Source organism: Camponotus floridanus, unplaced genomic scaffold (genome assembly GCF_003227725.1).
Source record: "Camponotus floridanus strain SB8 unplaced genomic scaffold, Cflo_v7.5 scaffold32, whole genome shotgun sequence".
NCBI classification, from domain to species: domain Eukaryota; kingdom Metazoa; phylum Arthropoda; class Insecta; order Hymenoptera; family Formicidae; genus Camponotus; species Camponotus floridanus.
The window spans coordinates 1,413,749-1,485,837 of NW_020229459.1; the positions used below are offsets into that span (position 1 = coordinate 1,413,749).

Sequence of the window (72,089 nt, forward strand, 5' to 3'; positions counted from 1 at the left end):
GACTTTTTTATTTGAAAAACCTTGTAGTCCCATTGTGTACTCAGGTATGGCCCACGAACGATATGGCACCGGACGAACGGGCACCGACGTCCATTGTTTCTATTGTTTGTCTACGAGCTGTTTCTGTTCTCTATCTCTTTCTCTTCCTCCCCGTCTTCCCCTCGTCCGCGGCGTCGTTAATTTAAGGCGTGCATTTCCATACGACGAGGATTTTGTGGGCCCACTGGACCCACAGACCGATACCTTCGAAACGTAACTTTCCCTGGTCGACGCGCCGGTGGTCCCGCGGGTTATTGCGCAATGCGTCTTACTTGTTTATGCAGATAGATTTGACTAATCTCCGTCATATGTACGCGTCGTCGTTACGTCGATGCTCATATATAAAGGTTGCAGGAAGAGAGACCTGCTTAAGCGGAATAATTATTAACACCATATGGCCGCGATATGTGCTGTCCGGATGTCGCGTACAGGCTATATTTTAACATTTAAATCAGACGACATTTGCACCGCGCGGTACAAGTCTTAAATCCCCCGCGGAATTAATAACGTAACGGATAAGAGTACGAAAAAACAATATTAAAAAGTTGCTAGGAATTGATAAAATATTTTCTTTAGATTTCTTTTCGAGAATCAAAATCGATCTATTAAAATTGATACGTAATATTAAATATACTGTTTATATTATACATAATATTTTACATATTTATATATGTATAGCTTGTGATATATTGATTTTAAATTTTTAATACATTTATTAGAAAAGAAAGATAAATATTAAAATTAAACTTAAATAATATTTTATACGTATACCTTGTGATATATTCATTTTAAATTTTTTAAATACATTTATTAAAAAAGAAAGGTGAATATTGAAATTAAACTTAAACGAATGAATCTTTGTTTTAGAATGATATCCAGATAAATTAATTTTAAATTAAAATTTATTTAAAGTTAACAATAATATTTCTAATTAATTATATTTAAACAACGTGAAGAGCATAAAATTAATAGTGATACACGTATTGCAATGACGATATATTGATTTTAAATTTTTAATACATTTATTAAGAAATTAGATGAATATTAAAATCAAACTTAAGCAAATAATTCTTTGTTTTCGAATAATATCTGGAAAAAATAACTTTAAATGATATATATGGGATCTTAAATGTACGAAATTGACGCAAGAATAACGTGAAAATAAAAATTATATAACAGTTATATAAAAGTTATTTAACAGTAATATTTCTGATTAATTATATTTAAACAACGTGAAGAGCATAAAATTAATAGTGATACACGTATTGCAATGACGATATATTGATTTTAAATTTTTAATACATTTATTAAGAAATTAGATGAATATTAAAATCAAACTTAAGCAAATAATTCTTTGTTTTCGAATAATATCTGGATAAAATAACTTTAAATGATATATATGGGATCTTAAATGTACGAAATTGACGCAAGAATAACGTGAAAATAAAAATTATATAACAGTTATATAAAAGTTATTTAACAGTAATATTTCTGATTAATTATATTTAAACAACGTGAAGAGCATAAAATTAATAGTAATACACGTATTGCAATGACGATATATTGATTTTAAATTTTTAATACATTTATTAAGAAATTAGATGAATATTAAAATCAAACTTAAGCGAACAAATCTTTGTTTTCGAATAATATCTAGACAAAATAATTTTAAATGGTATGTGTGGAATCTTAAATGTACGAAACTAACGCAAAAATAACATGAAAATAAAAGTTATATAACAGTTATATAAAAGTTATTTAACAGTAATATTTCTGATTAATTATATTTAAACAACGTGAAGAGCATAAAATTAATAGTAATACACGTATTGCAATGATGATATATTGATTTTAAATTTTTAATACATTTATTAAGAAATTAGATGAATATTAAAATCAAACTTAAGCGAACAAATCTTTGTTTTCGAATAATATCTAGACAAAATAATTTTAAATGGTATGTGTGGAATCTTAAATGTACGAAACTAACGCAAAAATAACATGAAAATAAAAGTTATATAACAGTTATATAAAAGTTATTTAACAGTAATATTTCTGATTAATTATATTTAAACAACGTGAAGAGCATAAAATTAATAGTGACATACGTATTGCAATGACGATACTAAAAACAATGTTAAATGTCAAAGTCGAGAGAAATCCGAGGACGATTTTAAAACGATATGTTGACATTTGTACAAAGAGCATATGGCTAAAACACTACGGTGTCACACGATACTGACACGATGTAAATCTAAAACAACGAGTCGCATACACCGATCGCTGTTCCATCATCGTTTGTAAAGCTTTCTAAAAATATAGGTTCCCCGATAAATAGCCGCGATGTGACGTGGAACGATCCGTGGAAAACCGTGTTACGCGTCGGATACAAAAAGTCACGCATCCTATATTATTTATCTCTCATTAGGGCCCTATTCGCAATCGTTTAACGGACTTAACGACAGCTCCCCGCTGCCATGAAAACCGAAATCTAGGGGTAATACTGCCACACGCACGTCTATAATAGCGAGAATTAGCAGAGAGGGGGTCGGATCAGATGTCGAACAATCGACACAATCAGCAACGTCGGTGCTCCTATCCCACCGTAGTAAAGGAAGCCCATCGCGAAAAGTGCGAAAAGCTCAGATTCCCGAACGTTGCTGCAATTATCGCGGCAGGGGACGATGGACTGGCAGACAGGACGAGACATCGGGAGGATACAGGAATATCGTGTTGAAGGGAGATACAACAAAAAGCCATAAAGAGAAGACGAAGGCGGAATGGATATGTGGTATCCTATAGTAAAATGGGGCCAAGGTGTATATGGGGTGAGGATCATAAATTATCGAGATGAACAATAGAAAGAGAAAGAGAGAGAGTGAAAGAGGCATCCCGTTTATATCTGCCTATTGGCGGCGTCCCCTTCCCCCTCCCCCCGTACACGGCACCCCAAATATTTACACTGGCCGGTGGCAAAACTCAAAAGTAATAGATTCGAGATGACTTTTCATTTAACTAAGCACAAAAGCGGTGGACCGTACGCCCCGACAACGCTCGCGCCCACCCGCTGGCTTGTGCGGCCTGCCAGGACAATGTCCTTTCTTCCTCCGTCTCCTCTCTATCCGTCTCTGTCTTTCTTTTACTTTCTCTCTTCTGCCTCCCGCGGGTCCACGTGGGACGATTTCCATGGACCATCCGGCGACGTCGCGAAATATCGCTTTGTGAGCCACCCCGTTTGTCAGCCCGACGGATGATAATTGTTATTGCACGCTAATTTCCAGAATGTCATGAACTTCGAGGGTTGGATCCGCAGGATAGTAGATTTATACGTCCCTCCTACTCTATATCTGCGACATTTTGCCCCCGCGACAAACTGGTACGCTTTTTTGTCGAATTAAACATGGTATTATTGTAAAATTATGGCTTAAGTAGAGCGAACAATGACAGATTTACCGTTAATCGAGATTTAGAATTGCTACAATTTTCGAACATTTAATTCTCGATAAATTCGAAACGGAAAAATAGCCAATCGTCATTAATGAAGAATATCAATCGCGTATGCGTGATCGAAATGATTATAAACATCGAGTTCTTCTTACTTAAGCAACGAAATTGAGGTAATTATTTTAAAATATTACCGGGGTTCTGTTTTACCGATAAAATGTCACATTTCATTTTTGTCCGAAATCATTTTATTAATTGCACAGAATAATAAATGTTCCTCCACGATTAAAGTACATACAGAAACAAAGCATCCTCCTGATTTTATGTTAAAAATTAAGAAAAAATTGAAAAATTACAGTTTTTTATCAGCTTTTGCGGTCAAATCGTAACAATATATGCTTTGTATGTACAAAATAAGATAGGATTTCGGTTTATTTACCGAAATCTTTTTTATTAGGCTTTTAAACTCATTTCTAAAAGTTCATTTATATTCTTTCATACAATCTCTAGCAGGAACCTATCTTATTTTGTGCATACAAACTACAAAACTTTTATATTAAGCAAATATTGTTACGATTTTTCAGTTTCTTTTTTTATTTTTAATATAAAATCAGGATCAATTCCCGTTTTGTTTCTGTATATACTTTAATCGTGGAGAAGCATTTATTATTTTGTGCAACTAATAAAAAGATTTCGAACAAAAATGAAATATAACATTTTATCGGTAAAACAGGAGTCCGGCATCCCCTTAATCGCAATAACTCGAAAAGATTTTCTTTATCTCGTTATATTCGTAAATCCTTTACAATATGAAAAATTGTAGAAAACTCACACGATACTTTTAACATGAGCGAGATCACCTGCCGACTAAAAGCAATGCGTAAAAGCAAACTATTTCACTGCGGTTGTAACAGACGATACAACGAATGAACATCGTTTGGAAATCGGATAAATCTCATATCGTCCCCATCGCAAAAAGCACTGAAGCTTTCAATTTCATCGAAGCGATTTCAAGCTAACGAATAAAAATAGATGGATCGGTGAATTCGTTTCACTTTGATATTTAATCGTAAGAGACTTGTCGACTATATAGATGAATTTTGATAGCATGGCAGGTAGATGATGCACAGGGTGTTTCAAAACAATGTGCGAAATAAACTATTACAGTAAAAAATTATAATGAATAATTATAATAAGAAGTTATAAAAGTTAAATGATAAAAGTATCTGCAATTTTTTTATTTCACATACAATAATTATTTCTGGGGGTTTAATTAATCAATTACAGGCACTTAGATGGAATTTACGACTGATCAATTTAAAATGCTTATGTCTTGAAATATAATGCAATTATGTGGAATAAAAAATTGCAAATATTTTATTATTTAAGTTTTCAAAAGATTGCTTGGTCTTGTATATCAATTATTTCTAGATTATAAAAGAACAGATAATTTAATATTTAATATTCTCTGATTCTCACAATACGCAATAGATGCAGAGTCAATTAACAATAAATTGTTTTGCAAAATACAAAATGTATCCAAATTATATATAAATTATGTATCTAAATTGTATATAAATATATTCGAAAAGTAAATAATATTACAAAAATAATTATTGTGCATATATATTAATTTTTTGGTTATTTTTTAAATGTCTCATTAAAAGGATTACATAACTTTTACAAAACAATGTTTTTTTAACAAATTTACATAAAAAATATTATAAATAAAAATATTATAAAAAAATATTATAAATAAATAACAAATAAATGATAAATAAATAACTTATAATTTTTATACAAATAATGTAACTCTGAATTTTAAAAACACAATATTTTATATTTATATAAAATATTAATATAATAAAGAGATTTATAATTAATAAAAATATTAACTGATAGAAATATTTTATTACATGTACATAAAGTTCGAAATATTTTATAAATGCTTTATATTATGTAACAATTTAAAATGGATTGCGGAGATAAATAAACAATCAAACATCAACTTGACAAGCAAAAATAATTTGTTTATCTCATAATTGTTCCAAGTACATCATCCCCCGGGGTCTTCACTTTTCACTCTCACTTTCTCACTCATTCACTCGCAAAAAGATTGTTTATTATAATCTTATATTATAATCACTCCCGATTAATTATATATGACACGCACAATTATTGTGACTAAATAAAACAAATGCAAAAATTATGATCCGGCATTTAAAAATGCTGAGCCAATCGCAACAAATTGATTATATCTGTTGTTAACATTATGCATGTGTTTCTTTGAATGATTATTTTCTTAATTACTCTCTAAAAGTGAATCAGTATATTACCACTAAAAAACAGTAAATAATCACTTATTACAAGCAGTTATAAGTACAGCATTGTAATCAGTGATAATACACTGATTCACTTTTAAAGAGTACAATCATATTAATTGAAAGTGTCACGAGTTGTTAGAATCGATCCATTTTGTACATTCACAATGTTTGAAAAATTCGAAGAAGAGAGATTGGCTTAATTTTAATATTCTATGACATCATTTTCTTAAATAGAGCAGTGTATTATTTCTAAAAAGTAGGGAATAAGTCACTGATGATCTCAGTATAAACATAGCACTTCAAATTAGTGAAATTCAAGAATTAATTATTAAAGAATTAATTAGTTCAATCAATAATATTTTAAAATGCATCTTATAATCTTAGGAAATAAATTGCAATACTATATTTCGAATAAATATCTGAATTTTTAATCAAGAATCTTGTTTATTATACTACGAAAGAGCAGTGAAGAATGATCAAAAGAGGAGCAGAAAGCTTGCAAAACATCAGATAACAGTAAAACAACCAGAAGAGAGTAATTTATAATTTATTTAGTTCATTATTATTATTTGTAAATTAATTGCTCGTTTGTCTTTGCGAGTATCTTAGCAATTCATTTTAAATTACATAAAATAGTATAAAAAATATTCTACACTTTATTTCAAAGTATTTCTATCAATTAATTAATTTTTTATAAGTATGTGTAAAATATTTAAAACATTGTGTTTATAATATTAGATTATAATTCGATTTTATTATATCATCTTTTATAAAAGTTGAATAGCTAAAAATAATATCTTTTTGTAAATTATAGTAATTTATTTTATTAAATATTAAATCTATTTAAGATAGTTTTATAATATTGCAATAATAGATAGCGTAATAATTTAAACAATTAAAAAATCATTAAATAATAAATTATATTATTTTTTATATAATTTATTAAATAATTTAATATATAACTGTGTTCAAAATTCATAAAAATTATTATACCAAAGAAAGATTTCGATAAATTAGGTAATAAAAATATTTGTGATTTTTTATTTCAAGTAATAATTTTTAAAGTATAAAGATTCAAAGCTGGCTAATCACACATTTTATTTCTAAATAAATATTATGCTTGCAGTTTTCAATCCTTAAATCGTAAAAACTTTTACAAAGAATAAAAATCGCAAATATTTTATATTTGTTTAAATTTTCATAAACTTTCCTGCAATATTTTGTTTCGCAATTTTTTTCGCTTTCTGTATCATGCAAAATTGGTAACAAGGAAGAGTAAATATTAGAGGATTTTCACAAAAATCGTCACTTCTCACTGAAACACATTCCGTGTCATTTATATTAATGTATGCAGAAACGATAAATAATATTACTAAACAGTAAATTAAACAAAATGCATAAAGTCAAAAGGTTAAAATAGTTCAGAAAAATATTTACATTTGACACATTACCGCGTGCGACGCATTTATTACAATAAAGTTGCCGTTTAACACGTCGCATTGAGCGTCTCCTCCAAGCCTTTATAAGTTTCCAAACTTAAATAAACTTGTTTATGTAATATAAATAAACGATAATTTCTCGTTGTCAACTTATCGACGTTGGTGAACATTATCCATTCGCGAGTATCGGATCAAAGAGGATACTTGCTACAAAGGACAATGGATCGTGTACGATCTCTATAGAGTTAGACTCTTCACAAAAGACGCTTTATGAAGCATTCGTACAAAGGGAAATGCTAATTATTAGCGTTCGCTAATTTCCCAAATGTCACGAGCTTTGTTGGAATGTCAAGAGAAGAGAGAAGGCTGCACGCAACATGCAGTTAGATTTATTATATCCACGCAATTAATTACAGTTGAAAAGTAATTATTCTGAATAATCTGTCTTCTCATACATATATATATATATATATATATATATATATATATATATATATATATATATAACTTATTAATAAATTATATCTTCACATCACATGTTTTTTTTCTCTCTCTATTTATCCTTATGTTTTTTCTGAAAATTTAATTTTTTAACTAGAACATGATTTGACTCTACACTGCGTAACTGCTGCTTTAATATTTGCCCTTTCCTTGTAAAATATGAGTAAAAATAAAATAACATTGCAAAATTATTCAATGTAAATTTTAGATGCTTGAAATATTCAAATGGAAAAGTTCCACGAGCTAATGGATTTATGCAGTTAACAGGTTTTATAAAAAATATGAATAATTATGCTGACGGTTCTTAATGAAGTAAACATATATGTATTTTTAACGGAGATAAAAGATATTTTATGTGACGAATTTTTCGTGTGTAATATATATGAATAAAAATCAACGGATAAATAAAACGTAATATTATTTTCAATTATAATGTGAAAACTATGTATTTACCAGTGTAAAGTATTTAATAATATGCACGAAATAGATACGTTATCCGTTACAGATAACGGATAGGATAATAAAATTTACATTTAAATTATACATACACACACACACACGCACGCACGCACGCACGCACGCACACACATATATATATAATTATACGCTTATTTTGATATATGTAAAATGTTTTGTAATATTCTAATAAAAAAATTGCTATACGATTATTTTGATATATATATTATTACCTTAAATTATATAATTTAATAGTTATTGGATATGTTTATATTCAATATAATTACACTTTTATGTTGTCGAAGACATTTCTCTTTTTAATTTGATGTTTTATATAGTTGCAGTTTTTATTAAGTATATTCTAATCGTAATTATTTCCCGTTTTACAGAGAGAATAATTTTAGAATACATAAAATAGCGTTTCTTAAATAAATTCAAGCTCATTTGTTATATATAAAACAACTCCCATTTTATGCTATATAAGTAATACTCAGTAATATTAAAAAATATAATTAATTAATAATGTTAAACATAATTAACATTAAATCTCATTTTGGGATTTGATGTTTTAATTATGTTTAACATTAGCAATTAATTGTACTTTTTAATATTACTGAGAATTACTTATATAGCATATAACTTTTATTTAATTTTCAAAATATACTTATAAATAAATTATTATAATTATTCTCATTATAAAAATTCTCCATTAACAAAGAAATAAATAAAAATAGCATTTATGAATGTTACGCATTAACATTTTTTAAAATAAATTATTAAATATTCTTATAAAAAGAAGTCCATTATGTAGCTTAGATGATTTTATATCGTAAGCTCACGAATAAGTCATATTTCGATGTATATTTTGGATAAACTTATAGAACTGCTTGCGTATCATTTTTTTGGCGAACTATTATTACAAGAAGCGCATTGTAGCACATTAATTAATTAGATTCTCCTCTAGCATTCTTTCCAAATACTCGATTTTCGATTGAATTGCTTTTCTTTAACATCATTCCATCTATCTTTTAAAACGAGTTACAAGTCGGTCGTAAGATAATGCGTGACGTGCGCGAAGCAATTTTATTATTAATATTAAATAAACAAAAGAAAAAGATTTTTTACTGGATTACATTTCACGGAATCATAGAAGACACAAGCGACAGGACTCGTATATTTCTATAATTTTATCATGGTAAGTGTTTGAATTTATTTATCTAAAAAATATATGACAAAAAAAGTGAGAAAAAGAGGGAGAGAGAGAGAGAACTGCGAAATGAAAAGCGAAGAAAGTGAGAAAGAAAAAGAATACGTATTAAAAATGTATATATGTAAATATGTAAATATATATTAAGAACGAAATAGTGGGCGTTAGAAGAGATGTATCACTTCGTTGTATCTTCGTTGAACAAAGGAAAGAAAGAAAAGATAAATTTTATGAAAGAACGAAGGAATTTAAGCAGTATGTTTAGACGATATTTCGAGGAAGGACTCAGTCAAGGATTCCATAAATCTTTGTTCCGCTTTCGCTTTCAAAAACATCGAAGAAATTCGAATTTATTCAAAGTAAATGCATAATATGAATATTATATTTTAATTTTTTTGAATTATATATATATAATATGCATGACAAGAGAAAACAATCAAAAATTTTATTTTATCTTTTTTATTAATACTCTGATATAATTGATATTTATAATTACTTAAAGCCCCTTAAGTAATTATAAATTATAAATATTGTATTGCATTTTTTACGATTTATTTATTAAACCGAAAATTGGAAGAGAAACAAGGATTAAACTGTTTTAGTTATAATCACATTAAAAAATGGTTTTGAATTGGAGAAAACAACATGTGAAGCATTTGTAATTTAGAATAACAAAATTTTATTATATAAATAAGTAAGTAATTTTCATATAAATATAATTATAGATATAAAAAAGCAATTTATTCTTTATAAATCTTCTTTTTAAATAAAAGAATTGAATCAATTTTGCTAAAGATACGTTTAATATTAGTGTTAAAAGAAATCTTTTTTAAACTATTTATTAAATAGATAAATGAGTAAGATTATACTTTTTGTGCAGAAATAAAAATAATGTTAAAAATATACTAACAAAAGAGAATCAATTAGGCTATAGAAATCACATAGAGTTTACTGCGAACAAAAATATCATTAGTTTTGAACATGAATAAGATATAGATAACTAACAAGAATTAATAAAGAATGCATAAAGAAAATAACCGGTTTTTGTTTGCTCTATAGGACAAAGTAAATGGTCAAAAGTTTTCGAGTATTCATAAAAGCAGATATCCAGTAAAAGCGACTGCACACGCTCGAAAGAGAGAGAAAAGAAATAGCAATAAATGCCTTTTTTTCTTTTCTTTTCTATTTGTTTGTCACCTACTTTTGGTTTAGTCACCGGTGCTTCGTTAGAAGAATTCCATAGACATCTAACAAACGTTTAGTTTGTGATTTCACTTGGTGTAGTATACTTCGTACGTTTTTATCTAACGAAATTAGTTACAAAATATCGAGATTTGATAATTAAAACTGCATTTTTTTAGGTTTTTCTAAATTTTTTTTCATAATAATAATGGCTACGATAATGGATTTGCCTACGGAGATAATTTTGAAAATTTTGGGATACAAAAATATAAGTGTTACAGATATAGCAAATTTGAGCTTTACATGCAAGCAGTTCCAATGCATAATAAATGACGAAATTCTCTGGAGAGAAAAATATTTTCAGATGTAAGTTTTATGTTTGTTAATTTTTTGTTATTTTACTTGAATAGTTTCACATAAAAAGAAACCCTGCAAAAATCTGGCTAAAAATCAAATTAAAAATTATATCACACAAAATAAATCGTTTCTTGAATCATTTGAAATGAACTTCTCGTTTTGGAAATTTCAAGATATAAATGTAGTTCAAGAAATTTTAAAATTAATTTCTACTCAATATTTTCAAAAATTTAAGAAAGGTATATTATTTTAAGCATCGATTTTATTGCGTCTCTGATAAAATCACGTAAATGTTAAAAATTTATAGTTAAAAACTATAAGTGATATGAAGTCTGTTTTTGTTTAAAAATTTTCGAAGCGTTTTCGAAAAGCTTTAAAGTTCTATAAAAAGTATAAAATAATTTGTTATACTATCAATAACTATATTTCATGCAAGATATGGGAATAACTGTGAATGGGATGATTTTTCGAGTAAGAATAAATCTAAAATACAGAAATTTTCATGGGATATTTTTATACAAAATTAACATTTGATAATATTTTAGTTGAATGACAAACAGTAACATAAAATATTTCACGTTATCAGTTTTCTGTTAGATAGTGTGCAATGTATACGTTAAATGTATACGAAATATACATATAATAAAATGTAAATACCATGTGTTATCGATAAATCATTCGGTCTGTATGTAAATTTTGTACAAAACTTTGATTTCATAATTGATGATTCTAGACTTTTTGTTTATACCCTTTTATTATATTTAACTCTCTAATAGAAAAATATTAATTATTTATTATTATAAATTTTAGTAGATAATGAATTATATCATAAACACGACAAATAATGTTATTGCTATAATTCGCTTAAAGATTATTCACGCACATTTTCTATATTTATTAATAAGATTAACGTTTTAAATATTTTCTTTAATTTGCTATAAATATATATTGCGGCATTGTACAATTTTTATGATTTTGTGATTTTAAAAAATTAATTAAACTATTTTCTGTTTAAATTTCAGATGGCTTCTGTTTAAATTTCAGATTCTGAAAGAAAAGACGTTGAAATGAGTATAAGGGAGATTTGGAAATGTAGTGATCGTATCGAATTCACATTTGATATTTTGCCTGAACGAATGACATAAAATATTTCATGTCATCAATTTTCATAGATAATTTTATATTATTATAAGTGTTAACAGGTAATACATGAATTACCATAAACATGACAATATGTAGCTTATATCACACAAAATGAATCGTTTCTTGAATCTTATCGTTTAAGCCACGTGGATTACTAATAATCGATGCAAAAAGTTTAAAATACTTGAGCATATACATAGACTATTTTTTGCTGCTATGTGAACGTAGAAGACATACAAGAAATCACAAGAAAGCCGAACCTTATAATACTATAATAATATAAATTAATAATGTTATAATACAATATAATTATTTTGTCACATTGTATTGAATCCGTATAAACCGTTTGCAAATTTTGTTATTATTTAGTATACGCATACATAATGTATAAAATTATATCGAGCTCTTTCGCTTGTTCTGAGTCTCCCCTAAAATTTCCCAAGTCCTCCAGGACAGATTATGACTTCCTGAGAAACGATTACGACTGTAACGTGCTTCATCCGCTTCGGCTTAAAGACACGTTTAAGAGAGAGAAAAAATCGGGATCATGTCCCTCAAAACTGCCGGCGCAGACAGCGGAACAGCTGTCCTTGACATTGAACACACTGCGTTGCGCGCGATGTTTCCGGTCAATAAAAGGAGCGCGGAGGCGCGAAGGCAGCTGTAACTTCTCGAAAAACTCTCGTCGGACTCTTGCGACTCTTATGCCGTCATCAATATTTTTTCGCAGCGGCTGTGAGACATGTATCGCGCAACGACATCTTGACACTTGCCAGCTCGTGATACTTTGTGCCACGATTTATAGAGCGGATCCTTCGACGAAGCGTCGGTGATTTCTAACAGTTTAACCATCGATCCGATACTTATCTTATCCCCTCTACCGAATCGTCGATGAATTGTTAAACATCGCGATGACTTTGGTTTAACAAGAAGTAACATTTAACAAGAATATCACAATTTATATACGGTTTAAACAATCAAAGGAAAAAACCTTGATATTGATAAAAATAAATGATATTGATATTAATAAAATTAAATTATTAATCAAATAAATAATAAATAAAATTATTAATAAAAAATTGGTTAATAATTTTAAAGTAAAATTATTAATAAATTGAGCTTTACAGATATAAATAAATAACAGAAGAATTTTATTTTTCGATTATTAATTATGTGATATTCAATTATATGTGTACATATATATATATATATATATATATATATATATATATATACATATATAAATTTATTGCATTTCAAATTTTGCAATCATATAAGTTAAGTTAGAAAAAAAATATTATCTGGGAAAACAAAGGCTACTTGTATTATATTTTTATAAAATATAAACAAATAAATATTTTAAAAATAATTCAATTAAAAAAATTAATTTCTTTCTTAATAATATATCCGATAAGAAGAGATAAAAAAGTAAATTATATATTATCGTGTGTTTAGATAAATATGTAGAGATTAAGGGATTACATATGTATAAATTATAATAATCGTCAAAAGCAGAAAAAGAGAAAAAAAAAGAAAAAGAGAGAGAATGCAAAAGATCAATATATTTACTTTTTAAAGTAATTGCAAATATATATATATATGTGTGTGTGTGTGTGTGTGTGTGTGTGTGTGTGTGTGTGTTTGCATATATTTAAAATTTGATAATTTAAGATTGTATTCATACTTAAATTTTCATTTATCTCAAATGTAATTTCTTAACAAAATCTCAAATATTTGATCTTTAATGAGATCTTCCTCCCCCCCCTAAAATCATATTTCATGGTAACAATAATATCTTGATATTATCGCAAATTTTATTGCAATAAATTTTACGAATTTAATTTTTAAAATTAATAACCAAAGAAAATCTCGCGTTGAAAAAGTTATTATTTTCCTAGAAATTACATGCAATTAACCGTAATAATCTCACGGAAATCAATGCAACAAAAGCTGCCCTCTCATCGTTTATTCTTGCAACAAAATCATTAATTGCACTAATTGTTAATCGCTATCGAATTACAATTTCAGCCGAATTAATTCAATCGGGCTTTGTATCGGGGGATTATAATTTAATTACGATCGCATGATCGACTTATCGGCCGCTAACCTTACGAGACTCATGAAATAAACCCCAGTCGCGACGACGAAATCGACGATCCGACGTCCCAGAATCGCGTGAGAAAAAGCTCCTTCCTCTCCTCGGACTCGCTTTACGACGCATCCCAGGAAGTTTATCGCTCTATACTTCCGCGGAGAATATCTCCGCGAAGCGTATATCGTGGTTTCTCGATGAGCTCGGATCCCGACTTCCCAAGATGCGGCAGAGAAGAGGTCCTCCGGCGTAAAGATCAAATTCCTGCCGACCAGAGTGTTTGCACAGGACGCCACATCGGGGTCGCTCCTGGTTTAACTAATGACCAGATCGAAAATATTGGCCTCGGCAAATAATACCTCGCCTGTATTGCTACCGGCGAGGAATATTCCCATACAGCACAGAACATTGCAGCAATATTGCAGCAACATTGTAATATTGCTGCGACATTGCAGCAATATTTTAATATTGCTGTAATATTGCTGCAATGTTCTGTGCTGTATGGGTTGCTTGATCCTTGCAGCACAAAATATTGTAGCAATATTATTTATATTATTGTAACATTGCAGCAACATTGCAATATTGCCAAAATATTGCTACAATGTTCTGTGCTGTCTGGGTTGCTTGATCCCATGCAGCACAAAATATTGTAGCAATATTATTTATATTATTGTAACATTGCAGCAACATTGCAATATTGCCAAAATATTGCTGCAATATTGTAACAACATCGCAATATTGCCGGAATGTTGTAACAACATCGCAATATTGCTGCAATGTTGCCACGATATTGCTGCAATGTACTGTATGGGATATTAATTATCGAAACGTAGAACATCGAATAATTTAGACTAACTTTATAAGAATTTTGTGAGTTACTGCTATAATTATTTGCAATCACATTTTCTCTTTATTGCCTCAAGTTTATCTTGAAGCGTGTATTAAAATTTGCCTCTATTAAAATTTGAGAATAAGTCACAGATTTATTATTGGTTTGTAGAACGACGTTAACTTCCTATCACATCGATAAATATAAAGAGATAAAATCTATCAAGTCAATCGCGATAACGTTTTCTCATTCAATTCATTAAAAAAAAGGATGTTTGCAAAAAGTAATTGATTTTCTGCAGCGAGCACTTTATCGGAAAGCTGATCGTGTAATTTTCTCCAACGGAGATGAAAACGAGAAAAGTGGAAAATTTTTCACAGGGGAGATTTTTCCAAAAATTGCATAATCTTTTTTTCGCGCAGAGCTGATGAAATCTCCTTGAACGATTCCTTCGACAAAAAATGACAGGAATATTATTCGGGAATAATTACGACACTGAGTTATAATTTCATCCTAATCGATCCCAAGAATTACGAAAATACGATCCCGCATGTGTCTGATTGAGTCGATGTAATAGACTCGTTACAGAGTGCACGATGCATAACATCCGCGTATAACATGCACGTCGCACGTCATCGTCGGCGGATATTAATGCGATAACTAATAATAACAAGATTCAGTCCCTAGTTAGTTAATTCGCGCATCTCGTACAAGCAGCAATATCCTCATGATCCCACGCGCAAAAGAGGCCTTATCTAGGTCGAGACTTTGATCGTCGCGTTACGCTTTGCAGCGAATCGATAGAGGGACTCGAGATCGGATGATCTCTTTTCGAGAGACGGATCGAGAAATACTCTTTTGCACGTTGTTCCTCTCGACGACTTATCCCCGACGCTCTTTACATCACGAAAATATCTCAAACCGCAACATTGTATTTTTATATAAGAATATTATAATAGACAAACGTTTCGATGATATGTAATCGAGCGGATCAGATGCCAAATAATGCAAGTTCATCCCAATTCGATTTCGAGTTATTAGTAGACAATGCGATCCATCATTAATCAATATAATTCATTGAAATTTATTTTCTTACTCCCGACTGCTGCCAACCTACAAAAAGATTAGCAAAAAGACGAAGAGAGTATCCGTTTCATCGAGCTCGGATTGATTGTAGCAGGTATTCTCGATAACTATAACGTATTTGGATATCAATTTTTTATTAATCAAAGAAGGTTTCAAGCATATAATTATCGTTATTTGTTTTATTAATAAAAAGTGGAAAAATAATATTATTTCGTCTATACGTTCTCTCATTAGCTGAGAGTGAATCTAAAAAGCAAAAGGATTCACCAATAAGATTCGTTCTAAGCAATCGTATAAGGAATTCTAGTAACTTGAAGTTAAGACATCTCGAAGTAGGGAATAATAATTGACATAATCCTATATGTCAAATTATTGTTATTGATGATAATAAATTGTTGTCAGTAATTATTATTAAAACAACGTGATAAGAAACTAGCGAATAAGAGCAAGCATTTTGTGGAGCTGAATGGCTCAGGTTAGGTTAAGAGTAGTCGCCTGGCAAGCGAAAGACTCGATTCTCGATTCAGCGACTTCGCCCCGATATTTTTCTCGTCTACATCTCTTCAAAAGGGTAAAAAGAGTTTATAGAATTCTCAAAAATGAGAATCTATATCTTGGTAAATAATATTTTACGTTTAGAAATTTTCGCGAACAATTAATCTTTAAGAAAAATGTACGCATTAGCATCCGCGGTGGCTCTTATTCGCTAGTTTCTTATCGCGTTGTTTAAATACATATAGAGCCTCATTCCTTCCAATTATTATTAAATTGTGAAGTTATTTATTGTGAAATTATATTTATCAAGAAAAAAAGTTTTATAAAATATGGATATATCTGAAGAAAATGTTCCTAAACAGAGCTTTTCTCTCTTTTTTTTATTATTAATAATTATTATTTTTATTTGCAGCATAGTTATAATAATTAAGGCAATTAGACTTGCATAGTTAAATCATTCTTATATATATTTATAGTAAAAGCCTTCGTTCTTCAAACTTTTGTCTCTTAGCTTGTATCGCTAACTGAGCCACTCAAATCAATTGTTCTAATTCCCAAAATGACTCTCTCATGAGTCACCAACGATTGAATTAATTGAAGCATGCTTGGAGAATAAATTTAATGTGATATGTTTTGTAACGAGCTTGTAATTATTTGTGTTTGATAAATCCTCATTTATTTCCCATACAGCGCAGAACAACAATATTGTGGGAATATTGCAATGTTGTTGTAATGTTGCAACAATATTACGGCAACATTGCAATATTGCCGTAATATTACTGCAATGTTCTGTGCTCTATGGGTTAATATTAATTGTGAATAACTTTATGACTTGACTTGTTACACATCTCCTTTTTTCGAGGAGCGAATAAAACGTCTGTAAGATCGGGCGCAACCTTTGTTGCACCATATCTCCAGCGGTCTGCGGTATCTCGCGTTATCTTCCGTGGGGAAAAAAAATTTGTTAAGTTGCGAGAAAAAATTATGACTCGGCCTGTAACGTGATATCTTTATGACGTTGCCGATGTAACGCGACACGGCGTACTTCGTTAACGAATATCTATAACGCTAAAAATGACACAGAATAGGTCCTTTCTTAGATCGAAAGAGATACTTTCCGCGCCGAGCACGGAAATTGCCCCCGGGAACCCGGAGGCCGGCTTGTGGCACCCCACAGCCGCTCGTTGTGTGTATAACACTTTTGTTAGAGCACTATCTTCCTCTCCATCCCTTTTTCCTCCCTCCCCAAAGTGCCTCGAGCACTGAACGAATCGCTTCTTTCTCGCGATCGAAACGAACGGAGTCGCGGAAGACGCTTTACACCGCTTTACACCGCTTTACACCGCTTTACGTTACACCGCGTGGCCGATACACGAAGAAACGGATAATCCCTTTTGTGCGAGCACGGAGAGAGGAGCTTTCACCTCGAGGCGAGGCAGGTGCTCGTCTCCCGGCGCGTAGCACCTCTTTTCCGCACGACGTGTGCTTCCTCGCCTCGAGATACGAGGGGAAGATGTTCCTCTCCCGCGGTCGGTGACACTGTTGACCCTCCGCCTGGAGCCACACATGGCGCTTCGCACATGGCACTCTTCCTACAAGCTCCCTTATATTCTATATTCGCGTATTTTTGTATACGCCTTGCAGATGAAATTCAGTAACTCGAGGGAAGGAGCTACGAGGACAGATTGTCGGTTGAGTCGCAAGATGCACCTGCATTGAGCATTAGGTGTTGAAATTTTCAACGGACTCGCTAACAAGAGACGGATCTTTTTCTGAAGTACCTGAGGAGATGTCTAGCGATGTAAAAAAAAAATTACTGTCTAATAATATACAACCGAAGTCACAATGAAAAATTACAAAGATGTCGATTATAAAATATCCCATACAGCACAGAATATTGCGGCAATATTGCAATGTTGCTGCAATGTTACAACAATATTAATAATATTGCTGCAATATTCTATACCGTATGAGATAGACGGAGCTATTATGTTTCCATACAGCATAGAAGATTGTTGCTGCATATTACAATGTTGCTGCAATATTGCTGTAATGTTACAATGTTCTGTGCTGTATATTTTATTATTCATATAGCACAGAAGCATCAACGTTGCTGCAATGTTACAACATTGCACATAGCAGTGTAATGTTGCAGAAATATTGCAGAGGCATTATTTTGTAATATTACTTTGGCAATGTTGCAGCAATATTTTAACATAGCGAAAATGTGTAACATGTGTTTCTTCACTTGCCACTATGTGACGACATTAAACTTAACTAACTCGTATTTGAATTTTCATCTAAAGTGGATATAAGGCCTACAAAGGGCTAATGTAGTAATTATATTTCTTGTCTTGTGTCAGTTAAATTTCTGATAAACTTGATTTATTTAATATTCTGAATCCTAATAAGGGATCTAGATTATTAAACAAATAATTTGTTTAATAATCTAAAACAAATTATTTGTTTAATAATCTGAATCCCTTGTTGAGATTCAAAATATTAAACACATTTTTCTTCATTGAGTGGGCAAATGGAAAATAATTCATTTATTGCACGTATTAAAATATTCTGATATCGAGTGTATGTAAAATAATTGTATGTATATTATTGAAATAAATAGTTAATAAGATACATTTGATAAAAAAAACACTAATAGATGTTTTTTTTTCAAAGGCGGTAAATGTTTTTTTCCTATCTTTCTTAAACATTTCTTTATATTTTCAAAGTTTATTTATTAAATTTACGGTCTACATTTGTAGCAAAACGCGTTTTAATATTACAAATTTGTTGCATCGTAACATTACTACAATCTTATATTGTAATATTTCTGAGGGCGGACATTTCAACGTTGCTGCAAGCTTGCAGTAATATTTCGCAACTTCTATGCAATATTACAATGTTTCAATGTTAGATCTATGCAATGTTTTCGCAGAATATTACAGCAATATTATTAATATTGTTGTCACATTGCAATAACATTGCAATATTGTCGCAATATTGCTGCAATTTTCTGTGCTGTATGGGTAACGTCATATTTTCTCATGAAAAGCGAATTCGCATATTCGCATAAATTTCGTCAGAAAGAAAGGCAACGTGTATCGATTATATAACTGCTCTTTTCTCGACTAGTACGTCGTGACGTAAACCGCCATCGCGACAAATTGCGTCGAGAAAGGCTTGCACTCATGAAAACTGACCATAAAAGAGATTGCGGAGAGTGGTGCATGAAAGTGCGACCCTTCTCTCTCCGCCGTAGATATAGTTTAATCAGAAAACTGTCGGGGGACAAGTGTCTACCCTCCATTGCCTAGGATGTAGGGGCATTTAAGTAGATGGAGAGTGTTAGACCCCCTTGTCTATATACTCTCCATTCGTGTGTGCTTTCAGGACCCGCGGGGGACCTCGCGTCGCCGATATATATCCCAATATTCCCCGTAACAATGATGAATCACTGCGGAGCAGTCTCTCTCTTGCGCAAGAAGTTGCACTTCCAATGCAAGGCAAGGTTCTCTCCTTTCTCAGGTTGAGAGACACACACCACTTTAATTCGCGATGTGTCTCTCGCGTCCTCGGTTATGCAAACCTGACGTAAGACGTGCGAGCCACGAGCAAATTTCGGATCGATCCCTTTCGCGTCGCGTAATAACGCGGGGGGCGGGACGGCAGGGGGAGCGAGAAAAAGAAATGGAAGGTGATAGGGAATTTATTTCATCGCGTCGCCAAGCGACATCGAACGAGAAAGAAATGTCCCGTGTGTCGAGCGATTTAAGCGTAACGAATAAAAATCCGATAAAGAGAGAGCGAAGAGAGAGAGAGAGAGAGATCTCTTTCTTTTTACACGTGAAATGTGGGATGGCTTTATTTTTTTATGGTAACAGTTGCGAGGAATATAATGTGCGGAGTAACGTGCGCCCTTCGTGGCCTTATATTTGCGTCCGGTGTAATATTAAAAAGCGCAGAAGCTTGTTTGTGCTAACAAAATAGAGAAGTAAGGTATTTCTTTCTGTTTAAATAAAAACATGCGTTCTCGTTCAATCTTAGCAGAATCAATACAACTCAAATTTATTATCGTCCTTTATTACATTAGCTGATATAATTTTAAGATTGTTATAAAATTATTTAATTATTTAATTACTTTGATTAATTTATCTTAAGACAAGTTCTCGATTTGAGGAAAATATATATTTAATAATTTTATTATTGTAATAAATATTCCTAGAGACCCTCAGAGTCACAAAATAACATCAATAAGGTTGGATCGGCAACGCCATGTTTTTACTAAAATCGAAAATATTTATGGCAGGAAATAAATTTAATTTGAATAGTATTTGAAATAAATAATAAACAAATGACATGAATAAAAAATAAACTTTTATTTTCGTCTTAAATATTATACATTGCCATAATTTTACTATCAAAATGTTTCTTTTTTTCTTTGTGTTTTTTACATGCAATTTTACATCTAAATACAGGGTATTTCTTAAATATTTTCCTTTTGAAGTTGTGGCAATCAGGTATAAAACTGCATTAAAATAAATAAGTATACATTATTTTATTCAAATAACTTAGATAAGATGATTAACGTTAAAAATATAACCTTGCAGAGAAATGAAGTATTAGATGAGTTCCAATTTTTTCGTCTCACATTTGCTGCCCATTTTGCTCTTCGTTCTTTATCGCGTGGAAAAACTTTCATTACATATTCTTTTTCAGTTGAATTATTACAATTTAATGCGGAACAACCAGATATGTTTGTAATTTTAAACTATTTAGTAAACATGACGGCAATCAAAATTGGGGACGTTATTTCGTGACTCTGATTAGAGGGTCTCTAAATATTCCAGCTTAATAATGCCATCTTGAATTCGATCTTGCTTATTTAAAAATAAATGAAATCAAGTGTCAAATTTCTTAGTAATATTGTGTTGATAAGATTATTTCTCAAAAGTTAACATCCTGGCCGATCTATATAACACATATATTAAAAGAAAAAAGCTTTAAACATTGAATATCTAGACAGGATATACGTCATAATGACGAATCAGTTCGGCGCCGAGCTTGGTGTCTGGCTGGTCTTATTAATAAATTCGCTTCCCAAGCGACGCACTATGAATCATTCGATAGGCAACTGGGGAGATTCTATTAGACTGATTGGTTTGCATCTCTCTATGGTTGAATCTATGCCGATATATCTTTGTACCAACCAAGCGCAAAATGCAACTGTCATCTTTGATATATTTGAGCTACTTGAAAAGGGTATACATGAAGAATCTAGATATATTAAGTCATGCTTGTGCGAATTTCACTCGACATTTCTAGAATTATAACGCATAATTTTTTCTTTTTCTAGATTTCTAAATATTATTAAATATTCTTAAAAGTTGATAAGTTTTCGTTTAATCTGTATAAAAATATATTTTTTAAAAATCCAATCAAATTATTCAAAATTTAATAATCTTCTCTGCATAAAAGATATTATAGCATAATTGCAACAAGGATTTGAGTGATTCCGTGAAGGAGAATCCCGTGATGGAAAACAATCGATTAGCTTGCTCTGAATTCGCGGTATTCTCCTCGGGCAACCCGTATCAGCATAATCTGATTCGGTTAAGCACCTTGATAGCAATGACAGAAACGCGCATGCAACATTCTCCGATTGACCTAGTTCGAAAGTCGATCGCATAAATTCAGAAAAGATTTGTCGACGAGACACACCAACGAAAATCACCATAAAGGAGACCTGTAAAGATTAATACGATTTAAATTTAAGAGAAATATATATGAAAAAAAAGATAATTAAAATATATCATATTTATAATTATACGCACGTGGCACGATTAAGTTGCTTAATCAGTTAATCATTCGCATAATAAAGACCACGTTTATTAACTTATATGTAACTTTCTCATCAGTAAATTCATTTTCAACCTATATATTACGTCAGTCTTGCTTAACGTTTATTCTGGCATTTAATCCTCCTTCCTTAGTTTTATTAAACCGACTTTTCAAATACGGCTAGTCTACGGACTTCCTCTTTTTGCACCCTAGAAGGAATCAACATAAGCAACCGCAACAACTTAGCTTACGTTAAAAACTACAGATAGGATAAGCGACCTAATTTATTGACTCCCTGCTACTAGAGCGAATCGGGGGGACAGCTCGAACCCCCGCGGTTCAGAGTTAACAGTGTTTTACAAAGGGAAGGGGGATGACCCTTTGTAGGGGAGTCGAAAAATGCATATTGTATGCTTCTAATCAAGTCTGACAAAATATCGCGCGTACGACGATCGGTTCAGTAAATTACATGTGTGTATACAGTGTATTTTGCACACACGAGTCTCTCTTTAGGAACATGAGAGAATCATCACGTCAAGGAATGCCAGATCGAATATCATGGATGACAAAAAATTCGATATAATATTCTATCAAAATTTTTATTTATTAATTTTATTTTATGTGTATATATATATATATATATATATATATATATATAATTATAGAAGATCAATTATAGATAATATCATTTATAAAGATTAATTCCATATTACATCTCGATATTTCAAGTATTACGAGTTTGAAAGATCAATCGGGTTTCGAGACTCTCTTCGATACGTCGTAAGTCAATAATTTGATAACTATAATGTCAATTATATATATATGTGTGTATGTATGTGTCAATTTATTGAGTATTTTTTATATAATTGACATTAGTTATCAAATTATTGACTTACGACATATCGAAGAGACCCGATTGATCTTTCGTACTCTTGAAATAACCTAACTTAACTTGAAATATCGAGATGTAATATGGAATTAATCTGTATAAATGATATTATCTATAATTGATCCTCTATAATTGATAAGAAAATGACGTGGAAATAGACAAAAATAATTTAGTATTTTTCGACTGTTCCTCAAAATGTGTATGTCATACTTATATATATATATATATATATATATATATATATATATATATATATATATTATGTATAGTACTGTGGTAAAGATACTATCAAAATAAAATTTTAATGAATGAATTGAAGCTAATGCAAATAAAATTCTAATCTAGAACGACTCGCGAATTTTTAACTATTTACTTTAATTAAATTTTATTTTTGTCCGATATATTCTCAAAATGTCAAAATAAAAAATATCTTTTCCCTTACTATACAATATATTATTATATATCAAATTTATTAAGTATAATTTTCTCAAACTTAGAATAAAAAATCTTTGTAATTTTATATTAAGTATAATAAAAAAGCCTTTTGATAAAGGGCAAATTCAAAAAATTAGAATAGAAAAATATATTTTTTTATCGTTTTTTATATAATTTCCGATTAAATATTGAAAGAGATGCTTATAATACATGACGAATTACTGATATGAATTTTTATAGAAAGATATGTATGACGTTTTCATAACATGAGTTCTCAGAATTAAAATTAAACACCGTCTCTGCACTAAGTTATTATTACGAAATTGAGAATAATAATATTTATTATTAAAGCTATAGGTAACGTTATTCATTTACGATAATATAATATACATTGTCACATTATAAGAAAAGATGAATAATAACTTAGATTAAGATGACGGATAAAAATAAAAGAATATCGAGGCCATTTAATTGGACAGCTTGTATTCGTGCTAATATATTGCACTATATGGCATAACATACACTTACATACGAAGGCGTAGAAATTTGCATTCCGTCCAATTCCCTTTAACGAGGCAATAACGGGCGTCTCGAAAAGCTCCCATTCTCTTAACGTAGATCCCCCTAATTAAGAACACCAGGCGAGTATTAAAGAGGGAAATCCAGGAGCCATGTTCGTGTTCGAAGCCTAAGCCTCTTCTTCGTTTCTAAAATTAGATTTTCCATGTTAACACTCGCGTAATGCATGAAAAACAAAACAGTATAAAAAATAAAATGCACACAAGCGACATAAATAAATCAAATATAATAAAACATGTTACATGTATGCTTTTATATTATATAAAATATTATAATAATATAAATAAACTTTATATGTAATAAATATATAACCCAACAAACACCAAATAACTGTCATATAACTAAAATTAAATTAATTAATTAATTATAACTAAATTAATATAATATAACTAAAATTAAAATTAAATTAAATTAATTATAATTTCCCACTCAATAATATAACTGTTACATGTTATATAACTGTTACATAACATGTAACAGTTATATTGTTGAGTGGGAAATTACAACTAACAATTATATAAATGTTAATTATATAAATGTTACTTGGTGTTTGCCAAGTTTGGGAAATGTCAATAACAAAAAAAATCTTGATTTGCTAAAATAAAGTTCATTTCAAAGTCCGTAAAATGTTTTTAGTATGTGTATGATAAAACGCAATAATAATATAGAAAAAATGTCAAATTAAGTATACATATATAAAAGTCAATTGCTTTGTAAAGAAGATTCCAAATCATCACTTCATATTACCTCTCATAGCTTCTTATTACGTTTCAGATTTCAACGAAGTTGTTGAACAATAAATGTGTCACGCGATCAAATTGAAATCATGACCGTTAATAATTTAGGAAATTATGCCTTTCTCCTCTTACCGTTGCGTTCAAAAAAAAAAAGATCTTAATCACTGCTGTTGCCATCTGGCGTGGATATAATTTAATATATATCAATAATTTGAAGAGTTACATTATCGACAAGATATAATTCCAAGACCGAGTGTTGATAATGAAGAAAATAGTTTATGTACGCACCAATTGAAGATACACAAATATAAATTGAAATCAAAATATAAATTCAATATAAAATTTATATATTTTGACTATATATTATACGATATATAATATTTTTGTAGAAAATGTTAAATGATCTAAAATAAATTTAATAGCTTAATTAGCTTGGCAAATTAATTGGAAAATGATTATGACATTATTTGACAAATATATGCTACATAAATAAATAAATCTGTGCTTCAAAAATATATATTAATTCCAGAAATATGAGAAATCAACACACAAAACATATAACTTATCTTTCTTTTATACCTAGGTAGAACATGAAACATATAACTTATCTTTCTTTTATACCTAGGTAGAACATGAAACTCATAATGACATCATTATGATGTCACCTAAAAGTCACCTGAAAGTTTTTAGAAAAATCGTAATGATCTCATTTGATATACTTTCGGCAATGTTTTGGTGACTTATTAATATCATTTTTATATATATTACGCAGTTACTTGTTTATTTAATTATTCATGTATATTTTAAGTATATTTAAGCAACATAATTAACCTTTTTAAAATTATATAATGCGATTATTGAACTTAAAAATTTATGATTCTTTTTGTCATCTTTAACTCATTTTTTAATCATTTTTGTTTAGGTAAGTTTTAAGTAATAAATAAAATCATGATGATGTCATAATGATGTTATTATGAATTTCATCTTCTACCTGATGGGTAACAAAAAATATGGAGTGATTCCGCGATCAACCGACTGATTTCGCGCGTGATTCGAAATCTACAAAGGCGCTACCTAACATATCAAACGAACTAAAATCCCTTCTCAAGGAAGAAAAAATGAAATTGCAATTATCTATGATGTAAGAAAACATCATAAATTTATAAAAATATAATATTAAAAAGTTATAATATTAAAAATATAATATTAAAAAATATTAGATAATATTAAAAAATTATAAAATTTTATAATATTAAAAAATATAATATTATAGTATAATATTTTAAATTAATTAATTTTTAAAGTATTAATTTAATATAATATTTTAATTATTAATTTATTATATAATATAATATTTAATTATTAATTTATTAATTAATATAATATTTTAAATTATTAATTTAGTATATTTTAATAATTAATTTTTAAATTATTTTGAAAATTTTCTTATATCATGGAGATACTTAAATCGACGAAACAATCTTTTCCAATTTATAATCACTCACTGGATACATTAATAGCAATAAATAATTAAAACAATAAAATAATTAATATTACGAATTATCATATTCGTTTTGAGTACTAATAATATCAATTGTAGTAATATTTCTTTTATCATTTATTTAATTACTTTTATAACGCTATTATCATTTACATGTAAATTAATACCAAGGAAGCAGGATTTTATCGATTGTTGGTCTAAAATTCGCGTCACAAGGTTCACGTTATACACATGTGACTTTTGTCTAATATCAGAGACACAGATTAATAGACAGATAGCCAATGACCTGGATAAAAACCAGACCGTCATTTATGTGCCACAGACTTTGCCCCTTATCGACACACTTTGCCCCTGGTTCGAGTCCGTGCTAAATTTCGTTGACTTTACCAAAAGACTTTGCCCCTGGTGCGAGTCTAGGCTAAATTCCTTTGATTTTATCAACAGACTTTGCCCCTGGTGCGAATCCAGGCTAATCGATTATGAGATGAATGAGAGGTGAGAGATTTGGCCCGTTCGCACTCATTCACCAAAGATGGACAAAAAATTGTTATAAAATTAATATTACTTGATTGCTCGAATAATTAGTAATCAATTTAAAAAATTATTTATACTTTGATTACTATCAGTAATTAAAGTAAATAATTATTTGATTATTTGGATAATCAGTAATTAAAGTGAAAATTTCAGAATCAAACTTAAAAATTTTTTAATTATTCAGTAATTATATAAGATGAGATTATATCGAAATTTAATTTTTCGATATAACTTTTAAATGTGTATGAGGCATAAAAAATTTGTTTGGATATTTCTCTCTCCAAGACTTTTAAAGTTGGAATTCTCAATTCTTTAATTAAATTTTGACATAACGCGCCTTACATCCGTATGACTCACATAGCCCATTTATTTCTTAGTGCAATTTTTAGTTATTTAAGTTTTTTATTTTTCATAAAGTTTACCTTTTCATTATCATCAAATATTTTTGGTACATATTTTCAAAAATTTTGTATTTTTATTTACCGCAGTTTCTTATGCAAATGTCAAATCTTTTATCAATCTTTTGTGGACAACGAAACAATTTACAATTTTATGATATGATATTATTACAATTTCTATATGCACATCTATCGAATATTTTGTGATTTTCTTCACGCATTGTCATCTATTTTAATGCAAGAAAAACGCTTGCAACAATCAAAAACAAACTACCTATCACAAACGGAAAATATCGAGAAAGTACGCAATTTTTGCGAATTTCGATTTTTTAAAAAAATCTACAATTTGATTAAATTATAGATTATTCAAATCACTGCATAAGTATATAATTCCCAATAATAATTTTCAATAACTACGATAAAAAATTGTTTACTGAAAACTGTAAGCAAAAGTGCAATGGAATAAAGTCTGTGAAAAAATAAGCGAAAAAATAAACAAATAGACAATAGAAAATTAATAATTTTTAAACAGAAAATTCTTTTCTTCTAAATTTTAAACAGAAATTATCGACGATTACAAATTATAAAGTATAAAAATAATCCATTTTCAAACTTTACTCGCGGAAAAGATCTTTGAAACAGGAAGAGATAAGATCTTTAAAGAAGCGGAAAGAATAAGCGTCGGAAGAATTAAAGCGCTGCGTTTTAATAGATTAATGCACAATGAAATTGACACGCAATTGTTTTGCCTTATCTCGGCGAGCTCGCAAGAGCTTCTGGCGTTCTTAAGCCAGTAGAAATAGTAAAAAAAGTAACAATAATTTCAAATGTCCATAAACCTTTTTATTGCGTAGTTTTGTTAGCAACATAATATATCTCATTTTGCTAACTTCCTCGAGGTCCGCAAAATTAAAAAAAAAACGAATTTGCAAAATTTGTTGCCACCTTACGTACAAAATTGCAACTAATTAGCAAACTTGGGGAAATGTTTAATCGATGGTTTTTTGCTGTTTATTAAATTTGCTAACCATCCCAGTGTCCGCAACATTGAAAATTGTTAAAAATTAGTATTTTTGTTAATAAATATTCCGCAAAAATATGTAATGTTTTGCAAAAGTGTTAGAATTTTTTTAAAAATATGCGAAAAGATTTGTAAAAATTTGCGAACTCGTAAGTTGCACGCAACACGTATATATATATAAACGTTATTTAAATTGTTTATTCGACTGTATTTCCGCCAAAAAATTGCAAGCGTTATGAATATAGATAACAAATACTTAAAGCATTTTATGTCTCGTATTTTCAAATTTGCTAACTTCTTCGAGCCCGGCAACATTATTAAAATTTAACAATTCCGAAATATCTCTCGCAATAAATTTCTTTTTCACTTAAGAAAAAGCAAAAAATTTTAAAAATTATCCGATTTATGTCCCCAGATAACAAAATCGGATAGAGCACGTTTTGCAATTTATATGCTGCATACTATGAATGCAGAATGCTGTCAATATTCTAGCAAAATATGCCGTTTCAGTTAATGTTGTCAGAAACACGCTATATGAGATATAACTATGATATAACATATTACATATATGTCATTTTCTAAGAAAATTCTAATTAACTTGCCGATAATATTGTTATTTAGCACCTGTAATAATCCATTTTGTTGCATTTATATAACATTAATAAAAGTAAGCGCAAATCTTGTGAAGTTTCTGCTGTCAATTTGTCATCAGGTTGCATGCGCAGATTCTGCTCGATTTCTGCTGACAATCTAACATCAAATTGCACGCGCAGATCCTGCTCGATTTCTGCTGTCATATCATGACGGCACACTGTGCTTCATTTCTGCTGCATTTCTGCCCTCACATCATATTGGCACATCGTGTTGGGAAAACAGAAACTTAATGAGGACACAGTTGAGCGATATCTGCTGCAAATTCATGATTGAATCTGCTGTTATACTGCTAGCATACTGCTAGCATTTTGCTATCTGGGATTATTTCTATTTTGTAAATTTAATTTAATTTTTTAATTGCTTTTTTAATTGTTTTCTGTGTACATTAGTTATTACTCAACATGAGTGAAAAGAGGAGGATGGAGAGGTGGATGGAGAGGAGGATGGAGAGGAAACTGGAGAGAGGACAGTACAGGAAACTGAAGAGGAGGATGGAGAGGTGGAAGAATGGCCTTGTAAGCGAGAAATTACTCAATTTACGTTGCGTCCCATTTCATAATTATTTGCTTTGTGCTAGTGTTGTGATGTGCAATGTATTAAGGAAACTTATAAAAATGGACGGATACTAAGTTGTATAAGGAATAAACTTTAGAAAGTAACATTTTCCTCTCTTTTCGACATGTCAAACCGCATGTTTTTTCGCATTTTCAAGGCTTCATTCTCAGATAGCAAAATAGAATAGAGCAGGTTTTGCAATTTATGTGCTGCATACTACGTCAGCAGAATGCTGTCAATATTCTAGCAAAATATGCCGTTTCAGTTAATGTTGTCAGAAACACAGCAAAAGTTGAGCATAACGTACGTTACGATGTAATGATAGAAATGCAGCAGAAATAAAGCAGAGTTTTACCAGCATAAATAGAACAATTCAATGCTGGAATAATGTGTCGGCAGAATGCATACTGAGAGTACGCATAATCTGTTGTCACAGTGTAATAGCAAAATCTCATCAGAAATATCAAATTTGTGCAAGCACGCTATGACAGAAAAAACACAGCAGCAATGCAGCATGCTCTGCCGTCATACGATGACATTTAATTTTTAAAATACAGGATCTGTGCGACGCAATTTGACAACAGATTGTCGGCAGAAATCGAGCAGGATCTGCGCATAATCTCTGATAGCAGATTGATGACAGAAACGGAACAAGGTTTGCATGATTCGATAGTTCCTTCACTTACCGCTACGTGAGCTGTTTTTTCTCGTAATTGAATTTCTGTCAGAAATATATATAAAGTCGCGAATATGAATAAAAGACTAAAAATATAGTAATTATCATTTTAATTTCTATCACTTTAATTTCTGATATCTGATACAAGCAAATGAGAGTCAGAATATTAAACTGATTGGAATCAATATGATAAATTGAAAATTATTCATATACTGCCTATTTGAGGCATAAAGCAAGAATTTAATTCTAAATAAATTACATCTCAAGTTTTACAAGTTACATTTACTTTTATCATTTACTTTATTATTAATTTAATTAAATTGAATTAGTCCTTCGCTATATGAGATATAACTATGATATAACATATTACATATATGTCATTTTCCAAGAAAATTCTAATTAACTTGCCGATAATATTGTTATTTAGCACGTGTAATAATCCATTTTGTTGCATTTATATAACATTAATAAAAGTAAGCGGAAATCTTGTGAAGTTTCTGCTGTCAATTTGTCATCAGATTGCATGCGCAGATTCTGCTCGGTTTCTGCTGACAATCTAACATCAAATTGACGCGCAGATTTCTGCTGTCATATCATGACGGCACACTGTGCTTCATTTCTGCTGCATTCTGCCATCATATTGGCACATCGTGTTGGGAAAAAAGAAACTTAATGAGGACACAGCTGAGCGATATCTGCTGCAAATTCATGATTGAATCTGCTGTTGTATTGCTGGCATATTGCTAGTATTTTGCTATCTGGGTTTCGGACTCAATTTACAGCTATTTATAAATTGTGAAAGGAAAGAATTAGTATCCGTCCATTTTTACAGATGTGCTGAAGAGATTGGTAGTCTTATTTCATTCAAATATGTTTTTATTTAGATGTCAGTATAAATCTGCAATATAAATCTGGGTATCCTTTCTCGCTTATGACGTCACTGATATATACTTTTACAAACTAATTAGATTTCAAGATGGCCGCGGTGACTACTCCGAAGCCTTAATATCAATTATTAGCACATTAGAATTAGTATAGTCAGAAAAACAACTAAGATTTCAACGGAAACTGATTAAGTGCAAACATTTACAAAAAATGCAAATTATATTTGGAACAATTTTATGTATTTTATTGAAAAGTTTAGTACTGACCAGAGCAACTATGACGTTTATGCCGAAAACTTATACCACTTCAAACATTCTTCAGAAAGAAAATATTTCCATGTTTCCGGCTTTAAATTTTACGCAGGTAAGAGATATTTTTCGTTTGATTAAGAAACAATTGAATGTTATTGCAACTAGTAATTCATAAATGAATGATAATAAATTATATATACTCTATCTATCTATCCCAGATAGCAAAATGCTAGCAGTATGCCAGCAGTATAACAGCAGATTCAATCATGAATTTGCAGCAGATATCGCTCAGCTGTGTCCTCCTTAAGTTTCTTTTTTCCCAACACGATGTGTCAATATGATGTGATGGCAGAAATGCAGCAGAAATGAAGCACAGTGTGTCGTCATGATATAACAGCAGAAATCGAGCAGGATCTACGCGTGCAATTTGATGTTAGATTGTCAGCAGAAACCGAGCAGAATCTGCGCATTAACAGCAGAAACTTCAACAAGATTTGCGCTTACTTTTATTAATGTTATATAAATGCAACAAAATGAATTATTACAGATGCTAAATAACAATATTATCAGCAAGTTAATTAGAATTTTTTTAGAAAATGACATATATGTAATATGTTATATCGTAGTTATATCTCATATAGTGAAAAACTAATTCAATTTTTCTTTTATTCATATTCGCGATTTTATATATATTTCTGACAAAAATTCAATTACGAGAAAGAACAGCTCACGTAGCGGTAAGTGAAGGAACTATCGAATCATGCAAACCCTGTTCCGTTTCTGCCATCAATCTGCTATCAAAGATTGTGCGCAGATCCTGCTCGATTTCTGCCGACAATCTGTTGTCAAATTGCGTCGCACAGATCCTGTATTTTAAAAATTAAATGTCATCGTATGACGGCAGAGCATGCTCCATTGTTGCTGTGTTTCTGCTGTCATAGCGTGCTTGCACAAGTTTGATATTTCTGATGAGATTTTGCTATTACACTGTGACAACAGATTATGCGTACTCTCAGTATGCATTCTGCCGACACATTATTCCAGCATTGAATTGTTCTATTTATGCTGGTAAAACTCTGCTTTATTTCTGCTGCATTTCTATCATTACATCGTAACGCACGTTATGCTCAACTTTTGCTGTGTTTCTGACAACATTAACTGAAACGGCATATTTTGCTAGAATATTGACAGCATTCTGCTGACATAGTATGCAGCACATAAATTGCAAAACGTGCTCTATCCGATTTTGCTATCTGGGTATATATATATAAATTAGGAATGATATATATCAAATCAGTATTATTAACCCAACAAATAACGAATGACAATTTTTCGTTTAATTTTATTATTTATACATATAACTTATCATTAAAAACAACAGAAATAATCACGTTTCTGCTCCAATAATACTCACTCAATTTTTTTTGTGTTATACTTTATGAAGAATATTTCAATGTCTGAGAAAAGTGATCATTATATACTAAATTTCAAATCTGATTGGAGTCATTCTGATAATATGACTATGAGAAGTGAGCGAGAAGTCGGTGGAGTTCCATTTGCAAATATTTCTATCACCCCAGAACCTATCAGTAAGTTGCAAAAAAATGCGTAAAATAAAATGCATTAATAATAAAATCTACGACAAAAAAATTATAAGTATAATTTAAATTCAAATGAGAATAGAAATCAAATTTAAAGGTATCTTCTAGTAGTGAGAAAAATATAAATTTTATTCTGTTGAAAAAGAAATAGAAAATCATAATATTGTAAAAATAATATTGTGAAAATCATAATATAAACATAATATTGTAAAAATTTTCATGATTTAAGATAAGGTCAATATATATTTTATGAATTTGCTATTTTGTTTTAAAGCAATCGCAAATATTATACTTCTGATTTTTTAAGCTATAGGAATTTTTTGAAAAGTATGACTTATCATTTTATAAAATTATTTATTAAGTTATTTATTGGTTTTTGCTATTGGATTAACAATTACTTTCTAAGTTTTAAATGACGGAATATTTTTTTAATATTATTTTATTTTTTTAAAGATCAATACTAATTTTATAATATACATTTATTTTTTTTCTTTTCTTAATTTTCATATTGAATTATTCTTTCTGATTTATTGAGATAATTCACTTAATTATTATATATTAATTTTATATATAATTATGTTAATATGTACGATCTTAATATCTCTAGAAAGCAGTTTGAGCAAGCCAAAATCTTTCAGAGCATTTGTACAATTCGGCAATCAATTCACAAAAAAAAATATTTTTGTGACATTAAGGTAAAAAATCTAAATTCTCAGTTTGTATTCTTTCATTTTTCTTTCTTTTCCTTAAATTCAACGACATAAAAAGATTAATTATGTTATAATTTTACTAAATATAAAAAAACTGAAATGTTATTCTTTTAGATGGAACCAACCTAACTTTACCGATGAAATAATACAAGGGTATACGGTGCAGTGTTTTTTCATCGAGGATTTAAAAGAGATTGAAATCTGTGAGGATAAAAATATCACCACTACAGAATTGGAGCACACGGTTCACAATCTAACATTTAACACGACATATTATTTTCGAGTACGTGCGCATACTAAAATTGTTGCTGGACCTTACACGGATTTAATCAATGTATCGACTACACATGAAAATCCAATACCTAAATTATTAGTAATGAATCAAGATATCCAAATATGGGACGTGGATGTAAACAACTTTACTACACTTTTATCGCAAGAGTACGTATACGGATAAAAAAAATAGTTATAATTATCAAGTTATTTTTGATACTTATAAAGTTAGATATTATTGCGATGTACAAGTTTATTATTATCAACATTATAGTAATAACTATAAAAATAGAAATTTCAACTATAATTTTTTTACTATACAATTGTAGTTGACTTTCTTTTTCAGTCAGATTAAATATTGGAACAGTTTCGCTTACTCGATACAAGAACAAAGAATTTATTGGCATGACGGAAAAGAACTAATGACATTGGAGATTAATGAAAATAAAATCATAAAAATAGCTAACTATTTAAATCTATTTGGTCTCTGGATTGATTGGGTAACAAGAAATCTGTATTTTGTAAATAATAAATATGACGGCCAATATGTTTTAAAGTTTGACTTAACAATGTGGGAAAATGGCATAAGTAAATTTGATGTGATTTTGCAACTAAAAAATGATTTTGAAATAAAAACCACCAGAGATATTGTTTATGCAAATATGTTTCCGTATGTGAGGTATGTTTACTACCATTCACCTAAAAAAATAACTTTCTATTAAAGATTTATGCAAATTTGTAATTTTTCTATAATTTTACGTGGTTTTATAATTAAGATTATAAGTAAAAAAAAATAAGTTATTATATAATTATAAGAATTTCGAATTTTTACTACATATAAGTTTTTATATTTGTTAAAATGTTTTATAATGAGTAAAATAATTATATATTTTTTAGAATTGGATATGGCCTATTGTATAATTCGAAAAATATGCAATTCGATATGATAAAATTTTATCTCGATGGAAAAAATGAGCAAATTGTTCCGATAAATTTGTCTATTATGTATACTTGCGCACTTCAATTGACCGTAACAAACATCCTTCACTTAACGATGATTGATGACGTGAATAATGAGAACCCATTAATTTACTGGTTAACTTCCAATCACTTAATTGTGACAGACATTAACGTTTCTATGTGCAATACGATTTTACACAATAAAAACATAAGTGATGACACGTTCTCATTCGCAACGATTGACAAAACATACATTTATATTTCAACAAATAATACGGATCGATATTTCTATCGTTTGGAAAAGAAATATGCAAGTCTCAATAGCGTAAATGCAGACAAATATGTTGAAAAGATAATAATAGGCCAACAAAAAATTAACAGAGTTACAATTTTTCCTTTTGATCAATCTTTTCAACCATATCCTCCAATAAGATGTCTGACACCTGACGAAAAATATGTGTATATTGAGCATATGAGTGCAACGAGAAACAGCATCCTTCTAAGTATTCAGAGGGCGTTTGTAAAGAATGGATGCGAAAAATATAATTTAGCAACTACTATATATACTATCTCTGTAAGCTGTTTAGATAACAATCTCAACGAGTCTGAAAAATTCAATGTGTCAACGAGCGAGGATTATTACGAGATTCAGGACTTAACACCATTTACGGAGTACAAGTTGAAGCTAACTTTAAGCAGTTTTTACTATGATCAATTATCAATAAATCCATCGCATGAGACACAAATGAAAACTAAATCGGGCAAGCTTAATGCACCAGAAAACATAAGTGTTTTAGCTTTGACGCCTACTCTAGCAGTAGTTTATTGGATGCCACCCAAGAAAGTGAACTGCATAGCCGTGACCTACGAAGTGCATTGGAAGTTAGTGAACGACACGCAACAAAAGAGCAAACAATTTACCAATGTGTCGAAACGTATGGCAGACGGCAAATTTTTCACAAAGATTAACTTGTCACTACCAGTACAAGATTACTTGATATACGTACGTGTATATCCAACTAATTTCAGTGATTTCTACAACGAAAGTTTGAGCAAGATAGTTTACTCAGAACCAAACATTATTATTTTGAGCGAGGTCAACACAAATAGCATGAACATTTCATGGATCTCAAACATTAATCTGACGATCTTTCTTACACTACAGTATAAAGATATTGCAGCAGAAGAGTGGCAAGCAATGAATTCTATTAAAATTAATTATAACCAAGAAGTACTATACCATATTAAAAATTTGCAATCGGGAACTTCATACATGTTTCGTTTGATATTGAGATATCTCGAATATGAGGAAACTTTTATATGGCCGGCTGATGAAAGATTTATTTTTTCAACACTTGGTAAGCAAATGAAGGTATCTATACAGCACAATAAGGTTGCAGATATATTAAAGAATAATTTCATTGAAACATTACAATATTGCAAATCGATTGCGAAACTTTACTGAGTTATTGTTATAAGATGACAACGTTAGGATGTTCACTTTTTGTAATATTGCAATGAAATATACATTATAACAACGTTGCAGTATAATATATTCGAAAGAATGCAATATTATTGCAACCATTTAATAATATTATGTATAAAACACACTAGTCAAAAAAAATAGGGAACACTTTTTGAACACTAAAAATTGAAAAATTGGGCTACGCAATTGAAAAGTGCAAAAAAATTAAAAAGTGTTATAGTTTTAAAATGTTTCTAAAATATAAATATCATATTGCTTATATCTAACTAATATTTTGTTAATTTATATTTCTACAATGTTTCTGTAATGCATATAATTTATTACGTTTATAAACGTTTATTATTACGGTTACGTAATAATATAAACGTAATAATAAACCTAAGATAATCATATTTATGATAATATATGGCAAAATTATATTTAAACATAATCATATAACATAAAACATTATTATATAATTACTAATTTTTTTTTAATCAGAAGTGGGTTTAAAGATAAAAATCCAACAATAATAATTAGAAACACTATAAAACATCATATTTTTTATACAAAATTACTTTAAACTCTTACTTATGAACCACTTTTTTATTTTAAATGTTCTATATACTCTTATAATGGGTACTTTATACACATATAAATATTAATTGTAGAATTAATTAAACATTAATAGTTACATTTTTATTAAAAAATTTTTTTAATTTGTTATTATTATATATATTTACATTTAAAAAATACATAAAAATACATAAAAAAATATAATAATAAATATAATAGTATCTATTCTTAATATAATAAAAAGATATATTATATTATCCTTGAAGATTAATATCGTATTCGTACATGAAGTGAAAATATATCATAAAATATATTGCAACATTGAAAATGTTACCTATATTTTAATAAAAAAATAGCAATGCTTATCTTTAGTTTAGAATCATACTTACTCGACTGATATTATTTCTGTGTTATTAATTTGTTTGACTTTTGCAAAAAAGTAAAATTCATCTCATATATACAAATATAAAAAAATATATTATTACATTATTTTTTTAGATAAATTAAAGAGTGTTATAATTTTCCAATGTTTTGAAAATATAAATATCATATTGCTAATATCTAATTCATACTTTGTTAATTTATATTTCTACAATGTATGCGTAATGTTGCATTGCAATTTGTAATATTGCAATATTGTTGCAAAGTAGTTGTAATATTCTGTGCTGCATAGATAGATTATAATATTATGTAGATATGAATAAGCCATAATATTTATAGATATGAATAAGCCTAAAATTTAAAGCAATTAAGTTTTAGTAATAAAGTTACAAGTAAAAATAAATTTGTAAAAATATACACATAGGAAGATATTAAAATTATATTTTTGCTTAATACAGATATTTCGGACATTCCTGGAATAGCGAAAAAATATTACTTATTATTGATGTTAGGTTTTATCGTTATTATAGGTTTTATAGTTATTATAATCTGCCTCTGCTACTTTTATTATTGTAAGTATATTTGATATAGATATCAACTTGAATTGTAGATTATACATATATGTATATCTGATATAATATTGAAAAATTTACTGAAAATAGTTTACTTATATACTGAAAATAATTTACTTATATACTGAAAATAGTTTACTTATATACTGAAAATAATTTACTTATATAAAAGTAAACGAAAAAATTTACTAAAAAGCGAAAAATTTTATAATACATATTATTACATTTATAATTATTACATTTATAATACATATTATTGCATTTATAAGTCGAAATTTTATAATATAGTGAATCGTCAACGCAGAAGTAATAATGAACAATTTTTGTCTTCAACAATGACCGGTACAGAAATGGAGATTCTACCAGTACTTTACCGAAACGTTGAATGCAATACGATTTACAATTCTACGTTACATTATAATCCGGATGAATGTGCGATAACTAAAATCGCACGTAAACAGATTATATTTGGAAAAATTATTGGTAGCGGCGCATTCGGAGAGGTAAAAATTAATGTTTTCAAGCAATGTTTCAATTAATTTCTAGATCAACAAAACAGATATGTATTTTCTAATACAGATATATATTACATAAATTTTTACAATAAATTATAAGTAATACAGAATATAGATGAGACAACAAACATGCACTTTATTATATATTTTTCGTTGAATTATTCAATATAAAGTAAAATATAACATTACTTAATTTACTGAATTTACACTATACATTTTCTAATAAAGTACGTATGTAAATTTGTGTGAAATATTTCGCAGGTGTTTCAAGGAAAGATGAAGAACTTAGAAGGATCGGACACAGAGATATCCGTTGCAATAAAAACGCTCCGGAAAGATGCTTCTTCCCATGAGAAAAAGAGATTGTTAAAGGAAGCCGAGCTTATAAATCGTTTTAGACACAAACATATATTAAGATTGTTTGGCGTTTGTTTGGATGGAATTTCTCCGTTTCTAGTGTTCGAATTAATGGAAACTAGTGATTTGTCAAAATATTTGAGAGATTGTCGAAATTTGGAAGCGTCAGATTCGCACGCTTTGCGTTTGCAAGATTTGGTCGCCATGTGCGAAGATGTTGCGCGAGGTTGTTGCTACTTGGAAGAATTGCGTTTCGTACATAAAGATCTAGCGTGTCGCAATTGTTTAGTATCTTCGAGAAAACGCGAGAATCGTGTCATTAAAATTGGAGATTTTGGACTAGCTAGAGATATCTACAAGGATGATTATTATCGCGTGGTAAATATTATTTAAAAAAATTATTTAAAAATTATTTAAAAAAATTAAAAATTGAATTCTTTTGAAAATACTTTCCATTTTTTCATCATAATAATATCGTGCATTATTTCTACAAGTAATATAGAATATAAATAGTTTTCATTTATATATAGCAAAAGATAACGTTTTTCATTTTGCACATATTATGAAAACGAACAACTTGAACCAGAAAATTAAATTTTTATTAAAATCATGTTTTAGAAAGGAGAAGATTTGCTTCCTGTTCGCTGGATGGCACCCGAATCTTTGATGATTAAAATATTTACTTCTCAAAGTGATGTTTGGTCATTTGGTGTTTTAATGTGGGAAATTACATCGTTGGGTGAGCAACCTTATATTGGCAAGGCTAATGAAGAAGTGATAAATTATGTACGTGCTGGAGGCAGGTTGCCGATGACTCTTAACTGTCCGTCACCATTGTATCAGTTGATGCTACGTTGCTGGAGTGCAGCAGATGCTAGACCAAACTTCAAATTTTGTTTGAAAAATATTATAGCATTAAGAACGAACATAGAAGATGCCTTACTGAGTCCAGTCGACACTATTTAGCTGATTTAATTAAATTAATGTTTATCTTCTTTTCCAAACGATCAGATAAAGCTTAATGTAGGAAAAATATTTCTAGAATATTTCTAAATTGATTCTGTTATTTTCAGGTTTAATCTTAATATTAGATTTATCAATGAATATAAAAGAAATTTTTTAATCTCACCTTCCATAAAATCTTGATTATTTAAAAATATCACATCCATTTTCATGATTGTACAACAACGAAATATAATGATATATCTAATTTGTGTTTTTAAATAATCTAAGTGAAACCTAATGATTGCAATTATATATATATATATACAATATATATATATATATATATATATATATATATATATATTATATATATATTACACATATATATATACACACACACATATATATATATATATATTCTGCTGTAGATATTAAGAATGTAAAAGTTATAACTTAGAAAATTAATAATAAGCAGAATAATTCTTGTAGAAAGCAGAATTACGCATTTTTTTAATAAAAAAAGAATACTTTTGTATCTTTACCAATCCAACTCTTTTTACGCGTTAAAATGATTTGTGTAAGAATGAAAAAAATCGCCGTCAAATTCTATGTATTAAAAAACCATTATTTAAAAAAAAAATCGTATTAAAAAATACACGAATGCAAAAGATATCTCTTTTTATGTGGCAGATACGTTTCACAATAATAAGAAATCGCGTTTTTAGAAAAAAACCGTGTAGAAAGAAAAATATGTACATAAAAAAGTTAAATATATTAGAAAAGTATGCATAGAATATGTATATTATTTGATTCACAGTATTTAACTCGCTTGTACGTTACTGCAGACAAAGTCGATCCAAGCAGCTGTCATCTATGAATCATTCAATTGATTACAGTTGTAGTCGGTAATTGATCTCTAATGGTAAAAGGTTGTTACAACCATTATGATTCATCCTGTATATATTACTTTATAATATATGCTAAAATGAAAAAAGATCACGCGCTGTTAATAATATGTAATAAAAATTAAGAAATGTATGATATGTTTCGTACTTTTGAGATCCACAATTATGGATCTAGCACGGACATGAACCAATCGGTCGTTTTACCGTGGCAGCGAAAAGTGGATCCGGCCACGTAGTACCGCCGGCCGTAAAATGGATCCAGTTAGCGCCACTTTATGGCGGGGAAAAAGCGTTCCCTGAAAAAGGGCAGCATGACCCCTCTCAGGCTTCTCTCTGATACCACGATATACACACATGCCTCTAATCGGATAAAGTCAGCTGATTCTAGCTGATCGGGCTGATCCTCCAGATGCAAGTGTCAGAAAGAGAGATGGTCAGGGGCGAATATCCAGTTCCGGAGGAAGGGAAGAAAGAGGATGACATGGAGGAAATAATAGCAGAAGCAAGTAATCCCGATAACGATCCCGATAACTTGTTGGAGGAAATAATAGCGGAAGCAAGTAATCCCGATAACGTCAACGAGGAAATGGACTGCGCCGAGGACGAGGAGCATCCTGATGACATCAGGTGCCTGGAGGAAGATGTATACTCCGATATCGGTAAACGAGCAAATTCTTTTTCTGTGGAAAAAAATGCGAATGTAAAATTTATAAATATACAAGAAATTAAAAAGAGAGATGAGAACAATTATAATGTATGTTTAGAAAAATACAACAATAATTTTGGAACTCTGACATTTTTAGAAAAATGCAAAAATAATTTTGGATAATAATGTTGGATTAAAAAATTAATTATTTGTAATTGTTAATATAGGTATTAAAGCATTAGAAGACGAGTTGGACCATTTGGAAACTGCTCTGGATCATTTAGAGAAGAAAAATGATGATATACATGCAGAATTGATTGAATTATTACAATCTAATCGCGAGGCTAGAAAACAGTTTCAGGAATCGCTGCAAAATGAGAATCAACAGTCACAGTGATAGTGATTATATATTTAAAATATAAAATCAAATTGAGAGTCAACAAGCACAGTGATAATTATTTTATATTTAAAATATAAAATTATATACTTTGTTAATTTAATATCTAGAATTATCATTCTATCATGTTATTTTTAATATTGCAAATGAAATATTCTTCTATTTCTAATAACATTGCAAATGATATATTTATAAAAATTATGAGATGTTACCATTTATTGTGAACAAAAACAAATTGCGTTTATCGCTATTTGAGAATACAAACTTTGATAGCATTTTTGGTAATAGAAGAAATAAGATAGAATATACAATTTATCATGTAATTATACACATGTATATATTTGAAAATATTAATGGATTTTATTTTGCACATAGAACAATGTCAATTGGATTAAAATTGTAATTTTGGCGAAATATTATACTACATTTAAGACATTATTTTCTTCATTAAACACTAATAAATCTCTCATTTAGAGAATTCTGTATGATATCTTTTAATTGTTATTTATAAATTATGCATTGATTAAACGTGAATATATTAACAAATGATATGTATATAGATCTTAAGTGTAAAATTGAAAAATATAAAAATATACTTTTAAAAGTAGGATTCTATATATATTTATATATTCCTCAAAATATATTCTTAAAAATAAAAATCTACTGTAAAAAAATATTTCTGTTAATAAAAGAATGATTAAAGAATCTGACATGTGACTCCTTTCATAAACTTTAGAATTATGCCACACCATTGATATGTACATCATGTTAAAAGAAAGGACTGTTCAAGCAATAAATATATATGAACAATTATGTAAGTTTTATTTATGTGTAAACAAACAGATTTATAATATAATTGTCGGTGGTAGTAAAAGTATTTTTTATTCTGCTAATTTTTTTGCAATTACTTTTTTTAATTACACTTATATAACAAAGGATTCTTATTGATAGATGCGCAAATAAAAAAGAAACTGATATGAGAGCTTTGTATATTTTGGATCTGCAAAATAAGACCCTGTGTTACAACATTCTTAAGTAGTTAAGTAGTTTGAATGAATTTATATCTTGATATTCTATTTTTAACCAAACATACTATCTATTTACAAGCTGATAAAAGATAAAATCTGTCAATTTGATAAGCTAAGTTATCTTCTGCTGGCCCCTACTTATATTTCTAAACAAAACAATTGATTGTTTTTATTATACATTAAGTGTGTTCAGTAAAATAACTTATATCATAAAGAGCGACATATATATATATATATATATATATATATATATATATGTGTGTGTGTGTGTGTGTGTGTCATATATATGCATATGTGTATACAGGGTAAGTTTTAATGGTTGTCAATTTTTATCATACGGGTTGTTTTTTTTATCATACGGGAGATTACCGATCGCAATTTTAATAAATTGATCGATACATAGTCAGTTAATTGAATCGAAGGCCGAAATATAATGTGTATAATTAAAGCAAATTAAAAGCTGAAATTATGTAGTGTGGATTTATTATTATTATTATTAAAGCTACGCATTTATTATTATTATTATTATTATTATTATTATTATTATTATTATTATTATTATTATTATTATTAAATATATATGTTATTATATTTATTATTAATATTTATTAATATTTATTATTAATTATTATTTTACTGTAATCAAATTTATTATTATACAGGAATTTATTATTATACATTCGATATATTAAAGCGGAAGTACATATTTAAAAATTCAGTTCAAATTTAACACTTTAACGTTTTATGTAAAACTTTATTTCAAATTCCGCATTTATCTTTATGATAAATTTTTATTGTTTTTTATGCTAAAAATATGCAGCAAAAATTTTCTTCCTGCTTAAAATAAAATTACGCAATTGTTTCATAAGAATGTATTTCTTGTGGAACAATTGCGTGATTTTATTTCAAGAAGTCAAAAATACTATATACCTTCAGCGTATAACAATAATTAAAAATTTTATCAAAAATAAGTACGGAATTTGAAATAAAATTTTACATAAAACGTTAAAGTGTTAAATTTAAACTGAATTTTTAAATATGTTTTTAAATATGTATTCTTACTGCTTTAATATATTAAATATATGTACGTAGCTTTAATAATAATAATAATAATAATAATAATAATAATAATAATAATAATAATAATAATAATAATAATGATAATAATAATAATAATAATGATAATAATAATAATAAATATAATATATATATTTAATAATAATAATAATAATAATAATAATAATAAATATAATATATATATATTTAATAATAATAATTATTATTATTATTATTATAAGTGCGTAGCTTTAATAATAATAATAATTATTATTATTATAAGTGCGTAGCTTTAATAATAATAATAATAATTATTATTATTATTATTATAAGTGCGTAACTTTAATAATAATAATAAATCCATATTACATAATTTTTGCTTTTAACTTGCTTTAATTGCACACATTTATATTTCGGCCTTCGATACGATCGATCCAATTAACTGACATCAATGTATCGATCAATTTATTAAAATTGCAATCGTAATCTTCCGAATGATAAAAAGATTGACACAACCATTAAAACTCACCCTGTATACATATATACTTATTGTGTATATTATGTATATGGGAGTGTGTTTTAGATAAAATTCATCTTTGAGATGTAGAGAAAAAGATACTCTCTCTTTTCAATTTACAGTTTTCATCAATCTTTGAATTTATATTTGAGACAGTGCAGTATCAACACATTGACATATAACATGTTTAAGTGAAAATACTGGATTAATAATTCTCATCAAATAAATTCACCAGTTAATTGAGTATGATATTAGTACATGTGACCTCACAGAGTGCAAAAACACACAAACAGTACAATGACTAATTATTTTAGTGTATTAATAAATACTTGTTATGTATGTATTAATGATTCTTCCAAAATAAATCTACACGCTCCAAAAAAAAAAAAAGAAAAAAAAACTTTAGCTTGAAATTTTATTGTAAATAATGAGATTTAAATCTTTACAAACAGAAAATGTACATGTATATGGCTGACACTTCACTATAAAATTACATAACAAATTTTACATATTATTTTTAAAATAATATGCCTAAACTTTGCTGTTAGCGAGCAAATATAAAAATCTAATTATACTTATCTCTAAAATCAAGTAGAATATTAACATGATAATGCATAATATGTAATTATAGCTGTCTATTATACAATTCGAGTGGTTTAATTCACTCACAGATATATTGAAATAAATGAAAATAAGATCGAATAACTTAACACGTCTGCATTTGAGATAAACATATTCTTATAAAAAACGCAACACATCAACTTACTTCCATAAAGGTTCAAGATTAAGATTTCAGTGCTTTAATAAATTACAATGAAAGTCCTTTGATAAACTTAGATATGCTCAATAAAAACTGGTCTAATGATTAGGATGATAAGAAATTTATTGAAAAAACTAATGCAATTTTCTCATATTAATTGTGCTAATATATGTATGTATAATATATTTCTCATTGTCATTATACATATTCACACTTTTTGTATACAATAAACATAACAGATTATCAGAGTTTTTAATTGTGTATGTGGGAGATGAGTTCTATGTAGAATAAAAGTAACTATAAAGTTATTTTAATTTCATGCACAGGAGTGCATCGGAAATTATAAAATATATAAATTATATTTCAATTATATTCATAAAATATAAAAATTATTCACAAATTCAAGAATGGTTTTTAAAACGTTTATAAAATACTGAAATCTTAAACTATTACCTTTTACATTTTAGATCAATTTTATACTAAGGTATCTTCTTATGTGTATATGTCGTGTATGTATCTTATACAGTGTGATCTAAGTGAGATAATTAACAATTATGAATTAATAAAAAAAATATGATAAGGAAAAACATTTTTTTTTAATATGTATGCATAGATTTCTTTTATCACAATCTAAATTTTTTTATAACCTAATGCTTCATATATATTATATGAAAAACTCTCGTCATTCTATATTTTTACTTCTCTTTACAAAGCTAATTGTGAGACATTTTTTGGAAAGAAAATTATTTATAATTATATACAAGCAAGAACGAAAATTTTATTAATGTAACTCTCACATTTGTCCATTTGCAAGAGTCCATTGTCCATTGACAAGCTGTAATCATTTTGGTATCTAATTTCTTTTCTCTTTTAGTGATATTTTTAAAATTGCTCCTTTATACTTTTCATTATGTTTGTTTCACAATAAGATATTTAGATTATGTTGCTGCAGATACTATTCTTACTTTATGTGATAGTAAATGCTGCAAAATTTGTAATATTTTGAAATGTTATTATTACAAACAAGTTTTATCACTTCTATTTTTTACATTACCATTTTTTCTAGATAATTACTAAATCCAGAAGCAGAGTTCTCAGCAAAAAGCTAAAAAAATAGATTTAAATAAGTTATATTACGTATATAATAAAGAATATATATACATATGAGTGTAAAAAACATATTATATCAATGATATAAAATATTATATCAATGATACAAAGTAATATTATATCAATGATACAAAGTAATATACAAAATATACTTTAAAGTTTTGCAAAAATTTTAATTACTTGAATCTGTCCAACATATAATACTTGTATTAAATAATGATTACAATATCAATTTGTTATATAAAAATTCAGAATATATATAATGTATATAAGTGAGAGAATTTAAATATTATATGTATACATTTATAAATTATTTATTATCAATACAAGATAGAAGTTTCATGTTTAATAACAATCGATAAATTTTAATTACGCTATAATAAAATAAACAATTTTACAGTAGACATATTTACAGCTGCTCTTCTTGAAATTATATAAAAAAATATAATAAGCAGAAACTATTTATCTAATTGCAATCAAATCTTATATTATGATAACAAATTCAACGAATTTCATATGCTATAAATATATATAGACCATCATTGATATCTTTATCTTCTTTTAACAGAATTTCTACGAGACTATTGTTAAATACACTCTATTTAGAAAATATACTGAAAACCAAAAAATACTGTAGAAGCAGTTATCAACTTGTAAGAGAAACTATAAATAATTATAATAACTATAAACTTCCTGTACGTTTGAAATCTTGATTGATTTTTAATATCTTGTAATAATAATTTTAATTAGTTTATTACAGTAAATTTAATCTGAATCTAATACACAATGAATCTGTGTAGTTAACTTTCAAAATAGAAAAGGAGAAAAAAACAGTCTAAAAATCTATTAAAAATAAGAGAAAGAAACTTACCATGTATATAAATAATGGTATTTACGATTTTAGATTCTTACTAGAGAGTCTTACTAGAGAATCGTAAAGCAAAGCCTTATCATCTAAAGGATCTAAAGAATCTGTTAGATCTGAAGAATATAGATTGTCCATAGGTAAATCTGATGATGCTGTTGGTAGCGAAGATGATTCATTTCCTAATAACATATCATCATCAAAGTCTAGTAGATTGGGTGTAGGATTATATGCCATAAGTTCTCCACCAGCAGATCCATTAATAGAATCTTCAACTATATAAAATTAAAATTATTAATAGTTTTGATTTAATTTTTTTATTTTTACTCAATTAAATATAAACTGCAAAAAATTATTTCTACACAAACACATGCACAGAACCTTTTTTAATAATTTTATCAACAATTTTAGAAATGTATAAAAAAATTTTTTATGCGCTTTTTACATTGAGAAATAAAGAAATATATGATTCACATTAAAAATTACAAAAACTCACTTGCAGTGTTATTATCATTATCTTTTCCACAATTCGGATTCAATTCTGGATTAATTGGCAATCCGAATGTCATTGGATCATCTGCACCGAACAACTGTAACAAAGAAATAAAATAATTATAAAATAATAAAATTATAAAATAATAAAAGAATGATAAAATTATAAAATAATAAAAGAAATAAAAATTATAAAATAAATTATAAAATAATAAAAGAAATAAAAATATTAGGTTTTTTCATCATATATATATATATATATATATATATATATATATATATATATATATGATGAAAAAACCTAATATTTTTATTTCTTTTATTATTTTATAATTTATTTTATAATTTTTATTTCTTTTATTATTTTATAATTTTATCATTCTTTTATTATTTTATAATTCTATTATTTTATAATTATTTTATTTCTTTTATAATATACTTATATATTCTACTAGAAAAAAACTTTTATTATTTATTGTCCTTTACTTATTATTTTTAAAAAAGTTTATTTCTTTTTTTGGGCCTTAATATTTTAAAATATTTCAAAATTATATTTACCCCAAGAAGAGTGTTAGCATCGATGCTGCAACCTTCACCGCGTAGAATTTCACGCAGGTTTTCCAGGTCTGTTTGCATTGATTCCAGATGATTATCCATATGTTCCCTATATACATAATGTTACAAATGTAAAAAATTTTAACATTATAAATAAGAAACATTGTATATAAAATGAAAAACAGATGATGTATAGCTTTTACCATTAGATGCAGTCTGAAATATAATTATTTATGTAGTAAGACACAATAACAATTTTGACAAGAAATATGTATTTTTCTTCTATAATAAACATGTACTCTAATATTGTAAAAACATAAACAATCTAAAGTATACAATGATTCAAATGATATTGTATTAGTAATATCAAATACAAATAAAATTTAATATTATACATAAATTTATAGAAAATATCAAAATTAAAGCCTTGTAAAATTAAAGTTAATCTAATCTAATAATACAGATTATATGTAATGATACATAAAGAAGAAAAATATATTTTTTATATTTTGTAAGTTAAAATTAAAATAAAAAGCTAATTATTTAAATTGCCAATATTAATAAATATTATTATACAGTGTCCCAAAAATCCCGGACCGGTCGAATATTTCATAAACTATGCACTTTAGAAAGAAATGTTTCAAACAAAAGTTGTATAGCTTGAAGGAAGCCATCAGATAATGGCAATGATTTGACATGGAAGAGTTATTTGAAAGTCACGTGAAGATCATCGTCAATTTCTTAAATGTAACCCTCTATTTTTTATTACATATTCGTATAGCTTATCTCGAGAGCTTTCCAAAACACTATAATAAAGTATTTCTTCATTGAGTACTTTTCGAGTGATGAGGCTTAAAATCATTTCTTAATTTTGCATAAACCATAAAATATCTAGTAAAATATTATATATATATATATATATATATATATATATATATATATATATATACAAGGTGGGGCATTTATCTTGAGACAAGATAATATCTCGATTGGAGTCGATTATTTTGAAAAAAGTTTTAGACAAAAGTTGTATGGTTTCAGGGGGGACATAAAATGGTGTCATTAGTTTGATCTTGAAGAGCCACCTGAAGGACACGCGAAGGTCAGCTCCAACTTTTTAAATGGGACACCCTATAGAAAAATCAATTGGTGTAAAGAAAACTCATAGTTGTTTCGAAAAAAAAAATGTAATTTGCAATTAACAATTACATATTTTTTCTTAAAAATAACTATGTCTTTTCTTTGATCAATTGATTCCTCTCATTATTTTGTACATAAAAGTATTAAGGTAAAATAATCGAAAAATGAATATTTTACAAGATATTTTACGGTTTATGTAAAATTAAAAAATGATTTCAAGCCTCATAACTTGGAAAGTACTTAATGAAAACTAACTTAATTATAGTGTTTTGGAAAGCTCTTGAGATGAGCTACAAGAATATGCAAAAGCATATAGGGTGTCCCATTTAAAAAGTTGGAGCTGACCTTCGCGTGTCCTTCAGGTGGCTCTTCAAGATCAAACTAATAACACCATCTTATGTCCCCCTTGAAACCATACAACTTTTGTCTAAAACTTTTTTCAAAATAATCGACTCCAATCGAGATATTATCTTGTCTCAAGATAAATGCCCCACCCTGTGTATATATATATATATATATATATATATATATATATATATATATATATAATAATATATATTCATTTTTTGATTATCTTACCTTATTACTTTTATGTACAAAATAATGAGAGGAATCAATTGGTCTAAAGAAAAAACATGGTTGTTTTTAAGAAAAAAATATGTAATTTGCAAATAACAATTACATATTTTTTTTAAAACAATGTGTTTTCTTTACACCAATTGATGATTTATGAAATATTCGATCGGTCCGAGACTTTTGGGACACTCTGTATATATTGCACGCAAAAATAATTTATTTTGAAAACCAATACGGTTTTTGAAAATTGGAAAAAAATTAAAAAAAAAAAAAAAAAAAAAATGAGTGGGGAAGTGTTTTATTCAATGTAAAAATATAAAATATAAAAAATGATACTTTTTCACCTCTTTCTGTATGATTAATGATTTCCCCAATCAAGCGGAAACTATTACTGAATGCCACCTTAAGTTATTCATGGTCTGTGCCAAACTTACATCGGTTCTAACCTGTAATTAGCTTCGGATATGCCAGAGGAATTGACACAACTCAAAGATAAATCTCTTGATGAACTTGTGCTTGCTTTGTCATCATTGTTCTTTCCATCTTGCGAAAATGTCGATATTCCATTTTCGTTATGGTGTTCAATATCATTTGTCGCTAAAGCAATTTTCTCATCATCAACTTGATAAAGTCTCTTATTATTTTGCTTAGATCCCTCGTTGTCGTTATCCTTATTCCCGACAATATTTTGAATGTTGCTGTCGTTGACTATTTCTGGAACAATTAAGATATCCTCCAGCTTCATCATAGATGCATCGTTGTCCGAGGCTTCCATATCGTCTTCCATGTCAGCTGAGTTGTCCAACATATCAATGTCGTGCTCAGCATCTTGGGACTCATTGATATTTGCTGCCATTGCTGCGAGTTTAGAACTGCGTACAGTCGCCACAGGTACAGGTTTAGAACCGACAGATTCTTTTTTGAGTAAATCAAAAGTTACAGGAGTTTCCTCATTGTCGGGCATTTCGAGCAAATGTAATTCTTCCCTAGAAACGAAGACAAGCTATTGCTATCTTCATTTTTGCATTATATTCAGACTTAATCTTTGTCTATATTGAATACTTTGCTACTACTATATGTTATACTTATCTCAATAGCATAATGGAATCATGGAAAAACTATATAATATTCTAACTATATAGTATTCTAATATAAGAGGCAACATAGGAGATAAGAAATCGCATGCAACCATTTCAACATATTATATCAATAAGTGATAAAATGACGCAATACAAAAGCTAACAATAATATAGAAAAAATAATAGATGTGTCTAAAATATAAGAAAATATTATACAGGGTAAGCCATTTGAAGTTACCCACCCCAATAACTTTTTTATTTTGAAATGTACAACAAAATGTTTCAAATAAAAGTTGCTTGACTTCGAGGGGGCCATAATATGGTGTCATTGGTTTGACCTTGAATAGTTACTTGAAGGTCACGGGAAGGTCACCTTCAATTTCTTAAATGGAATCTACTATTTTTCATTGCATATTCTTGTAACTCATCTCAAGAGCTTTTCAAAACACTATAATAAATTATTTTTCCATGAAGTACTTTTCGAGTTATAAGGCTTCAAATCATTTCTTAATTTTACATAAACCGTAAAGTATCTTGTAAAATATTCATTTTTCGATTATGTTACCTTAATACTTTTATGTACAAAATAATGAGAGGAATCAATTGACATAAAAAAAACTCATAGTTTCGAAGAAAAAATAAGTAATTTGCAATTAACAATTACATATTTTTTCTTAAAAATAACTATGTGTTTTCTTTACACCAATTGATTCCTCTCATTATTTTTGTACATAAAAGTATTAAGGTAGGATAATCAAAAAATGAATATTTTACAAGATATTTTACGATTTATGTAAAATTAAGAAATGATTTCAAGCCTTATAACTCAAAAAGTACTTAACGAAAAGGTACTTAATTATAGTGTTTTGGAAAGCTCTCGAGATAAGCTACAAGAATATGCAATGAAAAATAGTAGGTTCCATTTAAGAAATTGAAGGTGACCTTTTTGGGACCTTCAAATGACTATCCAAGATCAAATTTTTGCCACCATCTTCTGTCCCCCTCGAAGTCAAGCAACTTTTATTTGAAACATTTTGTTGTACATTCAAAAATAAAAAAGTTATTGGGGTGGGTAACTTAAAATGGCTCACCCTGTATATGCAGAAATTATATATACAAGGCAAATTCTTTTTGTAATAGCAAAATAATGTTATATATATGAATGTTTTACTAATGTATAAAGAATTTTACATTTTTATCAATACACATATGTAAGCAAATCTATAATTGTTTTTTTTTTCTAATATATTTAATTAATTGTGTTCTACAAAAATCATGTTAATGTTCGATATCGAAATTAATCACTGACCAATATAAGTAGATTGTAATATAATCTTGAGATAATTTTAACGTTTTATTTAAAGAAAAAGATATTAAAAGTATTGTAAATCTGTATTTACAATATTTTTAATATCATTGTAAAAAATATATAAGAAACTGTCTTAATAAACAATACGAATTAATTACATATAAAATAGTAAAATTGTATGAATATGGAATTATATGAAAAAAAAAACCAAGGTTTGTTAAATGTTCTAAAAACATGCTATAAGAAAACAATAATAGAAGATTATGACATATGATTATGATATATATGTATATGATTTATTTCTTGAACATATTCTCTGAATGACTCTCTATAACATTAAATTTAATTTGAACAAGTGAATTTGACTGTTATACAACTTTTTTCTCATACACTCATATATTTCTTTATGATATCATATAATTATTAAGAAAACTGAAAAAGAACCCTGCCTTCAATAATGTTTTTATAATTGCTCAAATCTGATATTTCATGCAAAACAATGCAAATACTGAAGTATTTTCAAAATAAAATAACAAAATAGCTATAGATCTCAGAAATACCAACACCAAGTGAAAAAAAAAATGTTAACCTTGGTTTTCCTCCATTTTCCAATGGTGGGATCAAAATTTTGACAGGCACCTTGTTTTTCCTCCTGGTAATATTTAAATACCATTTGGATAAATGTAATGTATAAAAAGAATTTTAACATTCAAATAATAAATATTGCTAGATTTTAGTGAATGTGCAATCAAGGTGTTAAATTCAAAATATTAGTTCAACAAAATTTTGACAAATTCAATAATTTTTGATAACAGAATATTTGCACATTCACAAATTTTTTTGAAATAGTAGAAATAGTAGAAGTTCAGTAATAGTTTACACTATATAGATATTAGACCACACATTTCTCTACATTCAATATGAAATAAATCATTGTGTACAAAGTGTATTCCATGTAATTAAATTCTATTAAATTTAACGGAATATATATTTCTAAAACTTGATAGAATAAATATTTCAATTTTTTTATATTTCTATGTATTATAAAATATTTTACAAAAAAAAACACATTATTCATCTCTCTTTCTCTCTTACAAAGTAGCAATTCGTATTTCAAAGAATTATTATGTTAATATCTTTCCTAACTTAAATCGACTCCAAATTTTATAAAGAATATTGTTAATTTTCCATATTAATATGTGTATGTGTATATATATATATATATATATATATATATATATATATATATATGAATATGTCATACATGATGCAAAAAATATAATTAAACATACTTCTTTTTGCCTTTGCAAAGACGTTTCTTCCTCGTTTCATGCGAATCAGTTCTGATATTGTCTTCTAGCAGTGCCGTCTCAGGATTTTCGATCAAATGAACATTTCCCATATTTTCGTCATCCATTGCTTCGATATATTCTTCTGGACTATGGACAGCTGGCGCTCCATTCTCTAATATCCTAGATTAAAAAGTGATGTATATTAATATCTCATTATATTCTTACAATATATGTAACACATATATGCATTACGTTATATATAAGTTGTTAAATATTTTAGCATAATAAATATAAATATAATTATCTATATGAAAATAATACAATTATAATTATAATTATAAATATAAATATAATAAATATTAAATATAAATATAATTATTGAATATTATATCTCTTCAAGTTAAAATATTATTAGAAAATTATTTATATATTATATTATAGAAAAGAGAAATGAATTTTTTTTAATCAAAGTGCGCACACTTCCATTGTTCCATGTTTTAAAATTAATTCGTATGTAAATGCGTATGTATGTAAACTCTTACTCAGCAACAATATATTCTGAATCTAAATCAGGTTCCGATGCATCAAGTTCATGAATTATTGGTCCCGTAGGTGATGCTTGTGGCTACAAAATAAATATTTATTATTATAGCATGTATGTATATATTCACAAAAAATATGAAAAACATTGCAATAATAGTATTACCTTTGATAACTTGCTTTGTTTACGTGCACGATTTGAATCATCTATCATCAATGGATATCGCCTCTTGACGGATAAACCACCTGCTCTTGACGAGGGTTGCACAAGAGTAATAAGAAATTGAATAAGCTTATTAACAATTTGTTGTTGTTTCAGGTGTTTTTGTCTTAGCATCGCTATTTCTCTCCATAGTGCCTCATTTTCATGTTTAATTGCGCCTAATTTAGTATCCAAGCTCTCTTGTCGACCTTTCATACTTCTTACTTCTGATAACACCTTGTTCATTAGTTCTGGTTTAAGAGGAGCATGAGCTGCATCTTGACTTGCACTTTTGCTAGATGCAATCTAATAGAAAGATAAATAAAATTTTACTACTGTAATAAAATATTAATGCAATGTTTATCAAAAATTTGTCTTAATAATTTAGATTTTTAGAACTATGTTCTTTATGCAATCATTATTTCTTGCACATAATTTTTGATTTTGTTTCAATGGTTATAAAAAAAAAAAAAAAAAACATTCTTATACATTTCAAAATATATGTAAAAAAAAGCTAAATCAGTGCATTTATTTTAATAATTACAATTCTTTGAACTCAAATTATTGCATCATTGCAGCGTGTATAAATATGCTCACTTTTCTTTTAATATGCTCCAACAGATATGGATGTGCTTTGTGGAAAAACTGATGTGCAAATTCCATTTCGTCCTTATCGCATTTTAGGCCGCCCAATTCTACAGATACTTTCTTGTGGAATCCATCTTGAATATTAATTAACAAATAGTTTTTATTCTCTTTTTCATTTTAACTTCGTCTGTATTTGCTTCGTCTATATTTTCAAGACAATTAATATACAATAAACACTTACACATATTCAGCTGCCGTACAAAACTAGCCATATTGTTGTGTTTATAATAATGTGGCAATAATTCTCTCGCAAATTTTGCTTGATTTTTTATGAAAAAGCTTCGTCCGTTCTAAAAAAAAAAAATATTAAATATATGAATTTGTTTCTACAGCACAAACTATATAAGTATATATTATTTGCTATAATCTTCAAACATTACATCACAATCTATTTCTAATTACTATATATATACTAAATCACATAGACTTAAAAGCTTATCGAATGAACACCATTTATTCAACAAATTCTTTAATAACAAAATATGCAAATCACAATAATAAAAAATTTAATATAATTTAATATAATAGAAATACAATAATAAAAAATTTAATATAATTTAATATAATAGAAAATATTAATATAATATAAAAAATATTAATATTTTCTTTATATTAATATTTTCTAAATTTTTATATTAAATTTTTATATTTTTATATTAATATTTTTAAAATTTTTCTTTATATTAATATTTTCTATTATATTAATATTTTCCATTATAATAATATTTTCTATTATATTAATATTTTCCATTATATTAATATTTTCTAGTATATTAATATTTTCTATTATATTAATATTTTATATTTTATATTGTATTAATATTTTCTAGTATATTAATATTTTCTAGTATATTAATATTTTCTATTATATTAATATTTTCTATTATATTAATATTTTCTATTATATTAACATTTTATATTATATTAATAATTTAATTAACATAATATAATAACTTTTTATTATATTAATATTTTCTATTATATTAATAATTCAATTATATGTACTTTATACATATATTTTAAAAATAAATATCCAAACACAGCCCTACTTGATCGACCGAGCGAACAAAATCGAAATAATAATCGCGTGCAAGTTTCGCAACGCACGTAATACGAAAATGTCATATAGATCGCGGAAAAAACATGCATCATCGGAAATGACCTGACGAGGTTCGGGTATCGCGATTTATCAATCGCTCGCGACGAGGGCACCTGGACTCCGGACACGTGACATCGCGATCGTCCGATCCGGTTGACAGAAGACTCACGCGAGACTCGCCGGCTCCGAGCGAGGATCTAACAGGTAAATAAATAAAGGTAACTTACAGGTGACCAACAGATCAGGTTGTCGGTCTCCGGGTCCTCGACCAGTTTCCACAGCTTGGCAAGGAACGCCGGGACGCCGGTGCCCAATTCCGCGACCGTGTGCATCCTGGAGGATGGTGCGAAATGTTGAACAATGTCGTGTGCAGTTTCGTTCACCGATTTTGTTCGAAATCACGGAAAAATATCTCGCATCTCCGCCGACGACAATGGCCGACGACCGCTGACGATATTATTTTTGCTGACAGGCATCGGGCAGTCGCACGTGGGGCGAGGTGAGGCGAGGGAAGAGAGAGGGCGTGCGATGAATTTTCCGGCCTTCCCATTGGCCGTCGAGACCGGATGTGCCCGCGTGCGAATTTCTGCGTCGCAAAAATGTGAAATATGGATTAAGAAGCTCGTGCAAACTCATTTCGTCGTTTCCCGACAAACATTTTCTTATTTGTGTAATAAATTTTTTGTAATAAATTTTAGAATAAATTTGTATAATAAATTGATATGAGTGGGAGAATAGATATATATATCTCTCTGCTAAATCTACTAAATCTTTGTCAGGTATTGCCGTCTATATATTTTATACATCTATGGAGCAATTATATAAATGGCCGCATTCAGCGGACTCATCGCTAAGTAGCAATCGAATATGATTGGTCTCTACTTTCAAGTCCGACCAATCAGTGTCGAGTTATATCGGAAAATCTAGTAATGTTGCCCAACTGTTGAGTCCGCTGAATGTGGCCAATGTAAAAATATTGTATATACAGGGTGTCAGGGCAATCCCTTTCCAAAAAATAGCTCTTGTAGCTTACGTCGAGAGCTTTTCAAAACACTATAATAAAGTATTTTTTTCATCGAGTACTTTTCGAATCATGAGGCTTGAAATAATTTCTTAATTTTTACATAAACCATAAAATATCTTGTAAAATGTTCATTTTTCGATTATCTTACCTTCACACTTTTATGTACAAAATAATGAGAGAAATCAATTGGTATAAAGAAAAAACACATAATTGTTTCGAAAAAAAAGAATGTAATTGTTAATTGCAAATTACATATTTTTTTTCAAAACAATTGTGTTTCCTTTACACTAATGCCCGATTTCATCAACAGCGTTTAACTTTAATCTTAGTTTAACTCACTCTTTATCTCCTTTTAACTCTTCCTTTAGAAAGAGACAAAGAGTGAATTGAACTAAGATTAAAGTTAAACGCGGTTGGTGAAATCGGGCCTAATTGGTTCCTCTCATTATTTTGTACATAATTTTCTATAAAATAAGAATAAGTTGTTAATCTAATTCGATTACTTCAGAGACACATCATTCATCCGGATTAATCTAGGGAAATTTAAAAAGTCTATCGCTGAGGACCACTGCTCAGTCCGATCAAAGATCCGATTAATTATCGTATAAACACCCACAATCATTTAGGGTTTTTCCCTAGATTGAGATTTTACAATGGACCAATCAGAGGATTCTAGTAATTTTTCGGTAAGAAACATACATAAACACGATTGGCTGTCGAATAGAAAAATTTTCAGGAAAGTTCTCCATGTTTGGAGAAATAGGATTGGTTACTGCGTTATTCTTTAGCATTTTATACAAGATCATATCACAAAATATCCTGAAATTCGCGACTAAAAATACTAAAGCGGAAAAATTCTCTAAAAAGTAAAGTAATTATATGCAATTTTTTAAGCAGCAGTTTTTAAAAAAATAATAACAGTTTACAGCTAACTACATGACCACGCCTACGTCAAACTTGACATATGCAGTTTAGTAAGAATTAAAAGAATACTCGATGTTATATTAAAAATAAATGTATATTAAAAATAATAGATCTATATTTAGTAGTTGGAAAGAAAGAGAGAAATGAAAAGTGCATCTAGAGAATTTAAAAGAATAAAAATCTAAAAATAATAATACATAAAAATTAATATTATGTATTTTTTTCATGAGGAATGTGGGGCGCACATTTATGCATTTATTTATTTGGAGATTTACTTTAGAGCACATTCAGTATTCAACTTTAATTTTATTTTCTCTTTCTTATGATATATAAGTATAACATAATTACCTGCAAATGCTATCACTTTGTGTGCTTACAGTGATACAGAAGCAACATTACAAGTACTATATTTACAGATAACATCTGTATAATAAAAAAAGCATCAAAAATCTAATGATGAAAAAAGGATAAATATTGTAGACCAGGATAAGTATCAACCAATTATTCCACCGCTCTGTTTCATTAGAGTTGCAATTTTCTTTTATATCATAAATATTATAAATAAGATAAAGATTTCCGTATGTTTCAAATAAATTTATATATTTTATGTATGTAATACTGCGCACACATATTAAAAGGTGATAATATCGCAGTTATAATAAGATACGATCCTGGCATGTAGTGATTTTTGGATCCTGTTTAAAATAATTTAATTTGATTTATTTTTGAGAAATGCGCACAATACTTGAGAACAAATTATTTTTGTGCCATGTATTACCTGTGTAAAATTCCACACACAGTATCATATTGTCTGCGATATATGAAAAGCTTCATCGATGAAATATGATTGAGATATAAGAAAAGTAATATAGTACTTGTAATGAATAACGTTAATGTGGAATACATAAATATTTTATATTTTAATTTCATATAATCAAGATGAGATAAGACACTCATGATTATTTTAAAAATGTGTTCACAAATATCATGTAACTTCAACAGCTGCACATTCGTCAAATTAATCCTATTACGTTAAATGAATCACAGCAGCTTGTTTTAATTTAATCTAACCTAACCAATTATATTATATGCTTCTCATTAAAATGTGTAAAACTGCAAATTTAATACGATTAATATACTACGTAATAAAATGTAATACACTAATGAAATAATTAAATATTATTTTTGAAAGCATGATAAAATCCAGGCAGCATACGCTTGCGTTTACATTGACATCCAAAGCACTGAGATATTAGGTTAGGTTAGATCGAAAAAATTTATCGTTCAACAGTTGGCAGCCCTACGAGATAGGCTGTGCAGCACCGCGTATATAAAATAAATTTGAAATCGCTTCTAGCCTAACCATCTTCACGCGATCGACTTTATTTGAATTGCACGGCATCGCATCGAATTATGATGCGGCGCCGATTTGTTCGAACGTAATTCGGGACATCGCGATGCTGTATAAGCGTCGAATATGAGCACGAATTGTCACGCAAAATATGATAAATCACATCTACTCACCGTTCATCGGCTGTTCCACAGGCCGCTCCACTCGCTCGCCTCGGGACGTCCCATTCCGATCTTGATGCACACAAACTCACACGAAATCATCAACGCGAACACGCGACACTTTATTCGGCACTCCCGATATTCGCTCGCATCCGATAATCATCATCAAGGGCGCAAATAACGCGACTTCGCTCCATCTTCGCGATCGCACTATCACTGAACTGTGAAAAATAGCTGTCGCGCACTTTCACCGACATATTATGAAAGTCGCGCGATCATCCTTGGACACTTTCGACGCTCTTTCACTCGCGATATTTGTTTAAAAACGGTTAAAAGACGCGAAAAATGCGGACGTACGACGATCCGTGTAACTGCGTATGACTCCGATTCACGTATGACGCGTATGACGTAGCAGTGACGCGTATGACGTAGCAGTCACGCGCCAACATGGCGGCCGAACCAGTATGCAGAAACGAATGCGCGAATAAAGTGTCGCGCGTTCGCGTTGATGATTTCGTGTGAGTTTGTGTGCATCAAGATCGGAATGGGACGTCCCGAGGCGAGCGAGTGGAGCGGCCTGTGGAATAGCCGGTGAACGGTGAGTAGATGTGATTTATCATATTTGCGTGACAATTCGTGCTCATTCGACGCTTATACAGCATCGCGATGTCCCGAATTACGTTCGAACAAATCGGCGCCGCATCATAATTCGATGCGATGCCGTGCAATTCAAATAAAGTCGATCGCGTGAAGATGGTTAGGCTAGAAGCGATTTCAAATTTATTTTGTACGCGCGCGCTGTGCTGCACAGCCTATCTCGTAGGGCTGCCAACTGTTAAACGATAAATTTTTTCGATCTAACCTAACCTAACATCTCAGTGCTTTGGATGTCGAATGTAAACGCAAGCGTATGCTGCCTGGATTTTATCATGCTTTCAAAAATAATATTTAATTATTTCATTAGTGCATTACATTTTATTACGTAGTATATTAATCGTATTAAATGTGCAGTTTTACACATTTTAATGAGAAGCATATAATATAATTAGTTAGGTTAGATTAAATTAAAACAAGCTGCTGTGATTCATTTAACGTAATAGGATTAATTTGACGAATGTGCAGCTGTTGAAGTTACATGATATTTGTGGACACATTTTTAAAGTAATCATGAGTGTCTTATCTCATCTTGATTATATGAAATTAAAATATAAAATATTTATGTATTCCACATTAACGTTATTCATTACAAGTACTATATTACTTTTCTTATATCTCAATCATATTTCATCGATGAAGCTTTTCATATATCACAGACAATATGATACTGTGTGTGGAATTTACACAGGTAATACATGGCACAAAAATAATTTGTTCTCAAGTATTGTGCGCATTTCTCAAAAATAAATCAAATTAAATTATTTTAAGTAGGATCCAAAAATCACTACATGCCAGGATCGTATCTTATTATAACTGCGATATTATCACCTTTTAATATGTGTGCGCAGTATTACATACATAAAATATATAAATTTATTTGAAACATACGGAAATCTTTATCTTATTTATAATATTTATGATATAAAAGAAAATTGCAACTCTAATGAAACAGAGCGGTGGAGTAATTGGTTGATACTTATCCTGGTCTACAATATTTATCCTTTTTTCATCATTAGATTTTTGGTGCTTTTTTTATTATACAGATATTATCTGTAAATATAGTACTTGTAATGTTGCTTCTGTATCACTGTAAGTACACAAAGTGATAGCATTTGCAGGTAATTATGTTATACTTATATATCATAAGAAAGAGAAAATAAAATTAAAGTTGAATACTGAATGTGCTCTAAAGTAAATCTCATCCAAATAAATAAATGCATAAATGTGCGCCCCACATTCCTCATGAAAAAAATACATAATATTAATTTTTATGTATTATTATTTTTAGATTTTTATTCTTTTAAATTCTCTAGATGCACTTTTCATTTCTCCTCTCTTTCTTTCCAACTATTAAATATAGATCTATCATTTTTAATATAGATCTGTCATTTTTAGTGTACATTATTGCAGTAAGTGGAATAAAGAGCAAATCTTTTGGCGCATTTAAAATGTACAGGAAAGTTTTATCTGATGCGTTTTTTTCAATAGAAATATCTGAAAAAAATGCATACGTCTTTTTTAATCTTAGTCTTTCTAAATAAAAATTAGAATAATAAATTTGCAAAATAATTTACTTTAATATATTTTTATTGCAAACATATGAAGCAAAGTGCTCAAGGTGCATCACTATGAAAACATCGATAGAATAAAAAATAGATCGCATACAAAAAAATTAAAATATTTACATTACATATTTGATATTTCTGCAAATATTTCCATTATTTTGAGATTGATTTGTTTCATGATATATTGCAATAATTAAAGTATGATTTCTGATATAATCTGCCATGAGACTGCAGAGAAAGCCAGCTTTAATTCTTTATTTTGTTCAATATTTTTAATAATATAATAATTAAATTAAAGTTCTATGAAAATATGCTTGAAATACTAAATAAAAAAGATTATTTCTTATGTACAACCTTATACCTTATAGTTTAAGTAAACAAAAAATTATTGTTAATAATATACATATATAAATTGATAATTAAATAAAACAATTAATTAATCGACACAATCCACGTTTTTTTTTAGCTTTATGTCTAACATATATATATATATATATATATATATATATATATATATATATATGTATATATATTTTTATAAAAAATGTTTCTTTCTAATATAAATTAAATAAAAAGTATAATATGCCTTTAAATACTTTATATACATACCTGTTGCAATGAACCAATAAAGAATGCTTTTACATTCCTCCTTGTACTTTGGCATACATATCCTTTATGCCAATTATCTCGCAACACGCTTTTATCGCATGATGACAAACAAGCCCATTATCCTTCATGAATTTTCTTTACAAATATTTTTATATTCTCAAACTGTGTAAAGAAATCATGTAACACTGAAAAATACAAAGTGATATTAAAAGAGAAGAAATAAATTTTATATTATATAGTATTGACAATTATTTTCTTACCAGTGTATTCCTTATATGTAGGAATATACATTAGTCTTTGACCAGCCCTATTTTTAACCGTCTTTAGGGAAGCTTTAGCTTTTGATCACGCAAATCCAGCTAATCCATTTCTATTTCCAGTTACTATAAATGAACTGATTCTAGTCTTACGTGCTAAATTACCGGTCATACAAGTTATCATTTTGTTTTCCAAAATCCAGGTTTCAAAACTTTCTGTGTGTGTATCTGCAGAATGTATCTACAGAAAACAAAGATATTAATTATATAAGATTCTAATATTTAGAACTGAAACATAAAAAAAAATTGAAAATAGACATCGTATCACATGATTTTTGTATATGTGTAATTTATTAACCATTATAATCCAATAATAGCATAAATATTAACCTTTTCCAATAAGATCTGATTCAATGCTTCTGCCATCCATTGTAACACTCGTCCAACCACATTCCAATGGCGATAATTTTATTTGCATTGGTCTGGTCTGACTTTGTGGTAATTCCATAAGTTTTTGCTTTCTTTCAAGATTTACAAGCAGTTTTTGCTGTTGAATTAATTCTTTTCCTCTAAACACAGGAGTGTTTAGACCAGGAAATTGTATCAGAATTTTTCCCATGCCAATAATTTGCTCCTTATTTAGGAGCTTTCTCTTTTCACTACTCTTCTTGCTCTATCTCTGTGTCTTCCTACATTACTGATACTTGTCACACCCTTTCATAATTCATCTTCAGATCCTATAGAATAAAAGCACAATGAAATACAAATTATTTTCTACTGTAAATATAAACTATTATCAAAATGCTATATCCATAAAAGTTCTACTTACTATTCGCAAAAAATATAGAGTTTCTCACATTATTTAATAAAGTGATTATTTTTAATAAATGTGAATGACTGACAAGCAATAAATTAAACAATATTAAACAATAATATACTTGAAAAAAATTTCATAATTTTATTGGAGTTAAATTGATAAATTAATTTTAAATACACATTATATGTTAATTACATATAATGATTTAGAGACAATGATATATTTCATTTGCGTTACCATTGTTTATAGATTGAACATTTTTTATCAAATTATTTACAACTCTAAATATGTAACATACGACAAGCCATTTTTAAAATCTATAAAACAAACAACAAAGTTGTTCATAGTTTTCACTCTTTTTTGTCATAGTCTGCTTTTAGGAGATCTTAAAGTCACTAGATTAACAAAGTATCCGGCTTTAGGTTATCCCTGAAAGAACGATGTGTCCTCTATAAACATAAAAATATGAAATTGCACCTTTACGCCTTAAAATCTCATTGTAAACGACGCTTTACACACAAATATACACTTCACAAATAGCCAAATCTAAATATATCCTTGGATCGTGAATTTTGGGACACCCTGTATATGCAACCAAAAGTAAATCAATAGAGGATTTAAATAGGACATCGTGCATTTATATGATATCGTGTCTTATAACAAGCACAATTTATCTTAAAATTGAACATTATTTGTCGAGTAAAATTATATATTTCATGGAGAAGTAGATATTAACGTATAATAAGTATATATAACGTCACTTGAAAATTTAATACGAGTTTAGTGTCGCCCTTGACTCGCGTAGTAGGGCCAGGATGTCGCTGTACAGCAAATACTTCCGGCTTGTTCGAGAGAAGTAGATTTTACGCAGTCAGGTGAGGATCGTTTTGTACAAGTTGATAGGAGTACTTATACAAGCCGAAGACGCGAAATATTGGACGAGAACGGATCGAATGGTAAAGGCAATAGATTCTAAATGATATCTGATTGCAGATGGCAAATAGACGGCGAAATATATACGGATTGCGGTTGGGAATCTCGTAGCGTTTCTCGATGTACATGAAGAATTCACGAACGAGCGAGCGATTCATACGTTCTCATTTTCATAGGAAATGTTCCATTTCTTATGCACCACATACAACGTGTGAACATTTATTTACCATAAAACGGATTTAATTTTTAACGAATGTGAGTGTGGCTTTCCTATTTTCCAACAAAAAAAAAAAGATTAAAAAAAAAAGGCAAAATGTACGAAAAAGAAAGAAAACGACGGAGGATATCGGAATAGTAATAATTTCCATCGAAAAGTCCCGAGGGAATATTAAAGGGGCCGTGTAATTGATCGTCATTAAATGATAAGTCCGATTTGCGAGGTGAATAACGTCGAGACTAGTGACGTAATCGTATATATGTATAAATCTCGATCTCTCTATACAAGGCTCGAAAAAGACAGCGCGTATACAAAGTGCCGATCGAATCTCAAGAAAGGAAAGATTAAATCGGAGAGAGAGTTGATTAAAAAAAAAGTGCTAAAAAAGGGGGAAAAAGTGTCAGTAATTTCGTAGACACCCGGGAGGGCACGGTTTCTCGTGTTACGTAAATAGAACGAGCTGCGTTGTCGCGAGGGGCGCGGGGCGAGACGGGCGAGCCGTTATTGGTCGCGCGGTGGACGCGGCGCTCCGATTGGCCGGTCGCGCGGGCGGGGCGGGACGCGTGCGCGGTGACGGCTGCGCGGCGGCTATTCGGGTTTCGCTAGTCCGCCGAGTGAGAGGAACCGTTCGTTTTCAAGGAAGGAGCCGCATTTTAACGGGCGACCGTCCCGATTTCCGCCTCGCGCGTCAGCCTTCCTGACGGGCGAGCCCGATTACCACTGTAATTACGTAATCGTCGTCCTACGTAGGGCGCAGCCCAGGGGATTCTCGCTCGATCCGCGTCATACGTCACGTTTCACACGCCTCGATGAGGATCGCGATAGTACCATATGTCACGAGCGAGGGACCGAGGGATTTGTAAAAAAAAAGGCGAATCGCACGCAATTAAATCGAGATTCCCTTCCAAAATATAGGCCAAAAGGCCGAGTTTCGTTTCGAGCTGTCCGTCCCTCGGTTAGATTCGTGCGAGTCCTCTGTGAGAATTTCGACAATATGGCGTGGAAAGTGCGTCGGTTGTACCCTAATTGCGCATAGTCGTCAAGTATCTTTTATCTCGTTGCAGATAAGCGCGATGAACGTACGCCTGGTCCCGAAGATGCTCTGAAATATCTCAAATCTCAGCAAAATGGTGAGTCGCATATTTCTAAATTTTTTTTTTTTTTTTCCTCCAATAAATTGCAGGCCTTTTTTCTGCGAATATATCGCGAGCGATGGCGCCATCTGGCGGATCTGACGGTTGCGAGGGATCAATAACCTTTGCTCCCGTGCGCGCGTGACCTCGTATTCTATTTCTCATTGTTACGTATAATTACGTGCAACCTACGAGATTATTCAGCTAGCCCCGTCTTTATACGTCTTTATCGTCTATATACAAGGTGTCTCAAAACTCGTAACGAATCTTTCAAAGACAGATTCCTGGGATCATTTGGAGACGATTTTTCCTCAGCGAAAATGTCGATGAAGGCCATCATTTTTTGCACGTTTCCGATTTTTGTCATATATATATATATCTTTGCAATTAAGCCTTAAATTAAAACTCGACTAAAGTAAGCTCTATTTAAAATTAATCAAGAATGTCGTTTTGTTAATATTTTATTTCTACAAAGCTTAGTTTACGAAAAACCCCTTATTTCCAATCACTTGTAATTCGAAAATTATTAGTGCCTCGACATTTTCGTTGAGGAAAAATCGTCTTCGGATGATCCCAATCTGTCTCCGAAAGATTCATCATGAGTTTTGAGACACCTTGTATAACATTTTTTGAATTTTCCTTGTTGAATATTGATACGATTGATAAATATGATAATTACAAGTGGAAATATCTGGCGAGAGAAAAATTGTGAATTTTATGCATGAGTAGCTTGTGTAAAATTATTTCATAGTAAATACATATGGAAGAGAGAGAAATAATGATTTTAAAAGAAAATATGAAAATTTAATTTTATCAGTGTCTCAGCTGTGCATAATTTCTGTATCTAATAGTTGGATATCTTAATCTCGTTCAGATAGTTAGTTGGATATCTTAATCTCGTTCAGATAGTTTATATATTATTCATCGTTCAGATATTATTAGTCATGGCTATAAGTCAAGAATGTATCCAATTACTCGGATAATATTTCAAATGTCTTGATTTTGATAGCATTTTTTATTTATTAATTTTTTCTTTTTTTCTTATTTTATTTTCTGATATATTTAATTTAATGTAATTATTAATATTAATAATTTGAATATATAGTGATTAATAATATATTTTTTATAGAATATTTTTTTATTTCTCTTTATAAATTAAATTATTTTTGTTGAAATTATTTTTTTTTTCTTTTTTTTTTCTTTTGAGAATTTTATTCAGCAAGAAAATAATTGAGAGATGAAAGTTGAATTTTATATTGAAAATACATTCTTAATATATATATATTTTATATCCAATTTCTTGATAAAATATTTAAATGTGCCATACAATTTCTATTTTATCATTTTTCTTGAGAATAAGAGAAAAAATTTATATTATTAAAAGTATTTATTTTCTATTTCCCTTCATTTAAAAAAATTTTCTTTTATAATTTTATGAGCGTAAACTATTAATTTACAATAAATTAAATTTACAATATCAAAAAATTTAATTGATTTATTAAATTTTCAATAATAATTCATTAAACTGTCAGAAATTAAAATTTAAAAAAATTTTACTTATAGAAATATTCTAATTTTAATGAAAAATCTGAAAATTCACAAAAATCTTTTTCAAAAGTTCAAATGAATATGTATATATTCTTGTAATTCATTTAATATTTTCTCATTATTAAATTTTTTATTTTGTAAGCATAATTTACATTTTGATATGATGATTGCATTAATAATACTTTTCTTCTTAAATTGTATTTGCAGCCACGTATAGATCCCCTATCCTTACTTAAATGCCTTAGCGTTTTATTGGGTCCAACAGGAGGCATTAAGAGTAAAGAGGAAGTTCATCGCTTAGCTAATTTAATGACAAAGTTTTCTAAGAAACTCGTCTCGAAATGCATTTATATACAGATATTGAAAACTACTAATACGGATTTGCTTAGTCAGTAAGTACTTAAAAATCTATGCAAATAATATTAAAATGGTTATTTAACTCTCTTTACAAACATTCTATTCTATCGTTCCTTGTGATATTAATTCAGCAATTGTCAAAGAAACTTAGCATGTTGAGACATACAAGTATATATAATTCTTCGTGTATTTGTGTGTAAAGAAAATATAAAACATGCAAGAGTAAATATAAAAGGTTCAGAACCATTAGATGGTGCTTAGTAATGTGCCATTTTTACTGATACGAGCCTTACATTTTAATTTTTTTCAACAATTTAAACTGGTACAAGTGTAAAATTAATTATATATACTGTAAGTGCTGCGCTTTGTACAGTAGAAAGCAAAGCAATAAGCGGAAGAGATAGAGGAGACTAGTGGACAAAATAAAACAGACATGAATAATTAAATAATTCAGGATATATTTTTAATCATGTAAAACATTATAGTTCTAAAGACAATCAAGAGTTGTAAAATTTGATTTCTTAAATCTATATTGATTGTTGAATCTTTTTAATAGATCAATGATTCTATATTAAAAATAAATATATAAATTATATAATTAATTAATCATAATAAATAAATAAATAAATATATATGAAACTAAATATTTCATTATTATTCAATTATTTTCTTATTACAATATTCAGTATTAGTCTACGTGTATTCATAAGAATAGTTGTAAGGCTTGATTATTATAGATTATCTTCTTTAGAACACGTACACATTATTTTTATAATTTTTAACATTTTATGATAGAAATTAGAATTAAAAAGGAGGAAAATCGAATAAGAAAAAGAAATAATTATTTCATCTCATTCATAATAATATAATTATATTATCTTATTTTTTTATATTATAATTTCTTATAATATTTTAAATTTATTATATTATTTTAATAAATTAAATTTAATAATTATTATAATATTTTAAATTTAATATAATACTTTAAACTTGATAATTTCTATTTTTACAGATTTATGAGTGCTGGAGGATGGAATCTTATTCACACGTGGCTCACTGATGGCATTCTTGCTAAGAATTGGGCCCTTATTCAAGAACTTCTGGAACTTTTGTTACTTTGCCCAGTAGACATTGAGCGATTGAAGAGTAACAATTGTCCAAAGCTGATTAAAGGCCTGTCAAAAGAGGGCAGCCATCAAGGTGTACGAACGTTGGCCACTCGACTCGTGGAACAGTGGCTGAAAATTGTGAAAGGAGAAGCGGCGCCGAATTCGGTGCCAGCTCAAATCATGACGGTTTCAGTGCAATCGAACGCTATTACGGGACAAATTGCTGTTGTTCCTTCGTCGCAGCAGCAACATTACTTGTTAAATTCTCAACAAACTCTCGACATTGTGGAAAATGCAACTGTTCACGTTCAAGACTTCAAGCTTGCGCAATCATCCACCGCGAATACTCCAGCCAATCAAGTCCAGCAAGATCAAGAGAAGCAACAACAGGAGAGGTTGCAATCGCAAGCGGTGCAAGTTGTTGGCAAGGGTCAGCAAGCGACCCAGCAACAAAGTAAAAAGCAATCATTTGTTGTTGTAACAACGTCTTCACAATCATCAGCTCCCGTTTACAAGATTACCATTCGTGATGGTAATCAGGTCCTCGCGAAAGTGGAGACAGACGTTACAAATATAAATAGTGTTTTAAGCAAATCTGGTACAAATACAGAAGTAGTTATAAATACTGTGGACGCTACGCTTCCTGCTTTACAGGAAGCGAAGCAGGAAACGGACGAGGTAGAGGAGACTGGACAAAGTGGCAGTGCGACGAGTGGTCAAGATGAAACGGTAGACGTTGAACAATCAGACAATTTGGGACATGTTTCTGGTGATGTGAAACAGACCGTAGGCAGTTCTAAGGACAATCAGGATATCGAAGGTGCTAAAAGTAAAGATAATAAAGACGCTATTATTGTTAATAGTGATAGCAGTAAGTCTAGTGACAAGGAAAATAGGGACTCTCATAAGAAGGATGATAAAAAATCCAGTTCCGATAAGAAGAGCAGCACTCATCACAGTTCGTCTTCGTCATCCAAGAGTTCTTCTAAGCACAGCGCGAGTTCCAGTACCCATCGCAGCAGCTCGACGTCCCACAGATCAAGTCATCGCTCCAGTAGCAATAGTTCCAAAGCCTCCAACTCCAACAAAGACAAGTCTTCCAAGGACAAGCATCACTCTGGCTCGTCCAGCAAGCATAGTTCGAGCAATAAAAGTAAATCCGAGCGTGACAAGGAACGGGAGAAGGAGAGGCAGAAGAAGGATCAGGCGGAAAAGGATAAGGCGACTTTGGAGAAAGTCCAAGGCCAAGCATTGAGCTCCAAGCTGGGCAAAATACCGAAGAAACGAATGGAGGACGACGCGAACGGGAGAAAGTCCTCGACCGAGTCGCGAGATGGTACGAAGGAAAATAAAGAGAAAATAGATAGTAAAAAAGATACTGTTACAAAGCTCACTACTGAGAAGAAGAATATATCCATCTCCATTGAAAATAGGAAAAACAGCCAGGACTCTGGAACACGGCCGAAAACGGTGAAGACGTTTAATTCCAAGTTTAGATCCACGGGGCTGGAAGAAGAGGTAAAACCACCGCCGCCGAGATCGAAGAAGCCAAATCCTGCGGTCGACAAGAAGGTTTTGCCCCCGAAATTTCCGCTCAAGAGGCCATCGCCTTTAAGAGAAACCATTCCACTGGTGGAAAAACGGGTGAAGCTATCCCTGGACTCGCCAACAACGCCACCAGGCGACGAGAAGAAGGGAGGCATTAAACTGATCCCACCAAAACCCAAACGTAAGTATACTGGTACTTTATCTACTACGTACAAAGTTTCCTTATTAATATGGGATTTTTATTATTATATTTATTTTTACCTTTAATATAGATGTAAATATTACGCTAATGTCCTCGGATGAAGCAGTCGGTAGTTAGAAATTATTGCTACTTGTGTAAACATTGAATTTTGTCAAATTTTAAAATAAAATTTGGATAAAATTTGGAATAATGAAAAGGATCCAAATCTTCGAGACGTCTTTGTACTAAATGCAATTTTCAAAGAAATATCAAATACATACAGACATGTGTTTACAAAAAGAGAATACAAATATTCTACAACAAAAACAAAAATATTTATTGCGTATAATAATTTTATAAATTTCGAAATTTCGAATATTAATATACATTCCTTTTTCTAAACATATTTATGTATGCTTTTAAATTATTAGAATAGATAAACTTAAATATATATATAATGATTTTTATTTTTATTAAAATATAATTCTCACTTAAATTTAATTGATATTTTAATAAAACGTTAAGTATTTATTTTATAGAACTTATATTTTTTCAGAAAAATATTATTTTATTATATTATTTTATTATCATCATCATCATTATCATCATCATCATCCATCATCATTATTATTATTATTATCACTATTATTATTATTATCACTTATTATTATTATTGTTATTATCACTATTATTATTATTATTATTATTATTATTATTATTATTATTATTATTATTATTATTATTATTATTATTATTATTAATATTATTATTATTATAACTATTATATTATTATTATATTTTTATAATGATAATAATTATTATATATTATGCATATATATAGTTTTTCTATTCTATAACATTATAATATTATAGTTTAATATAATTTTTCAAATTTTGATACACAAGATCTGGTCTTATTTCTCGATAAAATAATGACTAAACAAACGACTGCTTTAAGCTTTGTACATTGGCACATGCTGCATTATATATGACTAACTCTATAATATTGAGTTTGCAGATGGATGTTACCTGAAGATGTACAAGCAGCACCGATATTTGACGCGATATCTTTATGTATCGCGAATATTATCAATGGTCTCAATGACTCTTTGGTATTTGTCACATCAGACATTTCTTTTTACCTGTATGTATTTTAAACTTATCGTTTCTTCCAGGCAATGTCCCCGTAGTGTTAATACCTCTTAATAGCAGATCCTCTCTATTTCCCCCGAAAAAATTATTATTAGCGCCTTGTAGAAGATATAATAAGCCATGTAATTTATCCATCGTGCTGCATGGTGAACTAGCAGCTCCTCGTACGGATCATCCGTCTACGAAAATTAACGTCTCTCGTTAGAAGAACGAAGCCATTAGGATCTCAGCACTCGACTACGAACTTTTTCGTATATTAAGCATCTTCGATAGCAGGTAATCCTCGATAAAGTACTCATTACCACGCGATTCTCCAATCGATACTCGACCAAGGAATTTATATATGATGATGGATTGTTTCGAATTAAAAAAAAAAAGAAAAAAAACCGTATAATTTCTCTTGAACAAAGATAGTCGAGAACGTGTCG

At 29.1% G+C, this 72,089-nt stretch overlaps 4 protein-coding genes and 1 long non-coding RNA gene across 15 annotated transcripts in view; 3 read left to right on the forward strand and 2 right to left on the reverse strand.

Moving 5' to 3' along the window:
- The first annotated feature begins 29,675 nt into the window (after window positions 1-29,675).
- LOC105251102 (proto-oncogene tyrosine-protein kinase ROS) lies at window positions 29,676-40,006 on the forward strand. 4 transcript variants are annotated; one of them, XM_025410464.1, is made up of 12 exons: window positions 29,676-29,835; window positions 31,244-31,297; window positions 31,380-31,659; window positions 32,992-33,136; window positions 33,756-33,843; window positions 33,973-34,299; window positions 34,478-34,810; window positions 35,029-36,449; window positions 37,972-38,085; window positions 38,374-38,588; window positions 38,862-39,335; window positions 39,576-40,006. In XM_025410464.1, the coding sequence occupies exons 3-12, from the start codon at window positions 31,507-31,509 to the stop codon at window positions 39,921-39,923; spliced, it is 3,618 nt and encodes a 1,205-aa protein (XP_025266249.1). In that variant the 5' UTR covers window positions 29,676-29,835; window positions 31,244-31,297; window positions 31,380-31,506; the 3' UTR covers window positions 39,924-40,006. The 4 variants fall into 4 exon arrangements, with proteins under 4 accessions (XP_025266249.1, XP_025266250.1, XP_025266251.1 ...); XM_025410465.1 differs by having other exon boundaries at window positions 31,296-31,659; XM_025410466.1 differs by lacking the exon at window positions 37,972-38,085 and having other exon boundaries at window positions 29,677-29,835; window positions 31,244-31,659.
- A 1,117-nt stretch (window positions 40,007-41,123) lies between these two features.
- On the forward strand, window positions 41,124-42,338 carry LOC105256991 (UPF0184 protein AAEL002161). The gene is made up of 2 exons (XM_011267322.3): window positions 41,124-41,466; window positions 41,681-42,338. The coding sequence occupies exons 1-2, from the start codon at window positions 41,217-41,219 to the stop codon at window positions 41,848-41,850; spliced, it is 420 nt and encodes a 139-aa protein (XP_011265624.1). The 5' UTR covers window positions 41,124-41,216; the 3' UTR covers window positions 41,851-42,338.
- A 3,549-nt stretch (window positions 42,339-45,887) lies between these two features.
- LOC105257007 (heat shock factor protein 1) lies at window positions 45,888-56,584 on the reverse strand. Of its 3 annotated transcripts, none has more exons than XM_025410469.1 (12): window positions 56,346-56,584; window positions 55,201-55,309; window positions 54,969-55,093; window positions 54,336-54,677; window positions 54,172-54,254; window positions 53,630-53,809; window positions 52,927-52,989; window positions 50,396-50,935; window positions 48,237-48,342; window positions 47,683-47,776; window positions 47,193-47,461; window positions 45,888-46,316 (listed from the first exon to the last, which is right to left on the reverse strand). In XM_025410469.1, exons 1-11 carry the CDS (start codon window positions 56,448-56,450, stop codon window positions 47,214-47,216), a joined length of 1,995 nt encoding a protein of 664 aa, XP_025266254.1. In that variant the 5' UTR covers window positions 56,451-56,584; the 3' UTR covers window positions 45,888-46,316; window positions 47,193-47,213. The 3 variants fall into 3 exon arrangements, with proteins under 3 accessions (XP_025266254.1, XP_025266253.1, XP_025266255.1); XM_025410468.1 differs by having other exon boundaries at window positions 50,384-50,935; XM_025410470.1 differs by lacking the exon at window positions 52,927-52,989 and having other exon boundaries at window positions 50,384-50,935.
- Window positions 56,585-61,714: 5,130 nt separating this feature from the next.
- LOC112638534 lies at window positions 61,715-63,735 on the reverse strand. Of its 2 annotated transcripts, none has more exons than XR_003123068.1 (5): window positions 63,721-63,735; window positions 63,057-63,403; window positions 62,670-62,907; window positions 62,410-62,594; window positions 61,715-61,729 (listed from the first exon to the last, which is right to left on the reverse strand). It is a non-coding gene; the product is annotated as an uncharacterized LOC112638534 (long non-coding RNA). The 2 variants fall into 2 exon arrangements; XR_003123067.1 differs by lacking the exon at window positions 63,721-63,735 and adding an exon at window positions 63,496-63,514.
- Window positions 63,736-64,212: 477 nt separating this feature from the next.
- The window catches only part of LOC105256998 (serine/threonine-protein phosphatase 1 regulatory subunit 10), a 20,837-nt gene continuing 12,960 nt past the window's right edge, over window positions 64,213-72,089 (forward strand). Inside the window, exons 1-5 of one of the 5 annotated variants that reach the window (XM_025410527.1) lie at window positions 64,213-64,358; window positions 64,477-65,610; window positions 65,698-65,763; window positions 67,522-67,706; window positions 68,684-70,509. In XM_025410527.1, coding sequence (XP_025266312.1) covers window positions 65,761-65,763; window positions 67,522-67,706; window positions 68,684-70,509 — 2,014 coding nt within the window. In that variant the 5' untranslated portion in view covers window positions 64,213-64,358; window positions 64,477-65,610; window positions 65,698-65,760. Of the gene's footprint in view, window positions 65,611-65,697; window positions 65,764-67,521; window positions 67,707-68,683; window positions 70,510-72,089 lie in introns of all 5 variants that reach the window. The other 4 variants (XM_025410526.1, XM_025410528.1, XM_025410529.1 and 1 more) reach the window with 4 other exon arrangements.

What these genes read in the sequence shown, in the direction of transcription:
- LOC105251102 (XM_025410464.1), top strand. Translation starts at nt 31,507, where the DNA reads ATGCAAATTATATTTGGAACAATTTTATGTATTTTATTGAAAAGTTTA. An exon ending in AATATTTTTGTGACATTAAG is followed by an intron (nt 33,844 to 33,972) that starts GTAAAAAATCTA and finishes TTATTCTTTTAG; the next exon opens with ATGGAACCAACCTAACTTTA. An exon ending in AGGATGATTATTATCGCGTG is followed by an intron (nt 39,336 to 39,575) that starts GTAAATATTATT and finishes ATCATGTTTTAG; the next exon opens with AAAGGAGAAGATTTGCTTCC.
- LOC105256991 (XM_011267322.3), top strand. Translation starts at nt 41,217, where the DNA reads ATGCAAGTGTCAGAAAGAGAGATGGTCAGGGGCGAATATCCAGTTCCG. An exon ending in AGATGTATACTCCGATATCG is followed by an intron (nt 41,467 to 41,680) that starts GTAAACGAGCAA and finishes TTGTTAATATAG; the next exon opens with GTATTAAAGCATTAGAAGAC.
- LOC105257007 (XM_025410468.1), bottom strand. Translation starts at nt 56,450, where the DNA reads ATGCACACGGTCGCGGAATTGGGCACCGGCGTCCCGGCGTTCCTTGCC. An exon ending in AACAAAGCAAGTTATCAAAG is followed by an intron (nt 54,255 to 54,335) that starts GTAATACTATTA and finishes TTTATTTTGTAG; the next exon opens with CCACAAGCATCACCTACGGG. An exon ending in ATGCTAACACTCTTCTTGGG is followed by an intron (nt 47,777 to 48,236) that starts GTAAATATAATT and finishes TCTTTGTTACAG; the next exon opens with TTGTTCGGTGCAGATGATCC.